The 72089-nt window shown below is 35.5% G+C and overlaps 5 protein-coding genes, 1 long non-coding RNA gene and 1 pseudogene across 7 annotated transcripts; 3 read left to right on the plus strand and 4 right to left on the minus strand.

The window, feature by feature from the left end:
* Positions 1-12670: 12670 nt before the first annotated feature.
* LOC115971723 lies at positions 12671-15225 on the minus strand. The gene is made up of 3 exons (XM_031091739.1): positions 14592-15225; positions 14055-14432; positions 12671-13315 (listed from the first exon to the last, which is right to left on the minus strand). The coding sequence occupies exons 1-3, from the start codon at positions 15001-15003 to the stop codon at positions 12954-12956; spliced, it is 1152 nt and encodes a 383-aa protein (XP_030947599.1). The 5' UTR covers positions 15004-15225; the 3' UTR covers positions 12671-12953.
* Positions 15226-17964: 2739 nt separating this feature from the next.
* Positions 17965-23817, minus strand: LOC115971719 (importin subunit alpha-2-like). The gene is made up of 11 exons (XM_031091737.1): positions 23348-23817; positions 22918-23014; positions 22736-22827; positions 22492-22623; positions 22186-22371; positions 21919-22082; positions 21730-21808; positions 20140-20268; positions 19782-19909; positions 19312-19683; positions 17965-18573 (listed from the first exon to the last, which is right to left on the minus strand). Exons 1-10 carry the CDS (start codon positions 23546-23548, stop codon positions 19314-19316), a joined length of 1578 nt encoding a protein of 525 aa, XP_030947597.1. The 5' UTR covers positions 23549-23817; the 3' UTR covers positions 17965-18573; positions 19312-19313.
* A 2877-nt stretch (positions 23818-26694) lies between these two features.
* Positions 26695-31007, plus strand: LOC115972356 (kynurenine--oxoglutarate transaminase 1-like). The gene is made up of 9 exons (XM_031092620.1): positions 26695-27009; positions 27600-27730; positions 27837-27922; positions 28062-28156; positions 28757-28853; positions 29703-29817; positions 29988-30142; positions 30294-30419; positions 30587-31007. The coding sequence occupies exons 1-9, from the start codon at positions 26828-26830 to the stop codon at positions 30818-30820; spliced, it is 1221 nt and encodes a 406-aa protein (XP_030948480.1). The 5' UTR covers positions 26695-26827; the 3' UTR covers positions 30821-31007.
* An 89-nt stretch (positions 31008-31096) lies between these two features.
* On the minus strand, positions 31097-32367 carry LOC115970495 (annotated as a pseudogene).
* A 4750-nt stretch (positions 32368-37117) lies between these two features.
* On the minus strand, positions 37118-40071 carry LOC115969957. The gene is made up of 3 exons (XR_004087093.1): positions 39805-40071; positions 38593-38654; positions 37118-37347 (listed from the first exon to the last, which is right to left on the minus strand). It is a non-coding gene; the product is annotated as an uncharacterized LOC115969957 (long non-coding RNA).
* A 3858-nt stretch (positions 40072-43929) lies between these two features.
* Positions 43930-54089, plus strand: LOC115971657 (heparan-alpha-glucosaminide N-acetyltransferase-like). Of its 2 annotated transcripts, none has more exons than XM_031091660.1 (13): positions 43930-44251; positions 44418-44555; positions 44721-44802; positions 45577-45653; positions 47607-47713; positions 48658-48778; positions 50356-50472; positions 50576-50667; positions 50951-51017; positions 51152-51230; positions 51319-51410; positions 52597-52740; positions 53126-54089. In XM_031091660.1, exons 1-13 carry the CDS (start codon positions 44048-44050, stop codon positions 53264-53266), a joined length of 1461 nt encoding a protein of 486 aa, XP_030947520.1. In that variant the 5' UTR covers positions 43930-44047; the 3' UTR covers positions 53267-54089. The 2 variants fall into 2 exon arrangements, with proteins under 2 accessions (XP_030947520.1, XP_030947521.1); XM_031091661.1 differs by having other exon boundaries at positions 44186-44273.
* Positions 54090-68391: 14302 nt separating this feature from the next.
* On the plus strand, positions 68392-70712 carry LOC115970255 (zinc finger protein GIS2-like). The gene is made up of 2 exons (XM_031089917.1): positions 68392-68521; positions 70044-70712. Exon 2 carries the CDS (start codon positions 70088-70090, stop codon positions 70616-70618), a length of 531 nt encoding a protein of 176 aa, XP_030945777.1. The 5' UTR covers positions 68392-68521; positions 70044-70087; the 3' UTR covers positions 70619-70712.
* Positions 70713-72089: the final 1377 nt, after the last annotated feature.

Raw genomic sequence — 72089 nt, forward strand, 5'->3', positions numbered from 1 at the left:
TCGTATATCTGTTTGCCCCTTAATAGAAAGATATATTGCACAGTACAAAATTAATCCAAATTTCCTTTTCTAGAACAGTACAGGAACCTAATGCTGGTTACCAACATCCAACACCTTCGCAGGAAAAGCCTCATTTAACCCTATATAGCTTAAATAAAATAGATTTGGTCTCATTAAGGACTTAGCCAACAAATGTCCGATCAACCACATAAGTACAATATTGTTTCACCCAAAGAAAATCTTAATAACTAACAAAAAGCAGTGTTTTTACACCGTTTTACTCACGTCTCAAAAGCAACTTAAATTAATTTCAATTACTTTTAAGATCGTGTTTAAAACAGTTTGTTGCAACAAATTTAACCCATAACTAAGAGAGAAACACAAGGTATTAGTAATGTCCTTTTAACTAACCGTATTACTTTCCTACTAGCCTTTCTCAAAGGCTAATTAAAGCTAAGCATCACTGATCTTGCTTCTTGCATTGGAGACAAAGTATACATTAAGAAAATGCTCAAAATTTTAATTTTGCTTATGCAACGCACTGTTTCGCACTCTCTACATGCTAGCAATATTAAATGCAAAAAGTTAGAAAGTGAGGGCAAAAGACCAAGTAGAGTTTGTAATAAGAAACTGAAACAAGAAAAACTACACCACCATTAAATTCTGTATGTGGATGATGATAATGGAAGAGAGATACCGGAAGGAGCTAGAATAATGAGAATTTGGTACTTTGTAATTAAATGTTTTTAGAATTTGGAATTCAAACAACAAAATTGGGTAAGCAGTTAACACGAAATATAATCATTTGGAAGAAAAAAACAAGTGCAAGGGCATATAAGATGCAAGAACAGACAAAGTCCGGCCATATATTCTGGTCCATATGCGCATAGAGATAACCACTTCTTTATTTGTGTTTTGTCTTAAAGACCAGACAGAATAAAGAAAAGCCAGAGTGGAACCCATTCAGTCACTTCTTTCCTGTGGTGTGGTCCAAAGACCCCAGACAGAACAAAACTATTAAAAACAACAATGAGGAATAGAGGGTACTCTTGTTGATCTGCCTCCACAAAATAATTCCCAAATTATTTATGGGTTGGTTTATCAGCAAGACTTAAATATAGTACTTAGATGCTGTTACTTAGGTTTCCCTCTTAAGAATTTGCCATGTGATTTTTTCTCATGAGATGAAAGTGTATTTTTTAATTAAGTAGTTATATGACAGAAACTTATAAGGGGAACCTAAGGAACAGCACTTAAGGTACTGTACCTAAGTTTTGTCCTTGGTTTATTTGCTTAAGTTTATAAGCAATTCCATCATTTACCTCCATTCTCCTAAGGGGGAAAAAGAGAGTTTTTTCATCATTTGTGGTTGAAACACAACATGAACATTTTTGTTTGCTTTTTCATCATATATTGTTTAGAACTATTTTTTATTCTAATAGAAAAACTCTCGGTTTACATTACACTAACAATGTAAACTTACATTGTAGACACACAAAATCTGTACAATATTTATACACATTTGCAAAATATGTACAATATATGATATTAATGCAAGTTTCAATACAGAAAAGCATGCCTTGTAACAAATAGTTTCAGTGCCAAATGAAACCGTGATCCCGAATGTGATTATAAGAACCACACAAGGTAGGGTAAATTGCCACATACATCCAAATTGTGTAGTTTATAACTAAAAATTTGGATGAGGCAAAAACTAATGCAATGCTTATATAAGTTGTTCCAAAAGCACTGATGGAGAATCTTAATGCTAAAAGCAATTTACATGATGTATGCAACGGAATAGATGAAAGACATATAATCCAGACAATGATTATTGAAGTGCTTGAACAAAAAACGCACATCTTGATATCAAGTTTAGAAAGCATGCTTTTCACCTATGGCCTACCTTTATGAAATATTTTGATAGATCAGACTTGCTCAACATGCTAGGCTAAAGAACCTCTGTCATGATGGTCTTTTATAAACTCTTTAATCTCGTTAGTTAAAGTTATTTGATATTTGATATTCCTAAAATAACTACTTACCATATGCCAAGAACATTATAACTCAAGTAGTTTGCACCTTCTGGTGTGTTTATGATGGACCGAATGGATCAAAGTAGACCGAATAGAATTGAATTAGATTGAAATATTTTTCTAAAAATGAAAAGACTAAGATAGACTGAATTAGACCGAAATGGACCAAAGTAGACCTGATTGTTCCGAGATGAACCGAATGAGACAAACTAGACCGAAATGGACCGAAGTAGACCAGATGGATTGATGTAGACCGTATAGACCGAATGGACCAAAGTAGACCGAAATAAACTGAATAGGCCGAATTGGACCAAAGATGATCAAAATGCTATAATAATGTGGCTTAACTGGAGCTTAACAACAAGAAGTATTATGCCTCAGTTTTTAGATATTAATAGAGAGATAGATATTCATATCATTCAACCTGTTCAGTAGTTGTTGACAATAGCGATGCCAACTGCCATGCATACATGCATGGCAAGTGATTTTTTGAAATAAATGAAATCAAGAGCCATGTATTTCAAATTTTCAATATAACAAGAGAGAAGCAGCGTGGTGTGAGGGCAACAATGAACGAGCCCATTGTCAAATCAACCCAGATATACTAGTGCGGACACCACACGATAACACATCTGTGGAGATTATCTTTATCATTTATGTTATCTTTATTTGGGTTTATCTTTAGTATTGGATTAGTATTTGAGATTGTTAGGATTATCGTACTAGTATTTGAGATTGTTTAGGATTTGTTTAGGAGAGTTTATCTTTATCATTATGATTCTTGGAAGCTGTATATAAAGCTCCAGACGGTTCCTTTTGTATTTTTACAGATTATTATTATTATTGAGATTATTTTCATTGATTTGTTCGGTGGTGATTCCAAACACCTTAGGTGGGAAGCCTAAGGTTTTACGGTGGGACTAATTTAGGTGGGAAGCCTAGGTTGTCCTACATCAACTTGGTATCAGAGCCCAAACCCGATCTCTCCCTTCAGCAACCAAAATCACGACTGACATCCCACACCCACACCCACACGCACTATCAACAAACAAATCAACCTCCAGACATGTCATTACTCAAATACTTACCCCACGAGATTTGCAAACCAAAGCAACCCAAGTCCCTGCCTCACGAGATCTGCAAACCAGCCCCGGCAATCCGTATATACCCTGCAGCCCCACATGAGTTTTTCATTCCCAAGCTAACAGAGAAGCCAGCAACGCCTCCCAAACCGTTGACCACCATCCGTGCCCGCCTCTGATCACAGAACCCACAACACAAAAAAAAAAAAAAAAAATTCAGATTCACAACTTCAATCCGCCAGATCAGAGACAGAGACAGAAGAGAGTTGAAAGCCAACACCAAACCACCGATCCCACCAACGGAATGACGCCATCACACAACCCGCCGCCAAAATCATCACCAACAGCCGTCGCCGACACGCCGTCACCATCGCTCCCACGATCTGACTCACCAGCTCCAATCTCCACCATCGTGCACCACCGATAGTGAACGCCGATGAGTCACGCTGCCTCTTCGCCGATGACTGTTGCGAGCGCCGATGACTTCTCTTTTTAGTTTTCCTCTGTTTCTCGTTTCTTTAGCTTCTGTGTGTAATGTTTCAGTTTGACGTGCTACTGTTTTGCACTAGTAGGTTTTAGTTTTATATTTTGACCTTTCTTTATTGTATTTTAAAAAAAAAAAAAAATGGTCAAGTCAGGTCCACAAAGCAGGCAGAATTCTCAAGAAGGCTCCACGTTCACTACATGTGAGGAACCACAAGCCCACTTTCACCATTGTTAGTGGTGTGACCCACTGTTGTTAAGTCAGCCCATCCAAGGTGTGAACTTTCCTATCTTAATGAATTGAAATGTACTTTCAAATTTAATATCAATATGTCTACTATGTGCCTCAATTTTATCTTAGTCACATGCTACTGCCTTTGTCCTTTGTTTTGCTTAAACTTCCACATGACTTTGTTATTTTAGCTGCTGGTTTATTTTCTTTCAGCATTTTATTTTAGCCAAAAACAAAAAAACAAAAAAAACAAAAAAAAAAAACAAAAAAACAAAAAACAAAAAAACAAAAAAAAAAATCCTTTAAAGTAATTACTTCTCAGTATTAGTGGTTGAACTAGCCTAATCACATTGTCATAATTAGGTCCTTTTAATTTAATTCTTGTTGAAGCTAGTACTGCTTGAATGCAACAACCTGTGGAATTCATGACCTCTCTTCTCATATAATTTAACTTGAGTATTATCCTTACTATTCACTTGCTAGAATTAGTTTGTTGATCTCTTTGCATGCATTTGCGTAGTGGTCGTCTAGTAACTAGTTCTGAAGAACAGTCTAATTCCAAATCAGAGTCTAGTTCTGAACCCCAGTCTAGTCCACAATCTCGCCTAAACATGGATCCTCCTCCCCAAGATGAATTAAGACAAGCCATTGCAGAGCTTACTGCCCGTCTAGGCCACTTAGAGGCTAGGTATGACGAGGAAAATGCACATAATGGAAGAAATAATAATAGGCATGGCCCTCACCCTAGGCAATACCATAGAGACAATGAAGACAACTCCGCTAAGCATATCAAAGTAGAGGCCCCTACCTTCGATGGTGTTAGGAACCCTCAGGTCTACAATGATTGGGTGCGAGAGATGGATCATTTTTTTGAGTGGTATGAACTGTCTGAGAATAGAAAGGTTAGGTTTGCCAAAATGAAACTTGTAGGAAGAGCAAAACTCCATTGGGATAGTGTTGTCAACCACCTCCGTAAGACCCGCCAACCACCCATAACTCTTTGGGAAGAAATGAAGGCCAAGGTCAATGAAACTTCCCAGTCTCACATCAAGGCAACTTGTTGGATCAATGGCATGATTTGAGATAAGACAATAGGTCTGCTACTGAGTATGTAGAACAATTTGAAGAGTACAGGATACGTAGCAATGCAACTGAGGATGAGCCAATTACCTTGAGTAGATTTAGGAAAGGTCTCAATTATGATCTTCAAAGAGAATTGGTGGCTCGACAAATCTCAACTCTTGATGATGCTTATACCTTAGTGCAAGATTTAGAGTTGATCCCTAGGCCCCAAGGTGGACAGAGATTTGACAATCGCATGTTGCCTCGCAACAATTTTGATGGTCCCCAAGGTAGATACCTCCAAGGTACCCAAAATAGGCCTTATCTCAACAACAGACCCTTACACATAGAAGAAAATCCTCAGGGTAGATACCAACTAGGTCCTCAAACTAGACCCAATCCCAACAATAGGCCCTTATGCCCAGAAGACAAAGGGAAGAGTGTGGTTAGAGAGACATTTAGGCCAAATTCTAAAATCCAGTGCTTTAAGTGTCAAGGCTTTGGTCATATGGCTGTCCAATGTCCTAATAAGACTTTGTTGATTGAAGAATTGGATGGAGAGGAAGAGGTAGAAGAATTAGTCTATGAGCCTAACATTGAAGACATTGTAGAAATAGGAGAGGATGATCCCAACCAATTAGCTTGCATTAGAGCCCTACCATCTTTTGATAACCTCAACAAAGGTAGTCTTGATACTCCTGTAATGAGTGTTGTTAGGTGTGCTCTAGCATAGTCCAAAGAAAGTGATGATTGGAAAAGAAATACTATCTTCCAAACCTTTGTCAAGTGTGGAACCACAAATTGCAAGGTTATCATTGACAGTGGAAGTTGCATTAATGCAGTTTCTTCTAAACTTGTCTCCCTCCTAGGTTTGAAGTTAGTTGCCCATCCTAAGCCCTATAAGGTTTCTTGGGTAGATGATTCATCTATCACCATCAAGGATAGGTGTCTTGTTCCTATTCATATCCTCTCATACAAGGCTCAGATTTCATGTGATGTGATTCCAATGGATGTAGGACACATAATTTTGGGACGACCATGGCTCTATGATTTAGATGTCACTCTTTATGGTCGCTCGAACTCTTATTCCTTCATGCACAATGGACAAAGGATTAAGCTTAACCCAGTCAAAACTAAGTTTATTAGTGCAAGTAAGGCTAGAGAAGAGCCCAAAAAGCAAAGTATGAACCTTATTAGTCCAAAAGAACTTGAAAGAGCTGTCAATCAAGACTCCATCATCTTTGCTTTGGTTGTTAAGGAAATTGCACTAGACAACTTTGAAGAACCAAGAAAAGAAGTACGGTCAGTGCTTCAAGAGTTCCAAGATGTTTTCCCTAAGGAGCTTCCAAATCAATTGCCTCCTTTGCGTGATATTCAACACGCCATAGATCTTGTCCCGGGAGCAGCACTCCCAAATTTGCCCCACTATAGAATGAGCCCTCCTCAACATGATGAGATGGTTAGACAAGTGGATGACCTCTTGCACAAAGGATTTGTGCGTGAAAGCTTAAGCCCATGTGCAGTCCCTGCACTCTTGACCCTAAAGAAAGATGGATCCTGGAGAATGTGCATGGATAGTCGTGCAATCAATAAGATAACTGTGAAGTATCGTTTTCCTATCCCTAGGTTAGATGATATGTTTGATATGATGTCAGGAGCCACAATCTTTTCGAAGATTGATTTGAAAAGTGGATACCACCAGATTAGGATTCGCCCAGGTGATGAATGGAGGACTGCTTTTAAGACAAAGGATGGTCTATATGAGTGGCTTGTGATGCCTTTTGGGTTATCAAATGCTCCTAGTACTTTTATGAGAATGATGACACAAGTACTAAGGCCTTTCATGGGCAAATTTGTGGTAATGTACTTTGATGACATCCTCATTTATAGTAACTCAAAATAGCAACATTTGGACCATCTTAAACAAGTTTGTTCCACTTTGAGGAGAGAAAACTTGTACGCCAACCTAAAGAAATGCTCTTTCTTCACTGATAGTGTCATTTTCTTAGGTTTTGTGGTTTCATCTAAAGGAGTTTCTGCTGACCCACAAAAGGTCAAAGCCATAGTGGATTGGCCAGAACCCAAGAACATTCATGAGGTTCGCAGTTTTCATGGGCTTGCAACTTTCTATCACCGCTTCATACGTGGATTTAGTACAATCATGGCACCAATCACTGATTGTATGAAGCAAGGCGAATTCCAATGGTCCAATGCTGCTGGTAAAGCATTTCAAGAAATCAAGAAGAAGATGACAGAAGCACCGGTGATGCGCCTACCAGACTTTGATAAGGTCTTTGAAGTGAAATGTGATGCGTCTGGTGTAGGCATAGGAGGAGTTCTTAGCCAAGATTGTCACCCTATAGCTTACTTTAGTGAGAAAATAAATGAGGCTAAGAAGAAGTATTCAACATATGACAAAGAACTCTATGCTGTGGTACAAGCTTTAAGATATTGGAGCCATTATTTGACACCCAATGAGTTTGTCATTTATTCGGATCATGATGCTCTCCGCCACATCAATTCCCAAAAGAAATTAAATGCTCGGCATGTCCCTTGGGTTGAGTTTTTGCAAAGATTTTCTTTTGTTTTGAGACATAAATCTGGTGTTGAGAATAAGGTAGTTGATGCTTTGAGTCGCCGAGTCACCTTACTTTCTGTGATGAGCACAAAAGTCATAGGGTTTGAGAAGTTGCAAGAAGAGTGTGAATCTTGCCCAGATTTTGGAGAAGTGTATACTACACCTAAGACTGAGCATCTTCAGGTTGTTGATGATTTTATCCTCCGAGATGGCTACTTGTTTAAAGCCAATAAGCTTTGTATCCCCCGCACATCAGTTAGAGACTTTTTGATTTAGGAAGTACACGTGGGAGGACTTTCAGGACATTTTGGACGTGATAAGACAATTGAAGAGGTAGAGAGGCAGTTCTATTGGCCAAGCCTTAAGAGGGATGTTGCCAAAATAATTGATCAATGTCGTCAATGTCAACTGGCTAAGCATTGCAAGCAAAATACTAGCCTTTACACTCCTTTACCAGTTCCATACCGTCCTTGGGAGGATATCAGCATGGACTTTATACTAGGTCTTCCCCGTACCCTTAGGAAGTTTGATTCCATCCTTGTAGTGGTAGACCGGTTCTCTAAGATGGCTCACTTTCTTCCATGCTCTAAGACTTCTGATGCATCCAAGGTAGCCAAGATTTTCTTTGATGAGATTGTTAAGTTGTATGGGTTGCCTAAATCAATTGTGTCAGATAGGGATGTTAAATTCATGAGTTATTTTTGGAAGACCCTTTGGCACATGATGGGAACAAAGTTGAAATTCTCCACAGCATACCACCCTCAAACTGATGGTCAAACTGAGGTTGTCAATAGGAGTCTAGGAAATCTTTTAAGGTGTCTCATAGGTGAGAATGGTAAGACTTGGGAATCTATATTCCCTATAGCCCAATTTGCTTACAATAACTCAATCAATAGGTCCATAAGTATGAGCCCATTTGAAGTTGTTCATGGTTATACACCTAGGAGACCTTTAGACCTTCTCCCAATGTCCTCACATGATAGGGTTTCTGTGTCTGCAGTAGAGTTTGCTAGTCACATGCATGAGCTGCATAAAGAGATCAACAAACGAATTCATGCTAGTAATCTTAAGTATAAGACTCAGGCTGATTTACATCGACGTCATTTAGACTTTGATGTAGGAGATTATGTTATGATTCGTATCAGGCCTGAACAGTATCCTTCAGGAACCGTTAAGAAACTGCAGACCCGCAGTGCTGGCCCATTCAAGGTATTAAAGAAACTTGGACCTAATGCTTATGTGATTGATATACCTTCAGATTATGGTATTAGTTCTACTTTTAATATTGCTGATTTACTTGCTTTTAAAGGTCCAGCAGTTATTCCCTATGACCCTTTTGATGATCCTCTCTCTTCTTCTTTGGCTAACCCTGTCCCTAGCCCTACACCATCTTGTTTCCAAAAGGCACATAAAGATATTATTGATGTTATTTTGGATGAGCAGTCTCTTTTCACTAGGGATGGAACAGTTCAGCGCTTCTTGGTTCGCTGGCGAGGACGGCCTGATTCTGACTGTACATGGATCACCAGAGAGGAGTTGCAGCAGCTTGATCCTGCTCTTTTGGAGGCTTACTTGGATACACTTGCTACCACCTCATCTCTACCTCCTATCACTCACACATATGAGCGTCAACGGAGGCGCCATGCTGATCCAGTGAGCTTGTGGCTTGATGGAGTTTGTTCTGATGTCACTTGATCCTTATGAGCTTTACTCGACGGGGTCGAGTTTCTCCCACCCCAGGGGAGTTGGTGCGGACACCACACGATGACACATCTGTGGAGATTATCTTTATCATTTATGTTATCTTTATTTGGGTTTATCTTTAGTATTGGATTAGTATTTGAGATTGTTAGGATTATCGTACTAGTATTTGAGATTGTTTAGGATTTGTTTAGGAGAGTTTATCTTTATCATTATGATTCTTGGAAGCTGTATATAAAGCTCCAGACGGTTCCTTTTGTATTTTTACAGATTATTATTATTATTGAGATTATTTTCATTGATTTGTTTGGTGGTGATTCCAAACACCTTAGGTGGGAAGCCTAAGGTTTTACGGTGGGACTAATTTAGGTGGGAAGCCTCGGTTGTCCTACATCATATACTTAATATCGAGAAGCAGTTTAGCCATTCAATGATATATGAGTAAAGAAACGCAAGTCATGCCTTTGGATGTTCTTGAAAGAACAAATGAACGATGTAACATATACCGATACAACAGAGTTACAGTGTTACACAATTCAAAGCACTGCCACTTTTCCCATCTTTTCATACATTTACATAGAGACTATATCACCTATACCCAAAAGAGTAGTGTCATTTACTCAGATTGAAATGCTACGGTACTCTTGGTATCAATCATTAGATAAGGAAGTTAAAAAAAAGTTAAGAGTTAGAAAAAAAATTAAAAATTTTGAAAAAGTGAAATCCAGAGAAATTGCATGGTGCAATAGTTTATGAAAGCCAGATTAATTAGTATGTCTTTGTTTCAGACCCAAGGCATCTCACACAGCCTCCATAAAGGTTTTACTGATCCAAATGAAATTTGAAAATCGACCAGCCTTAAACTTTGCAAATATATTTGGTAGTTAAATCACACAAACACAGAGAAACATCAATTATTTGTGTTGCATAGGCCTATGGGTTGGTAATTATTGTGGCTCGCTTTCGATCAGCCCTAGAATACCTTGTCTCGCCACTTCAAACAGCGTTTGTGCCTAAGAGAAAGGGTGTTGATAACATCATCATTGTTCAGGAGCTTATTCACTCAATATCCATCAAGAGGGGGTAGTGAAGGAATCATGGCTATTAAAATTGATTTGGAGAAAGCTTATGATCGTCTTGAATGGAGTTTTATTAAGGACACTCTTACTTTGTTTAAGTTCCCTAGCCACCTCATCTCCTTTATTATGAGCTGTGTATCGTCTTCATCCATCTCCATTCTCTTTAATGGCGGGGCACTGGATTCTTTTCAACCTTCAAGGGGTATTAGGCAAGGAGACCCCCTCTCCCCTTATCTTTTCATCCTGTGCATGGAAATCCTTGGGGCACTCATAACTAATAAATGTGAAGATAATTTGTGGGATCCGATTTCGGCCTCTAGGGGTGGTTTGCCTTTTTCTCATTTATTCTTCGCAGATGATCTTGTTCTATTTGCAAAAGCTGATGTTAAAAATTGCCAGGCTGTAAGAGAGGTGCTAGACACGTTTTGTGAGATTTCTAGCCAAAAGGTGAATGTTGGGAAATCTCGGGTATTTTTCTCACCTAATTTGGATCATAGTTGTAGAGAGGAGCTTTGCAACATATTGGAGTTCCGCTCCACTCCATCATTGGGTAAGTATCTTGGTTTTCCCTTAAAGCACACATCGTCTCCACAAGATTTTGGGGCGATGATTGAGCAGGTTCAAGGCAAACTTGCGGGTTGGAAAGCTCATCTTCTATCTTTTGCAGGACAACTTGTTTTGACACAAGCTACTCTTTCCACTATCCCAAATTACTCAATGCAATGTGCTGCCCTTCCAGCAAATTGTAACTTCATTTGGCATACAATGGATAACAAAAAGAAGCTCCATCTAGTCAGTTGGTCGAAAATCACCAAACCAAAAAAGGAGGATGGTCTTGGTCTTCAATCGGCCAAAGAAAAGAATTTGGCTTTACTTGCCAAACTCAACTGGCGATTTCATCAAGAGAAAGATTCACCATGGGCTAAAGTTCTTGCACATAAATATACTAGAAGAGGTAGACTTTCTGCATTCAAAAACAGATCTTGTTCAACCACATGGAAGGCTCTTAGTAAAGGCGAAACAATATTCAAGAAGGGCTGGGCAAGAATAGTTTATTATCCTTCTGGCATGACAAATGGTTGAGCGATGGACCTATTAGAAGCCTCATTGCAAGCCCTTTTTAGAGGAATGAGGATACTATTTTGCTAAGGGATATTACTCAGAACAATTTCTGGAATTTGGGGTGCTTACCATTTGTTCTTCCTCTCTCTTTAGTCCAGAAAATTAAAGCCACTCCCATCCCCATGTTAGCGACTGGGGTAGACAGAATTTCTTGGTCTTCTTCGCCAAATGGGGAGTTTGAGCTTAAGGAAGCTTATAAGCTAGCATGTACGATGCATAACAACCCCCATTGTGATCATTTCATGGGAAATTGGATCTGGAAAATTGCTATGCTACCCAAGATCAAATGTTTTCTTTGGCAATGCTTTCACCAAAGCATACAAACCAGAGAAGTTCTAAATATGAGAGGGCTGAACATACCTCCCTGCTGCCCTTTATGTAATGCTGATGTAGAATCCATTATTCATACATTGAGAGACTGTCGACATGCTCGGGATTTCTGGAATTCTTTTCCCCCTCCAATTCAGTCGAATCTGTTTTATGGCGCAAATTTATTGGTTTGGCTGCGGATTAACTATACTTCTCATCTTCATTCCTCTGTGGGTATCACTTGGAGCACTCTCTTTACTTTTGGTGTGTGGTGTCTGTGGCTCAGACGTAATAATTTTATCTTCAGGAATCAGCACAACAAAAAGACTCTTATGGCTGAAACAATTGCTAAAGCATCTAAGTTCGCCTTTCTCGGTGTGAATGAAAGATACTGCCGCTCACTGACAACTATTCAGGTCTGGTGGCTGCCTCCTCCGGAGCATTGGTTCAAGTTAAATTCAGATGGCTCTTCTCTTAGGTAACCCAGGCAAAGCGGGTGGAGGTGGTTTAATCCGTAACCATCATGGGCAATGGGTGTGTGGGATATTCTAGAGCAATTGGGCACACCACCAGTCTGGCAGCGGAACTATAGGCATTGCGGGATGGCATTAATTTGTGTGTTGAGTTAAACTTGCCCAATGTCTTAATTGAACTTGATGCCAAGCTGGTGGTTGAGTTATTTCAGAAGGATGAGGGTAGTTTTAATAGCAATGATACTATTATGGCTGACTGCAAGGCTGGTCTGCAGAAGATCCAGAGAACTAGAGTTCTACACTGCTATAGAGAGGCCAATAAGTGCGCCAACGCCCTTGCTAGAAGAGGAGCTCTACTTTCCCATGATTTTGTAATTTTCCATTCCCCCTAGAGATGTTTCCCTTTTGCTCAGCCTAGATGCTAATGGAACGGTGTATGATCGTAAATGCTCAGTTGTTGATGTTTTTTAGTTAATGATATTATACTGATTACCAAAAAAAAATCAGTTATTTGTGTAATGCGGCAGGAACAGCCGCAAATACTCTTGGTCTTATTTATTAGAAGCAACATGAATACAGTCATTGACTCGTGGGGTCAAGGGTACATCCCATAATCAGAAGATAAATTAGAATACATAAAGTGTTTCAATATTTTATTTACAGAACACTTATTCGAGTTAGCCAATATCAAAGCTGACCTAGTCCTCACACAACAAATAGCAAAAGACACATTAGTGTACTGTTACTCTAAACTAAAGACTAACAAAAGCTTCCTAGCACTATGGAGCAACATCCTTCACCGTTTCATTCTATCCCTCTGTCCAAGTTTGGAGCAAATATCAGCAAGGAAAGTGAAGAAAACAGCAAAGAAGCACATAAGGCACGACAATATGAGCGCTGCCCAGTCCCAAAGGTTTTTCTTTGGAAAGTGGCCCCTATCTGATATGAGCAAACCTCTATAAACAGCTTCAGTTAAGGCATAGGCTGTGACGGGGTCTGAATCTTCTGCAAGATATCCATACTCTGTGAGGCACACAATGTCATACACCCCAGTAGTCTCTGATACGCCTAGCCATTCACATATTTTCAGTCGACCTTCGATCCTTTCCTCCGTTGATAACAAGTCACCATGTGTCAAGATCAAGAAAGGGTCCTCATCTGCAGCCATAATTGATCCAACATGAAATATATCAGCTTGTATTCACTACAATAGGAGACATGCCAAACTTACCATGATTTACTGACTAAAGTAATAAGTATCTCTTAATAGTTACAACGGCTATACCACAAGTCCTAACAATCAAATCTAATAAATGAATAGTATGTGTGAGGTTGGTGGGACCAACTATCACATGAGGTTGTTGGGCTTAAAATTAAATTACATGATATTCACTCATTAAATTGTTACACAGATGACTTAGTATACCTGTTACAAGAACAGATCCTAAAACAGAATCAGTATGACCTTTGCAGCGTAGATTTTCTAGGTGGGATTAATTAGTTAATGTCACAATCCTGTTCCTGTAGGAGACTAGGATGTACACAATTTAGTCATGATTGAGAAAAGGTTGATTATAACAAACTGTTAAACTTTTAGTCTTTGGTGTGACCCTCGTCTGTCATGCAAGCTAATATATGATAGATTGAAAGCAAATTTAAGAGACAATAACTACGTTTTATAGACAAGAACTCTTGTGCTCATTGAATAAAGCTTTGAATATTGCTTATCATGCAACTTACATCTGCAATTCAACATAATAATTTTCATGACCTCTATAGATCATAACAATCACATGTGACCCAAGAAAGTTAACCAACAATCTTGCTTGATTATATATACTTAGACACAAAAAAAAAAGTACTCAAATAAACAGATCTTAAGTTATAGAGGGCTTACTGGATTTTCGTAAAACAGGACAGCAGAAGAGCTCTCTAATGGCCTCCAGTGGCTTAAAATCACCAGCTTTTGAAGCTTTATAGATCTCTGCTATGTTAGCCACAACCATTGCGCAATTCACTTTCCTCTTCACGTATTTTGGAGATGATTTCAAGGTAAGAATTTCGGTATCAGCTTTTGTCAATGCATCATCTCCCGGTCTTAAACATGGCTGATTATGATGAACCCCCTCAGTCATCCAATTGGACACTTCTTCAAGACTCTCACCCATTTGAGCATAATCAAAGCCCCTTGAATCATAAACGCAGAACCCACTTTGTGTGGACCTCAACACATTGTGCTCTTCCAAAAACATAGTAGTGAAATCCGAAGAACTACCTACAAATAGACAACAAAATATCAGTTCAATGCTAGAATTATTTGAAGTTTTTACCACTCTGAATTAACAGTTTAATTAGCTTTACTATATTGTTGGCACTTGGCACAAAAATGCACATTATAGACCAAAATTAGAGAGCCTACATAACCTTAGCTTACCTAGTGCTGTTTGAGCAAAGGGTATGAGTCCAGAGCGTCCAAGAACACTGTACATAAGATTTACAAGTGAGCTTTTGCCAGAACCAGTGAAACCCACCAAGAGAATTGTAATAGTTGGTGGGATATCCATCTCTTCCTTGCTGATCCCTCCTATAGGAACCCAAAAATCACCCGAGCGATACGAGAGCAGCTTGTGCCGAAGCTCATGAAGCCCATCAGGGGCAACCAAAGCCAACCTTTCCAGCTCCCTTAGCACTTTAAGCCTAGGTGTTAGACTTGAAATGTTGGGAAGGTCAAACTTGAGCTTAGCACATTCATCAAACTTGGAAGCCGAACGCCACCAGCAATGAACCATTCTAGATAACTCATACTCGTCATCATCATCACAGGAAGAAGTTAGTTGGTTTTTCATCTCTTTCTTCCCAAAAAGTCTTTAAATTTTAGCCAAGATTGTGACTAATTGTGGACTCAACTTTAAGAACCCTGTATGTAGAAGTGTGAAACAGTTTGGTTCTTGTTATTGAATACACTGTTGCATGAATAGCAAATACATAGAGGAGACAGAGACAATGGTCCTACATGCATTTGTCCAAATCCAACAATCTCTGTTTGCCGAATGTCCCAGTCCTTCAATCTTCTTCACGGGTTTGCCAGCCATAGGATTAGGAGGTGCTGGTTCCTAGCTCTTTCGTGTACTGGCACATGAATTTCAAATCGTACTAATTTTACAGAAATACCCACGTGGTAACGTTTATAGAATATTCTCGCCACATTTACCTCGTAATGGTTTTTGATGCGTATTGATACACTTTTTTCATCCAAATCACTAGGACCACAAACGGCACAAACGTCCACAGAGAAACTTAACCCTAATTACTAAACGGCATTTTGTGCTACCACCGTGCATTTGGGAGCTACAGTGCAGTGGATTCTCATACTCTCGAAACTCATGGCTATTGTTATTGGAGAGATACTACGTCTATAACATTTTTATAACAAATTATAGGTGAAAAGTTATTATTGATTCTAATTTGAATCATAGATACTACGTTCACAACATTTTTTTACCCATACATAACAACCTGCCATTTAAGATGTATTGTAAAAATGCTGTGAAAATATTATAGACATAACATTTCTCTTTTCTTTTTTTCTTTTTCTTTTTCTTTTTCTTTTTTTTTTTTTTTAATCCTATTCTTCTTCTCTTTGGAGCACTATACTCAGCCAAAAAAAACCTAATAGCAAAATGGTATGTCTTGGACAGAGATGGCTTAAACGCATAGTAACCGAAAAATGAGGATGAATGGTAATGGTGCAAACCCTGTAGCATAAGCTAAAAGAAAAGTACATTGCTGTAAAAATGTCATTGGTTTTGTGTACAGGGCCTCATCTTCAGTTTTGTTCTCACATGCAGGTATTATTCCCCCCCGCGCCCCACCCCCTTTCTAATCAATGGAGGAGATGGGGGAGTGTGCACTTGGCCATTATAGAATTACCGAGCAGGGCATTGGCTGCTTCATCTATCTTAGAAGTATTCATGCATTGTCAAGTAATGAGTGTTCGGCCATAACCAAGAAAACAGAAAAAGGGGGTGGGGGGAATTTTTTTTCCCTGCCGACTGCTATGTAAAATTAAACCAAATACAGTGCTTTTTAGGGGGGAATGTTTTTTCCCTGCTGACCGCTAGTGTAAAATTATACCAAACCAGTATATTCCGTTATGTAAACCAAATACAGTGCTTTTTACCCACCCTGCAAAACCAAAAGCCGCGGGGAAAACTTTTTCTTTTTTAATATGTTTGTGGCCTCCAATCGTTTTCATTGTAGTATGTCAAAACAAAACATCCCTTTAAATTTTGATTAAGGTTCAAAGCATATGTACACAAGATAGTAATTGGCACAAACTAATAAGTACGAGTACAGACCCCACAACCACCCCTCCCTTCACGACCCTAGCAGGCAATTTACTATCATATGCATGTCACACTAACACTTGGGAGTGTTAGGTGTACAAAACACAAGATTCCCGCGCACACCCGGAGGGGGGGGGGGGGGGGAAAGAAATAGACGAAACTACACTGATGTTCCTTGAAGTTTACTTAACGTGTGCAATTAGTCCCTTAAGTTTCAATTGAGTGCTATTAGTCCTCAAGTTTCAAAATTAAACACTGTTAATCCTTTGTTAACTTCCGTTAGTATTATTGCTTATGTGACTAATGGAATAATGATGTGGCATTGTTTTAATTGATGTGGTATTTACTATTTATTTTTATTTGAAAACTATACATGTCATAATTCATAAACTCATAAAAGCAAATAAATGACCCAGTTCAAGTGGGTTAATACCCGAATCAAACAAAAATTATCAATCTAAAACTAACATAAGAGAGTAATAGCCCAAGAACATCGTCCTTCTCCACGCGACAGCAATGCCGTCATCCTTGACAACCACTTTGATTCATGGTCATGCTCGCAGCTTCGCACAGCCATTGCTTTGCACCTCCCCTCTCATCTTTGGCCAACCCATCTAGTTTGTGTTGTCACTAGGCAGTTGGGACATGATAGGAAGCACTCTTTTGGTGATATGAGTGTTGATGAGGAAATTTCTAGAGCGCCATGATTTTAAATATTGGTTGTGCAACATATGATTTTTTTGTGCACCAACTCAATCTGTTGTTGCATTTTTCAATTGATGATTAAGGTTCTGGACATGGGTTTTGTAGATTATTCAGTTGGGTTTGTTCCGTTTTGATTGTACTTGCTATGTACATCATGTGCTTTTGATTTCTTGTGGCACCAACTATAATTGGAGGTGAATTTGTAGAGAAGACTTTCATTGTATTGGATAAGGCGGTAGTTGATGGAGGGTTTATTCATAGAGATCCCCTTGTTGAAGGTCAATTAAATTTATAGCCTTTTGACCAATTGCCCTTAGTTCTTTTGCTGTGTGAGCTCAACCATGAATCAAAATGGATGTGGAGGACGATGATGTTACTTAGGCTCGGGGGAGGAGATGCTATTGCCAATAGAGGAAGGCAGCATTGCGTGGAAGAGGACGACAGTATTAGGGTCTCATTAATTTTATTGGGATTATTGGTTTTATTTAGTCCACTTGAACTGGATTAGATATTTTCTTTTATGGGTTTATGGTATGTCTAAATTTTTTTAAATAAAAATAAATACCACATCAATTTTAAAAATACCACATTAGTATTCCGTTAGCCACATAGACAATAATATTAATGACAGTTAAAGGATTAATAGCGCTCAGTTTTAAAACTTAAGGGACTAACAACACTCAGTTGAAACTTAAGAGACCAATTGTGCACATCAAGTAAACTTCAAGGACCAATAGTATTGTTTCGCTAAAGAAATAACCAAACATAAACTTCATTAATCCTTGACTTTTTTGACATTAATACAACCAACAAAAAATCTTTCATCACCAAACACATGGTATCCAGAACAGAAACCTTTCTTACTAAAATGACAAAATCTTGAGATCCCCTATTACCATCAAAACAGGACCTTCACTTTCTTTTTCTTTTTGATAAATAAAAACAGGACCTTCACTTGAAAATAAAAATAAATAAATAAAAAACATAAAGCATCTTTTTCTTATATCGCTCTGAGCTATAAAGCGGAAAAACCAAACAGGCCTTGCCCTTCCATTTTAGTAACCAGCAAAGGAAAAGAAATAAAATGGAGGCAGGGGTTGCTACATTGTTCGGGTGGTTTTCTCTGGCGATTGCTAGTACTTCCACAATTTTCACAATCTAACCTAATTCATGGTATCACACACACCCCCTTTTATTGGACCACTGTAAGAGAGCAAACATACTTCAGTGATCTCTTCAACTACACCAGACTCGCGAACATAACAGGACCAAAGGGTAAGTAGATATCCTAGCCACCAGAAGTTGAAAAATATTCAATGTCACAAACCTAGACTCCAAACTTCATTCCACTGCCAACCGGAAGTCCTGCAGATTCAATTACCAACAAAGGTCATGACATATGGTACTAATAAACTTCCAACAAATAACAAATCTCACCCAAAACGTAAATTCAATATTAAAACCCATTTGGTAGAACCAGCCCAAACAAACAAGTCCCAGCATGAAACTCAGTCTAAATGACCAGTTGCAATAAGCAAAAGCTGCAAAACTATCCCTAAACCATCCCACAAGATGTATCTTTTTTTTTTTTTTTCAAGGGGAACCCACAAGATGTATCCAGTTGTTATGTTTTACTGGGCAGTCCAAGTTACACCTAACATTCTTTTTTCTTTTTTAATTTATTTATAATTCGCTAGTTACTACAAGAGAGAGGGAATTTGAACCCTAGATGTCTTGAAATAATTACACCTAATTCTTATAGTATCTAACCAATGAACTTTAGTTCAAATGGCACTTCCTATCCCCATAAGAATGGGTAGAGGGAAAGGGCATGAGTGTAAGACCTACTAGGTGCATTTGTAACTTACCATTTTTTTTTTGAAGGTGCATATACTATGTTTAAAATAAAATTATAAAAATAAAAAAGCATCCTTTATTCTAAGTTAAATAATAGGTTAGAATATATGTACAAACTAGAACCAAAACTACAGGTAAAAAGCTCACAGTGACCCTCAGATGAGGACCTATGCACAGCAATTACCTCAAGTCATTTTCACTGAATATGCATCTCAAAATAATAGTTGAAGTGGTAAGAGTGCATACCTTCAACTGAAGTTAAATCCACCAGAAGGAACAGGAACTTCATTTCCTCCAAAATTGAAGCTAGATTGAGGAGCATCACCTGGGGGCAATGGCTCATCATCATCCTCAACCCAATATGTCTCTAAAATCTTCACTGCCTTTTCATATATCTCATTGTTGTCATGACTCTGAAGATTTTCAATCTTATCTATCCCCTCAGCATCATCAATCAATTGGGCATTCAAGTTTACATCTGTCTTGCCCATATTTTTCTCAGCTTCCCCAACCTTTAGAATGTTCTCAAGCCCTTCCAAGCAAACTGTGACAATTCTTGGGTCTGGACAAATTAGGAGATCACACAATGGCTTGATACACCCCTGGCTTACCAAGTACCTACCAGACATTAATCAAATCAAACATTTACATGTAAGACAACGATTAGGCAGAACTATTTAAGAAAAACCAAAATCATTACTGGGGAAAAAAAATACTTGATTTGATCATGGGTGCCACCAGAAGTAGCATTTGAAATTGCCCAAGCAGCTTCTTTCTTGATCTCAAACTCTGCAATTTGAAGTAGTTGGACAAGGGGTGGAATGATACCAGCCTCAATTACAGCCTGCAAGTTTCAAAACACAGGCCTTAAATATCATCTTCACAACATATTAGCAAGAATAATATCACCACTTTAACAGGCAATTGACAGATTTCTTCCATAGCCATATTCAGTATGCATCATATTATCTAATCGATGGATGAAAATGTTTATTGAGCCAAAAAGGATATCAAAGATAATCATGACAACACACTGATTAGTGTGCATTTTCAAAGATGAATTTACTTGCCCACCTGTATCTGATTTACATTTCCAGCTGTGATGTTTGAAATGGTCCAGCAAGCTTCCTTCTTGATGCTCTTCTTATGATTATGTGACAACAGGTTCAGGAGGCAAGGAAGAGCTTGATGATTTATCATACACTGAAAGAGGGAAAAAAAGGGAAGCATTAAATACCTCCTCAAGGCAAAGTACAGCATTTCAAACCTAACAAACATGCCATATTCATTGAGTGACCAGCATCCCACAGGGATTTCACGCAAATATGCCATTTGAAATTTTATCTTCTCACCGGTTTTGATATAGCATTCTATTAATTAATTTATTAATTTACAGGTAGTTCCTGATCAGCTGGTTAGGATCAATCTGAACCAGCTCATTATGTATACAAGTCAATATGACAACTATTAAACAACTTAGTAGAAAGACAAGACAGCCAATTAGAAGTGTTTTGAAATCCTGACATAATTCTAAACAAGCAAACAGGGATGAATGAACACAAACAAGTGCCTTCAAAAGTAATAAACACAAAAAGTGAGCAAAATTAAATTAAATTCATAAAAATATTTAAAAATTTGAAAAAACCTAGAACATTGGATTTACATGTATAATTTGAAAGTTATTCAAGAATATTGAAAACTCTAAACTAATATTCTGTGCTAAAAATTCTTATTTTTGTTTCAGCCTTTGTTGTAGTTGGAATATGGTTTTGCTGAATTTATTTGGATTGTTAATAATTCTGATTAGAACATCTCATCTGCAAATGATGGGATTATAATAGTCCTTTCATTAGTTAACATCCTTAAGATCTCGGTAATAATTGGGCAACTGAAAGAGCCCTTTCCCAGTAGTAAGCCATGGCATTTAGAGTCAATTGCAGAGTATATTGTGGGGGGTGGGGGGGCCTACATAAGTACATTTCTCACTAGAAAGAAACACAGAAAGCTCTGCATAAACTTTACACTTCAATCAAACACATCAAGACTCACAGCCAAAAGGAAAAAAAAATTGATGAACACTGAAAAACAACAACATTCAATGATTTGTTCACAAAACCATTTCAAACTTTGTTGATGTCTAGCATTTGTATGCAAAAGGTGCTAAGATCAATCTAATTCCAAAAATGACCCTCATATTTGTAATCTTAGCTTAAAAATGCCAGTCACAAGCCAAGAGAGAGGACGGAGGTTGTATGCTAAACCAGCATAAAACCTTTGGGTAAACCTTCATCAATAGGATATGATCCAAACTCCAAATACTTATGCATCCTTTCAATATAAATACAAAATGGCATATGCCAATGTAGCACATCCTGAAAATATCCGACACCCCCTATTGATGTAATGTCATTTAAGTTATACAGAAAAGTAAGACATTTTAATTTTTCTACATAATAATCAATAGAATAGGGAAGCATTGCTACAAGAGCATGATATGGTATATTAGCCCATAAGTGAGGATATACAGTTTAATTTAGTTACAAAATAATCACATCATGAACTAATATTGTACCTCATCCAACTATAAAGAAAGAAAATAGTATAATCAAAATCAACTTTCTAGAACGAAGATTAATGGAAAATTATATTTTTCATATTGAATACCTGAGTTTGCATATCATCCCCTGTGACAATATTTCCAACTGTGCGAAGGGCAGGAATGAGGACCGTTGGAGATGGATGCCTAATCAAAGAAAAGTTTGAGAGCATTAAGATATCATACGAAATAAACAGGATTGTAACTCCAAAAAAACCAAAAACTAATTCAAAAGTCTAATGAAATCCTTTACTCACAGTAGAAGTTCAACAAGTCTGGGACAAACACCCGCATCAATGACAGCTTGGATTTTATCATTGGTACCATCTGAAAGATATGATAGTGCCCAGCATGCATCAGTGAGGACTTCCTCATCATTTGACTGTATAAGACGCTCAAGAGCTGGGATTGCAGGCTTTGTCTGTGCATTGAGATTTAAAAAATTTAAAAGCATGTCAGGAACAAAATATGAAAATGAGAAAAAGATGCATTAGACACCAATGGCTCAGCTTTATGTGTACCACCTGCTCAAATGGAGGTGGTGGCTTGCCCCTACAGAAGTTTGATAATGTCCATGTCGCATTTCTCAACATAGAAAGTTTTGCATGTTCATTAAACTGTGCCAGCAACGGCAATAAGGCCCCATGACTAAGGACAAGATCACGGCATTTAGGTGAATCACCAGCAACATTTCCTAATGCCCAAACAGCCTACAACTCAAAAGGGGTTTGTTAGCAACCAATTGACAAATAATTTAGCTGTAAGGAATCAAAAACAGAAAATCCCCAAAAAATTAAAGCTTATACAAAATAGCAATTAGAAATATACACCTGTTCGCGAACATCATCAGCTGGAGAGCCTAGAAGTTTGACAAATATCGGGATGGCTCCATGATCAATTACAACCCTGGTGTTTTCCGATGTCCCAGAAGCAATATTTGTTAGGGCCCAAGCTGCCTCAAACTGAACAATACACCCAAGACCATAGAAGAAAAAAATCAACAAACATGAAACGACACAAATAACATACATGAATTCAGTACCAAACCGAATAACATAAGTTAAAAAATCGAACCTGAAGTTGCGGGAACTCATCCCTCGCAAGGAACTCAACAAAGCGAGGAACAACACCGGATTGTACAACTTCATTAATCGGAGGACTGCGCTCTGGTAAAACATTCATAGCAAGACAAGTTAACCTACTAATCACCACCAGTACAAAACGAACAAAATTTCAACATGACATTGAAAATTTACCAATCGAAAGCAGCTTTCGGAACTGAGTGGTTGCCTCAAGCTGCAAGTTCATGTCATCGGAACAAACGCCACCAACCATGGCAGGTAGACTTTCTAACTGCATTTTACATCAACAAAGGCGTCATTCATTTACATCAAACCACACCTTTCATATCTATAATTTGTTCCGAGTTCGATTTTCTCGTTTCTCGAATCTAAAACGTTACAATTTAGTCCCTGAACAATTACAGAAAAGCTAGAAGGACTAAATTGATAACTTTTACCTATTGTTGATTAGGTCACAGTGAGTATTGAATTAAAACCTAGAGCACTGAGAAGCTTTTAATTTTGGGGATTGAATCGTAGTTAAAAGCAATAAAACATTGAAACGCAGCGGATGATTGATCAGAGAGAGAGAGAGAGAGAGAGAGAGAGAGAGAGAATCAGTTACCTTCTTTTCAGAAGTTGGAGTCGAAGGCATTTGAGGAGCAACAAGGCCTTCACGACGCTTCTTCTGCAAGCTCTCTTCACGACGGTTCTTACGGATCTCGACCATGTTGTCCTCCCTACGACGGCGGCCTTCCTCGGCGTCCACCGCCACCTTGTAGCGGTTACGCCGCACCTCGGTCCTGGCGTTCGGTCTCAGAGACATGGTTTTTGGTCGGCGTGGGAATCGAAGATCGAAGAGTCGGTGAGAGAGAGAGTGAGATTGAGATTTGAGGGTAAAGTGTGTGTGTGACTGTGAGTGAATGAGTGAGACTGTGAGATAGTGATTTTTTTTTCTGTTTGTTTGTTCTGTTCTGTTTAGACTAATTCGAAATGAGATGGAGAGGAGGGCTCTTTGAGTGACATGACATGATTTTATAGATAGATAGATAGGTAGAAGGGAAGGGAAGGGTTTCAAAAGTTTCCTTCTTTTAGCCAATCTAACAACCGGTGGATCTGAAACTGGGACTGGATTTCCTCTTTATTAACGGAAACGCCATTCATTTTGAATTTGAATGATTGCGGTACTACTCACCACTCATCACTCGCCTCGCCGCTCTAACGTCACTGGGCTGTGACTGTTAGTTAATGAAAACCTCCCCCCCCCCCCCCCAATGTTTTTCTAAGGCTGCGTTTGGTAAGTCTACAATGTTGATAATGCATTAGTAGAACGCATTTTTTTTAAAATTCATTAGGGTAGAATTTTTTTTTTTTTAAATTACATTTTGGTATTATAAAAAAACTTTTACTGAAAATTAATTATACTAAATGAAATTATGGTTGGTTCGAAATCCTTGCATTTTTTTTTTTTTCAGTTTTGGCAATTTTGATTTGTAAGTTTCATGGAGAAATGAAATTGATTTGGCTTAATGTTAATTTTTGGTAGCCTGACTTCGCTAACTTTGAATATTTTTTGCACAACTAAATTTGGGAGATTATGCCAATGAGAATTTAATGATAGTGAATCTAATATTAGATGTTGATCAGGTGGAACAAGTGTGTAGTATGGAGTGAAATAAGGGATGTGTCGCAACATAGCCTTTCTTGGCTTTTTGACTCACACGTGCAACACTAATGGACTCATGGAAGTGCATATGCTCCAAGCCCACATGCTCCTTCTTCCTTCAGGCTCAATCATGTATACAAATCCTCTCTTGGGCCTTACAAACTACACTTCTAAAAATTCCCTCCAAAGAGATCTCTTCGAGTGGGCTTACACCACATGTGATGAGATAAAGTAAAAAAAAAAAAACAATAGCCGAATCTTGCATGTTGGGTTGTCTTGTTAGCTGGGTTTCTAGGTAGACTTTTGCACCGATTTGGTACATAACATGAGGGCAAAATGGCCCATTATTATTAATTTTGGAAATATTTTGTCCAAAAATACTGTTTCTGAACAATATAACAATCTACCACTTTTTCTGGTACTCGAGCGCACCGTGGCCTGCTGACATGGAAAGTTTAATTAAAAAAATTTAAAAAAAAAAAAAAATGGCCATTTAGTACTCGAGCATGGTGAGCTCGAGTACTGTTCATGGTACCCGAGCCCATCAAGCTCGGGTACCATTCTATACTGCCAACGTATGGACTTAACTCCTTAAAAATTGGCCGGCCAGTACAGAATGGTACCCAAGCTTGATGGACTCGGGTACCACGCACTCTCTCAATTTTATAACAATAGCAAAACTTCTTCCGATTCTTTTAACTCTAAGAACCATTCTACGTGAAAAATGCATGAAACTACTCGAACCGCGGTCAAACCGTACGGTTCTGAGAACCGTGGCTAGTTTTAGAGGTTCGCACGGTTCCATTTTTTTTACTATATTTGGCCGGAAAATTGATCTCAGTCCATAAAGAATTTGAATATAAAAAAATACAAAAACAAATTGCAAGAGAGAAAAAGAAAACAGAGAGCGGGTCTTATGGCTCAGGCCAAGCTCTTAAAAAATAAAAAATAAATAAAAAAAACACCTAACCCATCGCAGACGACGCAGCTCCTTCTTCTTCTTTGTTTCTTCACTACTTCTTTCGTTCTTCTTGGTCTCCTGCCTTCAGTTTAAGTAGATGACTTCTTTCAACATTATTTTTGCTTTTTAGTTTAGTGAGCCTAGCAGTGTGACATGACAAAGCCTTGGAAATGACAAAAATGAGTTTTAAAGTTTCTGGCTCATTGCCCCTCCCCAACGTGAATATTAACTGGACTCTTGATACAATGCATCCATCTATTCTTTACAACCACATTATAGTCAAGTAAAGTATGTAGGCTAGGCTTGAATAGGCTTTGAAGATGATTGACAGCTTGCTTTCTGTCAACCACTCTTTTTAAAATTTCGTTGGGCTCCTTATTTTTCACAACCCAACACAAGAAGAAGTTTTGCTATTATTATAAAATTGAGAGAGTGCGTGGTACCCGAGTCCCAAGCTCGGGTACCATTCTGTATTGGCCGGCCAATTTTGAAGGAGTTAAGTCCATACGCTGGCAGTACAGAATGGTACCCGAGCTTGATGGACTTGGGTATCATGAACAGTACTTGAGCTCACCAAGTTTGAGTATTAAATGGTCAATTTTTTTAAAAAAATTTTTTAATTAAACTTTCCATGTCAGCAGGCTACCGTGGATTAAAAAAATAAACTTTCCATGTCAGCAGAAAAAGTGGTAGATTGCTACATTGTTCGGAAACAGTGTTTCTGGGCAAAATATTTCCAAAATTAACGGTAATGGGCCATTTTGCCCCATAACATGACCTATTTTGAATGATCGTCATGTCAAAAGCCCAAGTTTACCAAGTTGGAATTATAAATGGATGATTTTTACAAAATTTGTTACTTCATCAATTTGAGAGTGGGAGAGGGGGACAACCCTACTCACCTTTGAATAAGTAGGATTGTGTTTGAATACCGATTTGGTTTAATTGCATTTTATTGAAAATTAGGAGTAAATGGTTCAAAGATGTTCTACATAAATTACAACCCTACTCATCTTTGAATAAGTAGGATTGTGTTTGAATACCGATTTGGTTTACTTGCATTTTATTCAAAATTAGGAGTAAATGGTTCAAAGATGTTCTACATAAATTACACAATGTATCAATTTTCCAGTCTAGTAACATAATTTTGTTAAAAATTATTGAAGTGACATATTATGATTGGTGTATAATAAAAATAAAATCAAGACCCATGTTAAAATTATGTTGCTCTAATCAAAACTTGTTATTTTAGCCAACAAGCTTGTAAAAAAAAAATATATATATATATACGTCCCTAACATTGTTCAAGAATTTGTATTTGGCCTTTTTTGCGTCTGGTCATACAAATTTTTTGTTTTTTTGAATTAGTTAACAAATTCACTGAGACGAGACATTTTGGACACTTCACCTCAAACTCTCCACCGAAATTGTTTAGATAAGGAACGCATCAAAGAAGTAAAGAACCGGCCTCAGAGTAAATGGAAGAGAAACTATCCTCTGTGGCAAAGACCTTTACCCCATCACCCATTCAAGAACTTTCTCATCTTGCTCAACGATGCAACGCTATCAACCTCGCTGAAGGCTTCCCAGACTTCCCTGCACCTTCTCATATAAAAAACGCAGCTGTTTCTGCCATTAATTCAGACTTCAACCAGTACAGGTTGGTGTTCAACACTGCAACTTCTTCAATGAATTTGAGCTATTTATATCGATTCCTGATATGGGTTTGATTCCTTATTTATAAACTTTGTTTGATTTTGTGCTTCCCGATTCACAATTTTGAATCTTTAGGCACATTTTCTATCTGTCATTTACTAGAATTGTACTGGACCATGAGAAAGAAAACAGAGTAGAACTATACCCACAAAACTAAATTGCATCGCTGCAAAGCTGACATGATATTGAGCTGAAAAGAGCTAACGAGGTCTATTATGTTGTGGCATGCGTAGTCCCAGACTCCCAGGGAATGTGTTAGCTTTGCTTATGTTGTTCATTAATTGTTATGCAAAATACTACTTTTCCAAATAATAGGAGACTTGGGCTCTATTTATAGACACCCTCTTACCCTTTTATGAAGAGCTATACCCTCTTGAAGGGTTGCTATTTTAGGAACAAACATAACCCTTTGTAAAGTCATATTCATTCACTTAAGAAACTTAATATGATACCAATGCAAAAACTACACTTGCTCCTTTTTTAAAAAAAAAAAAATTGTTTGAAACTAATGGAGAGCAACTGTTGCAATGTAAGGCATGTGCAAGAAATATGTGACCACTTGGCAAAGATAGTGAAGAACATGCATGGTTTGGATGTCAACCCACTTACTGATATAGCTATTTGCTGTGGCCAAACCGAGGCATTTGCAGCAGCAGTGTTTGCAAGTAAGCTCTTTGCTATTCCTGTTAGTTGATGTTATTATTTGAGTCAGCTTTTTCAGTTTTCGAATACATATGTGATTCTCTTTACTGCTATGCTATGTAAGGACAGTCATAGACCGAGGTGATGAAGTTGTACTTTTTGACCCTTCATATGAAACATACGAAGGATGTATTGCCATGGCAGGGGGAGTCCCAGTAAGCTTCTTATTATCACTTAGGGCTTAATGTCTTTATCATAGATTATAAGTTAGTCCTGCTGCATGTTAATACCAAGGGCACTTGATACTTTTAAATTCATAATTACTTACTACCATTAAAAAAAAGGAAATGACAGGTATTTGTGGCACTTGATCCTCCTCATTGGACCTTGGATCCAAACAAACTCATGAAGTCTATTACTGGGAGAACAAAAGCTATTGTATTGAACAGGTGAGTAAACTCTATGAAGGGGACACAAAAAAGTAGTTTTTCAGAAATTGCACTCACTCTAAAAGCATTCTTCCAAAACTCAGTACATTTATAATTAATGGAATAGAGATTCTGGTAGAAATCTAGAATGCATCTTTTTTTTGTTTCATAAACTGAGTGAAAAAAGCTATGACAATTGATGAAGTTTGATTAGAATCTTGACCATAATATTTTCATAAGTGATTTGCTGGACATGCAGAATATCATTCCTATAAGGATTGCTGTAGGGCTACTTTCATGTTGTTCACAAGAAAGTTTCTATATTCTCTCTGTTGATGAGGCAATAGGCACTATAGAATTGGGGCATGACTTGCATGTTTTTCTAAAGGACAATGATTATGAAATATTGATGATTACAACCATTAGTCTCAAGCTATAGGGAAATTTAAAAGAGAGAGAGAGAGAGAGAGGAACATGGCAAGTTTTACCCAAATTAATTGATTTCTTGGGATCCATCTGTCATATATAATAATAATAAGTGAAATTACTTGACAAATTATTTGCAAAGAAATGCTATATTTGCATAATGATTTAGATTTGTGCTGATGTAAAGTTGTGCAGTCCTCAGAATCCTACCGGCAAAGTTTTCTCTAAAGATGAACTAGAGATTATTGCTGGAATATGCCGCACAAGGGATTGCCTAGCTATAACAGATGAAGTATGATGATATACTTTGGCTTATCAAACTTGATCATGCATGAATGGATTAGATGATCATCCCATGGCATCACATGTATCCTCATGGTCTTTTGATTTATAGTAAACATTTCAAAAATTTGTAAGCTGTTTGTCCCATCTTATAGTTCATAACCTGACTTTTTTTGGGGGGTGAGGAGGATGAGTGTATTTTACACCCAGGGTATTGTTTAAATTAGTGCCTTTGCGAAACATAGCAAAAAGATGGAATGCACACATGCTAAGAAGAGCACGTATTCTTTGTTGTTAGACTGGATGCCACCATAAATTTTGATTTTGAGCCAGCCATCACAATTGGATTGGTGTGATATGATTGTGGCTGAAACAATAATGAGAACTTCTGCATATGGTTTGGCTTATGGTTAATAACTGGATGTTAGGGTATGTGATTGTTCTAACCTTTTTTAGTTAAAAAGTGAGATGGTATTAATATCCTAAGAAAGATGGTAGAAGAGGAAGCAGAAAGTGACTTGCTAACAAATGAAAATGTAAAAAGGAATATCACTTGCATTTATAGAAAGTTTTGAAAAATGGGAGTTCCTCTCTCATATTCTCATTTCTCATGATGGCTTGTTGCTGTTGCGTCAATGCCATGTCCAAAGTTACAGTATTACTTTATAAATCTGATATATGTACTCTGGTTATATCAAATAATATTTTTTTAACAAATTGCAATCCCCATTCTTTCTTAGCTTTCAATAAGCAATGGCATGCTTTTTTGGCTGAAAGTGCTGACAAACAAGAAAGATTGAATTAACTATTTGTATAATATCTAAAGATTTTGTCTTCTACTTTGTTGATGTTTCTGCAGGTATATGAACATATAACATTTGACAATGAGAAACACATATCCCTTGCCTCATTTCCAGGAATGCAAGAGCGAACTATAATCACATCTTCCTTGTCTAAAACTTTTAGTGTTACAGGTTAAGCTGACATCCTACACAGAAGACTTCTAATTTAAGTTTGTTCATGCTGGGAAAATGTCATTCTTTATTCATATTTCTTGGAATTTTTTTATCTCAACTTTTAACTATTGTCCTTTACATCCTTTGTAGTACCCGATTTTCCATTTCAGTTTTAGTAACTGGTGCAGGTTGGAGGGTTGGATGGGCAATTGCTCCAGCTTTCATCGCCTCTGCAATCAGAAACATTCATGTTAAAATCACAGATTCTGCTCCAGCGCCTTTCCAGGAAGCTGCCTTGACTGCTTTGAGAAGCCCCCCAGAATACTTTGAATCATTGAGAAGAGTAGGGTCCAAAGAGCAACTTTTTAATTCTTATCTAGTTCTGTGAGGTTGATAGTCCAACTTCACTCATTTATATGATGTAACTGAAATGTAACATCACAGCTATGCCATTAATTATTATTCATGATTGACTACATTTCTGCTTTGCTCAGGAATATGAAGCAAAAAGAGATTACATTGTCAAGTTGCTTGCTGGGGTTGGTTTTAAGATTCAGTTTAAGCCTCAGGGTTCGTTTTTTTTATTTGCAGAGATTCCTGAAAATTGCCCCCTTTCTGATGTAAGTGCTTTTCTACTTTGTTGGTGTAATCATTTTAAAAAATTACAATAATGGGTTACCATTGTTTCTGTTCATTTCAAATTCCATTAGGTCTGTCATAAGCAGTTATAATTTATAGCAATCCTGAGTGAGACTTATTTTGCTAATGCATATATTTATTCTTTCAGTTAGAATATGTTAAAGAACTGATACAGCAGGCGGGAGTAGTGGCTGTTCCAGGCCGTGGATTTTTTCATACAAATTTATCCTTGAAGAAATCTTCTGAGGTAGATCATAGCTATCAGAAAAGATACATCAGGTTTGCTTTCTGTAAGAGTAATGCTACTTTGGCTGCAGCCGCACAAAAGCTTTTGCATTCCAAAGGTCTCGAGCTTCATTCTATTCATAAAAGGGATGCTTGATATTTGGTTTGTTTTAATTGAGGAAATATAAGTGTGACAGGGATTAAATGAAAAGTGCTTCAGCCAAGAAAAGAGATTTAAATTCAGAGTACTTTCTCTTGTATTAGTCATTAATATTCAACGCAAACATTACATTTTTTTATTAATCTTCCAAAAGGTGAGAACCAGTAATCTTTGCCCAACTTCATATAGCGAGTTGCAAAGATGAATATTTATGCCTAAGGAGATTTGGGAGGGCGAAAAATATATAATGAAGTCAAAAATTTCTAATCACAAGTCAGATGATCTACCTAAAAACCTAGTATCCAAGGTGATGAGGTGGTGGTAGAAGAGAAGCGACAAGTTAGTGGAGGAATTGCATAGAATATGGTGTTCTTGTCAATGCCAGCTTGCCTTCACTAGACAAAGCCACAAGTGCAGCAACAAGACCTGAATTTCATGCAAGGGTCTCAGCTCTGTGTAACAATAGTTGGAACTTATCTCGTGGAAACCATCACTGTTGAATGTCCCTCCCATCTCAATCCTTGTCAACTACCATACTTGCTTTGGTTGCTAGCAATTGATGCAGCTCTATGTTGCACATCTTGTGGGAAACGATCACCAAAGCCAACAGCATAACTCATATTTCAAGGGTTCTTGCCGAGGATGTAATCAACCTGGGTCCTAGCAACTTCAACTAGTACTTCTTCGGGATAAAAATCAGGTCTGCAATACCATTTACACTGAGATAGAATGTAAGATAATGACCGTATAGAGTATAGTGTAGTTAAGAAAGCAGCATTCGCTACAAATTGAAGAGGCCGAGGCCTTTTATGGTTTAACTGGATTAAACCACCTTTTGTTCTGTTGAAGCTTTAGAAAAACCGGTAGGTATGAGCACTAAGTTTTGTCTATCCCGTTGTGAAATCTTAATAGTTAATAAAGGATAACCGAAACCTAGGAACAATCTTAGGCAGCTTATTGTCCCAGCTAACTACAAGACGATCTTGACCTTGCAAAGAAGCATCAATCTGATTGGCTAGAAGAGGATTTGTAACAAGTTTAGGATAGGAAGAATTCCCAGTTGCATAGTACAACCAAGGTCCACTCCACCAAAACTCATCCAGTAACAAGTGGAACTATAGGAAGGTGGAGATGGGCGATGGGTCTACACCTCCAGTGTAGTTTTCATCTTGTCCTTTTGTAGCGAACTTAAAAGACTGTCAGCACCATGGAAGAATTTCTTTTGAGTACTGCATGCTGTCTTTGAAAACAATGAATGCAGCAGCGGTCTCTGTAGCAAGAGCTGGGCACGTAGCACATATTAATGCAGGCCGGTTGTAGTCAATAGCTCAGGAACATGTTTCAATTTTCCCATCTGGGGAACCACCATCTGCTCCATCAACAAGTGAAGCAATCTTGTCTGTGGAATTTGCTGAGGAACCAAAGGCCTTGAGAAGGTATTCTGTGCCCAACTTGATGATGAACCATGGCCAAAGATGCTGAGAATCATATGGTAGCCACCCGGCAGCTCATCTTTTAAGCAGAGTCACCTCTCCATGAAACATTATTGTTCTTTGGGAGTCTTCCAGCTATAAGAAAAACGTAGGAGAAAAAAATATCCTATCAGAATCATTGAGGTAGTTGGATATGGAATTAGTATTTCGATATTTAGTCTGTTTGGATAAAATTTATTTTACTGAAATTGAAAACTGAAAACTGAAAACACTGTAGCAAAATAATTTTTAAATTTGTGAATAGTGTCGTGAGACCCATTTTTAATAAAAAAATTGTTGAAAAATGGAATTTGTGGGTCTGTGAACAGTGCACGGATGCACTGTTCACCGTGGAAAAGTCAACAAAATCGGCTCAAAAAAAAAAAAAAAAACTGCTGAAAACGCAAACATGAAACGCAAAAGCTAAATCCAAACCCAGCCTTAATTATTAAAATCTTTCTTTCATTCCCTAAGCTGAGAGCACCAAATAAAAGTTAATAAGTGAAAGAAAGAGAGCCAACAATTGTAGAAGAAATAGATATTTGACTAATTTCATGGGGTTATACTAATCTAAGTTATGTGCGTTTGGATTAATTTTTCTACTGGATTTTTTTTTTTTTTTTTTTTAATAGAGAGTTTCAACCTATGGCGTTCACTTTTGATAATACTCTTTTATTCAACTATCAGATATTTTACCAATTAAGCTAACTGGAACTCATTGTACCGGATGGTTATTAGCTAATTTGTTGAAACTTGTGTAAAGTTATGATTTACGACTATATTTTATGTTGGCTTTATTCTATGACAAAGAGTGTTGTATTTGTTTTAATTTTGTTCTTTGTATTTTGTGGGATTTTATTGTATTGAGTTTAGTATTAAGTTGGTGAAGAATCGAGCATGAAATGAAAAATCAATGCAATTTCGCGACTAACTCGCAAGAAGCTCGCGAGTAAAGTTTCCTGCAAAAATGGCACGTGAGAAGCATATGTTGGAAGTTGAAGAGTTATATCAGGCTGTCAGTTTCGCGAGTGCCTTGCGAGAACAACCAACCCGCGAGGTACCCGCGAAACTCTTTGCCTAGAAGATTTTAAGTGTGACTTTCTTACCCTTCACCCATACTATATATACCCTCATTACCCACAAAAGTATGAGAGGCTATTCAGAGAGAAAAAACCCTAGATAGGTTTTCTACAACACAACACACCCATCTTTTAGAGAGAGAGCTACTCATCCTTAGTGAAAAATCATAGTAGCCTCTTTTCCTTCCCTCTCCCATTGCCATACTTTGAGAGGAGATTTGTACACAAACACAACCCACACTCTTTCAAAGTGTAGTGAGTGTTTTAAAGCTTGGAAAGTTTTGGGGGTTTGCCAAAAGAAGCCGGTGAGGCTTTGTGGATGCAATCGGCCGTATTGCGGGATCTGAAAAGTTAGAGAAGACATGACTCCGAGAAGTCCGTTAATAGCAAGAGTTTGGAGGGATCAAGTACATTGGGTAGACTAGGCTTGGAAGGTCTTTTATTATTCATGTACTCCAACTTTATTCTCTAGTAGATTGATTTCGACTTAGAGGGTCGTGGAGAGGTTTTTTGTCAAGTTCTTCAGTTTCCTCTTCGATAACACGTCTTAAAGTTATCTTGTGTTTTCATCTCTCTTCCTTTATTCTTGAACTTTACATTTCTTAATGATTGTTCATGTTTATGCATTAGAGTAGTTATCGGTTCATTGTGCACATTTACTTTTGTTCCGCATTTTGATTAAGTAAGAGTAAAAGCAATCTAGCAGTAATTTTAAAATTTGGGATCTAAACAAGCTTGTGTGTTTTTAGCACAAATCCAAGCCCTTTCATGTAGTATCAGAGCGGGTACACTTGTTTGGTTTCATTACCTAAGTATATCCTTGACTCCTTATGTTTATTGTCATGGATAGTGTTTTGTATGCTTCTATGGATATTTTGGATGTTATTGAGTGTAACATACCATGTATTTATGAAAATGCCTCTATGAGTATTAATCCTCATGATTGTGATGACATGTTACATGAATCTATGGGTGTTATTAATATTCCAAATATCAAACTCTTGAAGAAAAAAGCTAAGAAGTTTCATGAGAATTTGAGCAAGTTTATTTGTGAAAAGAATGATCTGATTGCTAAGCTCAATGAATCTAACAAATTGGTTGAAAAGTATAAGAAACTTATTGAACATTCTCTTGAAAAACTAAAGGAGTTTGAATGTTTAAATATGAACTTGGATGATAAACTTGTTTTGTCTAACGAATTTGTTGATGATCTTAAATGTGAAAATGCATCTCTTAAGATGCATGCCAAGTGTTTGATTGTAGAACCTACTGCTAAAAATGAAGAAAATTTTTGTTACAATCATGTTGTGTTGCCCAATTTTGTGCTTAGTGTGAGTTCTACTTTTAAAGACAAATCGGTGTACGTTCCTCCACACAAAAGAAACCAAAAAGTGGAGAGAAAGACTTTTAAACCTAAGCCTACGTTTAGGTCTCATCTTAGGGATTTGAGTGGATCTAAGTTTATTCCTACTTGCCACCATTGTTGTGTGATCGGTCACATAAGACCTCAATGTTCTATGTTGAAGAGAGAACAAAACCATATTGTTAGATCCCTTCCTAAAAAGCCTAATGGACCTAAATCCATTGTTTGTCACCATTGTGGTGCCTTTGGTCATCTTAGACCTCACTGCTCTAAGTTTCAAACTCTTAAGAGAGTCAAAAGAAAAGAGAAACTTGAACTTCATGGAAGTTGTGCTTTGCAAGCTAAACCAGATTTGATTGAAAGTGGTAAGTTATTGAAGCATGTGGTTAATGCTCTTACTTCCCTGTCTATGTGCATCTCCGATTCTCATTCTTCCAACCCTCGTCTCACTTCTCATGAGACACTCATTCCAAACAATCATTCCGTTTAGATGATGAAGAGTTCCTATGGTTGAATTTTTGCTCTCTTAGTCATCGATCTAATTCTTTCAATCTTTGTAAGACCCTTCATGCATTAGATGCTTTATTACTATGCATTTGTGTATCATGCATCTCTTTATATGCATTGTTTTTGTTGTTGATCTTATTTTTCTGTCTTTGTTTTGTGTGAGTAAAAATTCAAAAACACATAAAAAGTGAAAAATTCAAAAAGTTTGATCGAATATTTTTTAGCACATTTCACATGTGAGTTTGGCCTAGTACCTTCGTACTAATGGCGTAGTACATTTATGAGTTTAGCTTGTTATGTATGCTCATTTTTTAAGTATGAGCGACTTCTATAAATCTACGTTTGATTGTTGTAAATGGATCTTCAAGCCTGTCATGAATGATTGGTCAATAATCTTACTTGATCTTGATACATGCGTAGACTTGTGCCTATATATCTCCTCACTTTTTTTTTTCTTTTTCAAAGAACTCTACAAATGTCTATCTCTAAAAGGAGAAAAGAGCTGAAAAAGCCTTACTTCGAAAACTAGTTTGACTAGGAAAAAGTTGAGCAAATTTGTATTAAAATGTATGGTGCCAAAACCAAAGGCATATTCGTCAAAAATATCAAAAAGTTCATGGCACCGTTACTTAAAAATTTGAGTTTTATTTGATCAAAAGTATGAAAAATGGAAGCCAAATGAAAAGCTTTCACTCGAAATGTAAACACATCGGTGATGGGTCATATATGTTCATTTTTACAAGTGAGATAGGTCACTTGACTTCGTACTAGTTGTGTATGACTTGATTGAATTGATCATTGAAGTTTCATACTAGACTATAAACTAATTCATACTTGATTCACACACACAACACACAAGTCTAATGTTCAATGAATGCCTATTTTATTTGTGTGTTTGTACATGTTCAAATGTAATGTGTGTGTACTCAACCATATGTGGATCAAATCAAAAAAAAATTTGTTCTTTTTATTTTCTTTTGGAAGTAATTTGTATTATCCATGTTTTTAAAAGTTTTTCAAGTTGATTTTGTGTGAAAAACATGTTTTCTGGGTATTTTTGCAAGTCATTTCGCAAGTAATCTCAATCACGAGTTTGGATAGAGAGTTTCGCGAGTGTTTCACGAGTACTTCATGAGAAGGGCTTACTCGCGAAAATTCCCAACTTCCCGCGAAAATTACTAGATCTGCATTTTAAAGGGCATTTCGTGAGACATTTGTTTTAAACTTCTCTCATTTTCTCTAAAATCCCTATTTTAATGTTTCTATATCAAAACCTAACTAAATTCAATTGTTTTTCATTCCTTTAACCTCTCTAAGGTAATTTTTAACTCTTTTCTTTGATTTTGATCCTTAGATTATATTTTTGGGAGTTTTATGTTCATAGTTGAGATTTTCTCAAAGGGAGGTTGGAAAACTTAATTTTGGGTTTTGTTTTAAATGATGATTTGCTTTGGATGTTGGCCCCTTTTGGTGAAAAATAACATATATTTAGACAAGATTTTCATATGTTCATGCATTGTTTAACATATATGTGTAGTATGTGCACTTTAAGTGTTTGATAAAATGTCTTTATAATATTTTTTCACTCTTTTGAACTCCAATAAGTACCAATTTTTGGGGATCATCCATAATTATTTATGTTTATCATGTTTTGATCATTGGTTGTGTGGTTTACACAATTTGTGTCACGCCCCAAACCCGATACCCGGATTTGTGACCATGACCGGCATGCTAATATCAAGTCTAAATCTGATATTAACAAGAACCAACTTAACTTTTACAAAACTTTTACCGAAAGCTTTCCTTTTCTTTTCAATCCTTGTTTCTCTACTTAAATTATATAACCTTTGACTTGACATTCAGAGCATCTACATTGTACTCCAAAGAATAACATAATCCACCAATCATTTAATTTCCACACTTTTACATAATACATAGCTTGATACTTTAAGGTATACACAACTTTCATTTGATCCTAAGATACACAATAACTATAAAGCTAAACGTCAGAATGCTAATTTAGGATCTATACATATCAAACTAAAACCAGCTACTTTCAAAACTTGACTAAGGCTCCCTCTGCTCCAAAATAAAACCTGCTAACTGAAAGAGTGGAAGGGGTGAGCTACACAGCTCAGTAAAGGTAAGATATATGAGAATTTAATAAGGATGCATGTAAATCAAATCATTTCATTCTATGCATAATCAAATAGGAGAACAGCTTTCCATGCATAGTATTTTATACTATTCAGAATAATAACTTATACACTTTTCATAGGAAAATAATTGTTCTCCCTTTTCTTATCAGCTTGATATTACCAAAACCTTTCGGATTAAACTTCTATCATTTTCTACAAAGTCACCACATACATTCTCATTACAAAATAATCATTTTAACGTAAATCAATTATTCGGCAACTTTGTATTAAACTAGAAACATCTTGACCCAATAAGAAAAAACCTTTCTTTATAAACCTCTTCTAATAGAATACTATAACTTTCATGATCAGAAAACTTAACGTTTCATAAAAACAGATATCTGATACTTTTAAACATAAACTTGTACTTTTATCAGAAACTTTACTTTTATAGCATAACAGAACTTCAGAAACTTTTATCTTTAATGAACAGCTTTTCTTTTCATTAGAAACTTCTTCTTGCCATGAGAGCTTTCACTTTTCACAATGCATTTAAACAAAATAATTCTCTCATGATTAATAACATAACATAGCTGTTCATAACATATTGGTTAGTCCATGTCTGATAAGCTGTACAGAGAAGGCCTCATCACATTTGGAAAACCTCATGTGCATGATATTGTCCCCTTTGAGAGGCCTGATGGCACATCTCCTCCAGGTTTCGTTCCTCCCCGCCGTCCGTACACATTGGGGAGAAGGCCTTAGTCAGATTAGAGTTACGGGCAACCCCATTTCCTCTACTTTAAATGGCCTAGAGTTACGGGCAGCCGCATTTCCTCTACTTTAAATGGCCAAACAGATAACATATTTCCATGGAAAGCCAATAATTAACCCCTACTGGCTGAGTTCAAATTATCAGAGGACATAACCCGAAAACATTTCATACTTTACATCATACTGAAATTTCTTATTTTGCATAACATTTCATAATAATAGCATTTCCATTCTTTTCATTAAACATCATGTTCGTGGAATCAATGATAGCATCAATATGCTTAAATCATATACATAAGTTTTTCGAAAGCTCACGAACATATCATTGTCAGAATAATGATTACATGCCATATCTCTAATCAAAAACATTTTAATGCATAACATACTTTAAAATAACCTCATGACTTACCAAATGCTCATATAACTTATGCCTTACCTGAAAGCAGAGGAACCGAGAGCCTAAAGTCGAAGGAGCTCAGATTTGGATACTGATAACACCTAAACCATAATTCAAAACTTATTACTATCCATAATTCCTTATCATAAACTTCACATTCATCTCAAAGCCTATCTCTTAGAATCAAGGAAGTCCTAATCCCACCTCAACGAGGTTCCCACAAACAAAATACATTCATTAACAACAAGTACAAAATCCTAGAGAAACCAACATTCTTATATTAATCCCATATCTCTAAAAGAGCCAACTTTGTTTCAAAAGGTGCTTTAAGGTCAGGGCAATAATGTATGCATAAATATAAAATCTTTTAAGCATGATCATGTAACTATATACATTCATATGATAGCATACAACACGTCAGGCAAAACAGCTTCATACATACAACCGTCTCATGGTTTAGAACCCCTTCCTTTGAGTAATAAGCCTCAAAACAAGTTATACAAAATTAATCTATGATCGAGACATACTAAAAGACAAGCATATTAAATTATAGCTCAAAACATTCACCCTAACTTGATAATTAAATCCACAAAGTTAGGCATGTCCCTTACTATTCACTGTTCTATTCCAGCAGCATAGGCTCCATTTGTAAAATACAAACGGGATGCTCAAACACATCCAATTGTCATGAAATTTTATATAACTACTCCCCTGTATGTCCAGTATAAACCATAAAAATTTCGGAGTCAAATCATAAACCCATGATTTACTAAAAATCACGCAAGACGGCATACTCAAATCTGTCCTGTCAGAAATTCATGCAACTTATAAATTAAACCATTATTTTTATGTTCGTCCAAATGCTGTGAGACCAATTCAATAACAACCACAAGTGTCTTAGGTTTCAAAGGAATTATCCCTAGCATTCAAATTCACTATATACAATTTAATACATAATTTTCTTGTAGTAAGCATCAAATCTGTCACAGAGACAGCTCCAGTACATAATCTTACAAAATCATCAACAAATAACAATAGGTCTTAATTTAATTTGAGTATTTTTATACCTATAATATACATATTAAAATACCCTAATAAGCATTCAATAGACCAAATATCATCAATATTTCCAGTAACTAAAACAGCATCACCAATTCAGCTTCCAAAATCAGAGTAGAGAACAAAGAGGGAAAGTAAGCAAACAATTATACTATCCAAATACACAAAATCAGATGAGGTTTAATTACTTACCCACACACTTGGAAGATGAAACCTTAAGGCTAATTGTTTAATTCCTTCTTTAAAGAAACTAGAATTTTTGGTGAGAAAGGAAGAGAGATGTTGCCGTGTAAGAAGGGAAGAGGAAAGAAGAACAAAGAAAGGGGAGAAAGGAGTAGAGAAAGAGGAAAGTGAGCTGCTGGACTTCAGATGCAGCAAAATAAACATAAGTCAAATTGACTTTAGGGGTGGGGTACGTGTATGGCTAGGGAAAAACAAATATCACACCCACTCTTCCAAATTTTCTTGCATTCACACTTATATATATATATATATATATATAATCTTTGCATTCACACTTACTTTTCTACCAAAATAATTCATTGCATTCACACTTACTTTTCTACAAAGATAATATCACTTTGCATATATATATATATATATATATATATCTCACAACTTAACCACCTAATATAGTTTTGTACATGCTAAATATATATTTATAATACAAATAGTCATTTCAATTGTTTATAATCTTTAAAATTCTTATTCAATGACATTATAAAATAATATGTTTATTAAATACTTTTATATTAATTTTTGCAAGTAAGTGGCTTAAAATACTAATAATACTTAACCACTTAAACATATAGTTTAATTATAAAAATTGGGTCGGGGTGTTACAATTTGCCTCATAAATACCTTGCTCATGTATTGGTCATGCATCTCACATGCACACTGGATGCACTTTTGATGTACACACTCTATCACTTGACATGTTTTGCATTCACTCATGCTAGTTAAGTCTTTTTAGACATTTTTAGCACATATAACATGTTCTTGTGTCGATGTCATGTCTTGGTCTATATCTTGTTTCATCATCCTTAGCATGTCATTTTTACTTTATGTTTTGTAGCATTTTGTTTTTAAGACGTTTTTGTTTATCGTTTAAGTTTCATTTTCTCATTCATCTTGCACCCCTCATGCATCATTATCCTTGTTCAATATTCTTTTCTTTCCCTCTTTCCTCTTGATTCATTTGTCTATTCATAACAAAAAGGAGTATATCGGAATGTATCATCATTTCTATATGACTCATGTGTACATTCTCAGGGAGAGAAATTCTATCTCGTGCACATTCGTAAGGGGAGAAAACCATAAGAGAGATGCATATACCAAGGGGGAGAAGACATTTCCTTTTATGAGAAAACCTTGTTTTGCTTTATGCTTGTTTTCTCGTTGCTTTATGGTGTTTTGAGTTACATTTAGTATCTATGCTTTGTTGCTCTCCTTGCATCGTGTTTTTGTATTGGACATGCATACATTTTTATGCTATTGTACTTTATTGGTTGCATGTTTGGATGATCATTTGCTTTGCTTTGCTATATAATCATTGTAGTCATTTCCATATGACTGTCATGTGTTTGATTAAGTTGCTCATATGTTTTACATCATGTTTACTTGATCGCACTTTACTTGTTACATTATACTTGACCTTTTATTACTTGCTCTACCTTGAGAGTCTAATGCGTTTTGTGCAAGTGTTTCAAGTTACAGGTATATATGTTCCAAGTTCATCACATGTTTTAGATTTAGGTGTGAGTGAGTTTTGCCATTGTTCTCAAATTCACGTTTAAGTCAAAAGTCTGTTATAGGGTGTTTTCTCATGGAATAGTCAAACGGGGAGATTGTAAAGTTGTGATTTACAACTATATTTTATGTTGACTTTATTCCATGACAAAAAGTATTGTATTTGCTTTAATTTTGTTCCTTATATTTTGTGGAATTTTATTGTATTGAGTTTAGTATTAAGTTGGTGAAAAATTGAGCATGAAATGAAGAATTAGTGCAATTTTGTGACTAACTCACAAGAAGCTCATGAGTAAAGGTTCCCGTGAAAAGGGCATGTGAGAAACACATGCTGCAAGCTAAAGAGTCATGTCAGGCTGTCAGTTTCGCGAGTGTCTCACGAGAAGGGCCAACCCGTAAGGTACTTGCGAAACTCTTTGCCTGGAGGATTTTGAGTGTGACTTTCTTACCCTTCACCTATACTATATATACTCTCATTACCCACAAAAGTATGAAAGACTATTCAGAGAGAAAAAAACCCTAGATAGGGTTTTTACAACACAACACACTCATCTTTTAGAGAGAGAACTACTCATCCTTAGTGAGAAATTATTATAGCTTCTTTTCCTTCCCTCTCCCATTACCATACTTTGAGAGGAGATTTGTACCCAAAGACAACCCACACCTTTTCAGAGTGTAGTGAGTGTTTTGGAGCTTGGGAAGTTTTGTGGATTTACCAAAAAAAGTCGGTGAGGCTTAGCGGATGCAATTGGCCGTATTGCGGGATCCAGAAATCTAGAGAAGACATGACTCCGAGAAGTCCGTTGGTAGCAGGAACTTGGAGGGCTCAAATACATTGAGTAGACTAGACTTGGAGGGTCTTTTGTTATTTGTGTACTCCAACTTTATTCTCTAGTGGATTGATTTCGACTTTGAGGGTCGTGGAGAGGTTTTTCGCCGAATTTTTCGGTTTTCTCTTCGATAATAAGTCTTGGTGTTATCTTGTGTTTACATCTCTCTTCCCTTACTCTTATACTTTACATTTATGGATGATTGTTCATGTTTATGCACTAGTGTAATTATCAGTTCATTAGGCACATTTACTCTTGTTCCGCACTTTGATTAAGTAAGAGTAAAAGCAATCTAGCCGTAATTTTAAAATTTGGAATCTAAACAAGCTCGTGTGTTTTTAGCACAAATCCGAGCCCTTTCAACTTGAAACTATATATTTTGTCACACATTTAGTATAACTATAAAAGCTAACAAAAATTATATGTTTTGTCTAATACTTAGGGTCCATTTGGTTGGAGGTGTGGAAAAGTGAGAGAATAGAAAATGGTAGGAGGATGGAAAAGTGGGATGATAGAAAATATTTTAATTTCTTTCCTTTTTGTTTGGTTAGGAGTGAAAAAGTGGAGGGATGAAAAAAGTGAGTTTGTATAAATTTACTCATGTACCTTTGTTAAAAATGATGCCCAATTAAAACAAAAAAAGTGACAGAAAAAAATACAAAAGAAAGCAAAAAAGAGAGCAATGTACAATAAATCAAAAGGAAAAAAAAAAAAAAAAAAAAAGGAAAGAAGAGGCAACGTCTAAGGAAAAAAAAGAGAAAAAAAGAAAAAAGAAAAAAGAGGAGGCAACGTCCAAGAGGAGGAGGAGGGGAAAAAAAAGTAAGAAGAAGAAGAAGAAGAAGAAGAAGAAGAAGAAGAAGAAGAAGAGGAGGAGGAGACAACGTCTAATAATAAAAAAAAAGAAGGTGAAGAAGAGCAATGTACGGACAAAGCCTATGTACAAGTGCATAATGACATTTTTGTCCATTAAGCAGTCTCATTTTCTCCCTTCAATTTTCTTTCCATTTTAGAGAGAAAACTTTTTAATGAGCCCGAGTAGAAAACACCTGGATTCTACCATTTATTTTCTTTCATTTCTATCCAATCAAACATACCCCAAAAAAGTTTTCCTTCCTATTTTCTCTCTAAAATTTTCCATCGATCATATTTCACCTCCAAACAAACACATCCTTAACAAATGTTATGAATATCAAACGGACAATTGATAAGAGCCATCCGTGTTTAATCTCTCTAAAAATTTTTCCTATAGTTTTACTTTGAATAATGCACCTACATTTATGATCACCTAACTTTCAATTCCCTTCCTCTACTTTTGAATTATAAAAAAAAAAAAATGGTAAAAATATTTGTCTTTCCTTTTAATAATTATATATTCATCCTGATGTACTATAGCAGGTAAATTATTCAAAATAATTGAATTGGTTTTTATTAAGCAAGAAAAAAGGGGTTAGTAGGTCTCACATGGTCTCCGCACTACTTGAACTTTTGCAATATATCATCAAGTGACCACAAGAATACTAATGTAACTTATCACTACTCGAATTCATAATTCTCATAATGAATTTTTACCAATAACTTATTCATGATGGTTTTTGAATTGGCTATGTCAAAAAAAAAAAAAAAAAAAAAAAACCAAAACACGTACTAAAGAAACTTATCACTAATCGAATTCACTTGACTTTTTACCGGTAACTTTTATTTGGGGTGGTTTTTGAATTGGGTATGTCAAAAAAGAAAAGAAAAAAGAAAGTGTTGGACCTGTTGGTTAAGCCATAGACTTTCCATTAATAACTTCAATTAACGCAGCAATATTGTCTTATGCCGGCGTCGACTCCAGCCCGAGACAAAAAAAGAAAATGTCTTCGGTGATCGACGTGGCGGAAGAAGAAGAGCAACGCACACCTCTTCTCCACAACCACAACGCAGCAGCATCCACTGATGACATCGTCCCCTCCTCCTCCTCCTCCCCATCCAACGGCCCAGATTCTTCCCCTCCCGCCGCTCCCGCTCCCAATCAACGGCTCCACTCTCTCGATGTCTTCCGCGGCCTCACCGTCGCTGTATGCACCCCGCCTCAACTAAGTATTTCTAACTTTTAACCTTTAAGTAATTATTACTCTACTACCCCTTTGGCTTTGACCGTGAAAGTTGAAACTGAAACTGAAACTGAAACCCACTCACTCAAAATTACTCTGAAAATTAAGCTGCTTTGTTTAACATTGACAGTTGATGATTTTAGTAGACGATGCTGGAGGGGCATTTCCGTCCATTAATCACTCGCCCTGGTTCGGCGTCACACTCGCAGATTTTGTGATGCCATTTTTTCTCTTTGGTGTTGGTGTCTCTATTGCTCTAGTATTCAAGGTTAGTATGTTTATGTTTAATACTAACATGTTATCAATGTAGCTCAAAACACAAGAATTTTTTGCTCTTTAAATTTTGCATTTCTTCTATACTCTATGAATTAAGAACTTAAATAATGTTTTGAAATTGAAATAGACTTGTAATAGTATTATGTTCATTGTGCAGAGAATTTCTAACAAATCAATTGCTACAAAGAAAGTCGTGCTAAGGACAATCAAGCTGTTTATCTTAGGGTTGGTTTTGCAAGGTATGTTGTTTTTCCTACCCTTTGGGTTCGTGACAATGAGCTATGTAGCTCGCTCAATTGGCACTTCCGTCTTCTATTATAATTGGATGGAGAGTAGTGAGATCGTGTGTGTAAATTACCAAAAGGCAAAAATATTGTTTTCGTCCCCAAAGTCTGCATGAAATGAAGTTCGTTTTTCATCGCTAAACTTTAAAAACTTCTTTTTCTATTGCTAATCCATTGAAAAATGTAACATTTTCTGTCCTTGAAACTCTAGAAAGATATTTTTTGTCCCTAAATGATTCAAAAAAGTTATTTTTTCGTCCCTAAACTTTAAAATGATCTTTCATACCATGCATGTGACCAATAGTTTTGTGCCACTTGTTCACCTCAAGTGTACCTTTTAAAAAAAAGAATGTAATGGTCCTGGTTGCATATCAAATTCTCTAATGCTATAAATAGTACACCTACAAGTAGGATAAAAGTTAATGAGACTGGATGGAAAGACAGAAAGTATAATGTTTTCAATAGTTTAGGGACGAAGACGAACTTCAAGTAAACTTTAGGGGCATAAGCAATATTTTTGTCAAAAAATAAATCTGTTTGTGATGTGATTACTGTCAGAATACAACAATTTCGAAGTAGTTTGAATTGAGTCCTAGCTCTCAACTACCTAATGTAATCAGTATTTATTTACAAATTACAACTCAGTAATTGTGAGGAGCTGTTTATGTACTTTTGTTTATCGAAGTCTTGATAAAAAAAAGATTTGGTTTTGTTTGGAATGTATTCTAGGTGGGTATTTTCATGGGCGTAACGATTTAACATATGGAGTTGATGTGGACAAGATACGTTGGCTAGGTGTATTACAGGTAAGCATTATTCAGTTCAACACACTACAAATCTTAACACTGTTAGACTTGAACAACAAAATATGACAAAGGCCTTGCATACAGCCTAACAACAATAGAGTAACAAAGCCTAGCATGCTCCCTTTACAGAGCAATCAACCACAATGGTAATAACAACTGAGGTTCTGCACTATCTATCAGTGCATCAAACTCAGTTTACCAAATGATTTGGCACTGTATTGAACAGGCAAAGCTTAGCGTTTTGTTGCATAGAACAGACAGAGGAATCCCCCAATAGCAGCATTTGGCTCTGTTACCGATAAAAAATTAAAATTTCCTTTTGCTGCCACTTGAGCCTTAACCTACCAACTAATAGCTTTTGCAATATTCTTCTCATTCTTCACCTACTGTCCATGTATACTGGCATTATTTTTTTTTTTTGGCACGAGATATGATTTACGACAGCTCCCAATACCAGCTTGCAAATATTGCAATTAGCCTTTGCCTTGAAGTTCCTCAAGTCACAGTCAACAAATTTGCTCAATAGAACCCCAACAGTCAACCTCAGGCTTCTTAATCAAGCACTTCTCATAATTTCCTTCTAAATGCTCTTGGAAAAATCAAATCACACTCAAAATCGAGGTGATCCTTGCTCTCCATACAATCCCTACAGTAAACACAAAGCGAATCCCTTTTATAACCCCACTGGAGCAATCTAGCATGAGTAGACACTCTATTCCTGAATGCCAACCAGGAGATAAACACATGATTTGGTATTGCAGCAGAGTACCATACTCATTTCCACCAGGTTTCAGCACTTATTAAAAAAAATCCTGATTTAGAAGGAATCCAGATTGGATTATTTTTCTCTCTCTTATCTAAACTTGAGGTTGATTACTTTGAATTCCACTCAAATCATCAGACGTTGCCACTCCTCTTGATGCATGCTGGACCCTTTAGATTCCATGCAATGGGCTGCATCATACACTACCATATGGCCAAATCTGGTATAGAGAACTCCAAGTGGATGCCAATTGTCATGCAATAGGGATATGTTGCTGTCATCCCCCACTTCAAACCTTAGAAAGGGCCTCGCTAAGCTTTTTAACTTCAGAAATTTTCTCCATCCCTTGGTACAATGCTGAGGAGCCTTCACAAAAAGAGGGGAGGGGGGGAAGCATTTATTAATCAGAGATTCAGAAGCAAGATCGTGATAAAAAAGCAGTAGTACATGTTTTGATAGTGTTTTTTTTATAAGAACCTTACTACCACTATTGCAGATACTGCCACCACTACATCTTCTCTTACATGCTTGGTGGTGATAAATATAATTCAATTGCTATAACTACAATACAAAATCTGGTTTTCACAAAAAGTCAGAAAGGATAATTTAGTTGATTCAACTTGGTCCAGACTTCTCAGAATGTAGGGTTGATAATGCTGGGTTATGACAAAAGAGCTCCATTGCATTGGTGCAACTTTATGCTAGGAAATTCTTAGGTGCATGTCTAATCATTTGCTGTGTGATGTCTTCTCTTGATTTGGTAGTATGGCAGTGTATCAATGCCTAAGTTATAATCTATACATCTCCCGGGGTTTTGGATTAGTTTAGTCAATAATACAATCATGTCCTGAGTTAGGTATTAACTGAGAATTCTTTATATGATCATATATTTGCATAGTTTTTTCAGGAATTTTGGGCATTCAAATGTTTTTTTTCCTACTCTTGAAAGTGAAAATTCATGTTCTTGTGTATTACCTCATGTGCACTGCATCAAATATATGCCATATATGGATGATTAAGCTGAAAGGGCATACTTAACCTCAATAGATGAATTGTTCTTTTAGGATTGTTTACTTCAGAACAGATAAAAGTACTATTATCTGCTGGTCTAGTTCTATAAATAGATATTAAGATTCAAAAACTTTTTAAAGCTAACGTGCATATTGCAAATGTGTTTACATAAATTACAGAGGATATCAATTGGATATCTGCTGGCTTCAATGGCGGAGATCTGGCTTGTTAACAATGATATTGTTGATTCAGCAACAGCTTTTGTGAAGAAATACTACATTCAGTGGTTAGTTTGGTTAGAATACATAATTCCACTGGTACTCATGTTTTTCACATGCAATTGCACTTCTTAGATGTATTTGGAATGCACACATGTTTTGGTTTTATGAACTGATTCTACAAAAGCTTCAAGAGTGTGCTTCTTCACTGACTTCATGTAGAGATAAAACCATATTTTTTGGGTTTTAACTAAAGAATGGAAGATGGAAGCAGGATGGTTGATCTCAAAATAATTATGGAAATTTTAATAAGAAAAGTGCAATCTAGATGCCAAGTTTTGGTCCTTTTATATTTCTGTTCTTTCTTTAGATTTTTTTGCACCTACTTGGCAGTCTTGGGGATGTCAAACTTTAAACCGCACTCTTTTTTTTGGAAGTTTGTGTTATGCTTAGCTATGATTTTGAAATGAAGAGGCTGAGTTGAAAACATTTTGTATATACTTCATGAATAGGTGGTAATTATTAAAATTTACGATGATCAGGCTATAAATTTTAGGAACATTAACCTCAAATGTTACTTAAAAAAAAAAAAAAAATCATTAAGGCCTTTGAGTTATGAGTCAGATTATTGGCGAACTTATTAACAGGAATCCAAAGATATCACATGACAAAAAAATCTAGGGTGAGATGACCGGCATACTTTTTTCTTCTTCTTCTTGTTTTTTTATTATTATTTATTTTTGGTTGTGATAACATAGGGAACCTTTCTAAAGAACAGCTCTTTGGGCTCGCCTCTGGTCAGTAAAACCTACAGGCAATGACCTCACTTGCTAGAATGAGTTGGGTAATCTAGGGGCATTCACCCCTTGTGGGCAATGACCTGCATACTTTTGTAATTCTAATTTTGTTTAGAGTTTCTAGGTCTCTTAGATGGTAGACTTTTTCACGGATGATATGTTTCTCCTCTTGCATTTGAGGTTTTCTAAGTGCTAACTTTTGCTTAATTGTGCAGGATGTTCGCTATCTTACTGTGCTCAGTATACATGTGCTTACTATATGGCCTTTACGTTCCGAATTGGGAATATGAAGATTTAAGCATGAATTTGACTGGTTATGCATCTAGTACTCAAATTGTGAGTTGAATCATATAATTTCTTGAAAGTTTCTCATTGGCAACCTATGAAGCACGGGTGCGTTTCGGGACTCGGGTGCGGGTGCGGGTGCGGGTGTGGGACTCGGGAATTTTTGAAAAAGTAGGGTGCGAGTGCGGCGGGACTCGGCGATTAAAAATTATTAAAAATATTTTTATTTATATTTTCTATATATTTTTACTATTAAAATATTCTTAAAAAACACATTAATATACTTGATTCACAAAACAAAGAAAGAATAAGGCAAGAAACGCATCTGAGGTCAGAATTTCGGCCTCTCCGGCGATTTTCACGGCCGATTTCGGCCGTATCGGTCGTCGGCCGATATTGACCGATATGGCCGATACGGACCGAGTCGGCCCGATTTGGGCCGCGTCGGCGCCAATTTCAGCAGCGTCGGCCCGCGTCGGCCCGATTCGGGAGCTGCCACGTGGCGGGACGCGGCACGACGCGGCACGGACGTGCGGTTTGCGGCGTCCCTCCCGCGTTGCCGCGTCCCGCTGCATCGGATGCGGGTGCGCTGGGCTGGATGCCGCGTCCGTGCATCCCAGTTGGCAACATTCTGTCAATATGTCAATCTGTTGATGAAGATAGCTTGAGGCTTCCAAATTTGTTACTTTATAACTGAAGATGTTCTCTTTACTTTTCATATCTTTTATGTCTGATTTTGATTTTTGAGCAATATGCCATAAAATGATTAGTTAACAGTATTGATTACTGGATGCCTATGTTGGGCCTATTTTCCACAACTGAGACTTATATTTGATGCACATGCTTCACTTGTTTTGTTGGGTAGGGTGTGAATTGAAGCTGTTCTTATGACCCAATTTCTTATGGTATGTGTATTGGACATTGATAAATTACCACTTGTCTCAAAAGATTAATTGTTGGGCAATGATGAATTTAATGTGTGGGCCCAAACTCCCCCTTAATAAGCTAGACCAAACATGTTGGATTTTTAATTTTTTAAATGGAAGGTAGAGTGGAGATAGAGTTTGAACTCCAAATCACTTGCTCTGATAAATTATCACTTGTCCCAAAAGTTTAAGTTGTTAAGAAATGGTGAATTCAATCATTTAGCTGTAAACCATTATTCTAATATAGATAATATTTGGTTTCTTATTTTTCATTTTGTTGGATAGTTTGTCATTCAAATTCCAGTAACTAAGTGTGCTTGCAACTAGAATTGTCTAAGTAGTCACCAGCTTTGACTGCTTGTCCTGGAATCTGAAGGTGGCCCTAAAGCACTTCTTTAGGCCTAATTTTTGTCAAATAATCGATCAGAAATGATTTTATTTCATAAGAGTGAGATCTACACTGTGAGAACATGTAATTGCTGTATACATGGAACCACAGTTTAAACTAAATTATGTAAGGAAAGAAGATATGAATCTAGAGATCTATGTTATGGGTGCTTCCCCACGTGTTTGCAAACAAGCTAATAGTTGCTGACTGCTTAAAGTCTTGTACATGTTTTTTGTATCCCATTTTGTTTGTGGAACTTATTCATTTCATTTACCCTCAAGTGGAACTATTTTAAACAAAAAATTGTTCAATAGGTTCATTGTGAAGTGAGGGGCAGTCTTGAGCCTCCTTGTAATGTGGTTGGCTTGATTGATCGAGTTATTCTTGGTGAACATCATCTTTATCAACATCCCGTGTACAGAAGAACAAAGGTTATTTTTCTTGGCCTTTGTAACTGCTATCTTGAACTCCCTATCTATAGGTTCTATTGTTTGATCATCAGGGGGATCTTATCTTAATCTTTGTTTTGCTCAGGAATGCAGTATTAATTCTCCTGACTACGGACCTCTGCCACAAAATGCACCTGGGTGGTGCCTTGCACCATTTGATCCAGAGGGCATCTTAAGGTTTGATAATGGCATTCCTTTTTTCTGTTTCCTTGTATATTATTAACTTATGAACTGTGACAGTTTATAATGTATTAGAGAGAGGGCACTCAAAGCACAGTTAATTTCTAAATACACTGAACAACTTTCTTAAATTGCAATTCCAACCCCCCCCCCCCCCCCTTTTTCAAAAAAAAAAAAATGGCAATGTAAATGTTAAAGCGTTATTCATTACCATCCTCATTGATAGGTGCTGGTTGTTGGTACTTGGTTGCTAATTTCTTTTGCTTGCAAATTTTTCCAGTTCATTGATGGCTGCTATCACATGTTTTGTGGGATTGCAATTTGGGCACATACTAGTGCATTTTAAGGTACAATGTTTCTTCTTGTTGCTTCATAACATGTAGGCATAGTTTTAGCTATGTCTTATTGATTTTCAATTTGTCTTGATGTGACTCTTCGATAGCTTTATTTGATCATATAAACTTTTATCTTTTTTCTTCAGGACCAAATGCAGAGGGTCCTTTTATGGTCCATGTTATCATTCCCTCTATTAATTGCAGGATATGTTTTGGAGTTGCTAGGTATTTTGTCTTGTATCTGGTTTATATCTTTTAGCTCTTTGTGAATTTCACTTTGTTTCTTGCAAGTAATTTCTGTAAGGTATATCAGGTGTTCCTTTCTGCAAGCCACTGTATACATTGAGCTATATGTGCATCACGGCAGGAGCATCAGGCTTGTTCCTAACCATTATCTTTTACATAGTAAGTTCATCATTCTAGATAGTGCTCTGATTAATTGACCAATATCCCCATGATTTAAAAGTGACCCAAGTTTAGCTTGCTATGACTTGTACCATCAGGTGAGATCAAACCCAGTGATCCATATCAATAATTGATTTGTTAAATTGGGAAAATCATGGAGAAAATAGAAGAGTTTACAATCTCTTGATATGTCAACACTCTGACTCAAGCTTGAGTTTATCTTGACCTATTTTTCAAAAAGTTTTATTTATTTATATATGGGGGATGGGGGTTCCAATAAAGGGGTGTCTCAATTTTTTTCAATTATAATTAGGTCAAAGGAAAACATCACTTGTAAGTTTTAGTCATTAGCAATTTCTCTACCATAAAATTATACAACTTGATTTCAACATAAAGCTGTGGAATTATCATGGCATACTGAAATAAGTGTGACTTTAGATTCTTTATATTGATTGCAGAATTCTTGACATGTCCAGGAGAAGTGCAAATGTGACCTTAAATTAAGTTTTTCCTGTAATATGTAGAGATTTTCGTCCTATAAAAGTTTCAAATTCTGAAGGTCGTCTCCCTCTGTTGAGAAATCAAAGAAGCTATAGGATTAGAGAAGCTAATCTTGAAAGGCACCTAGATTTTGTCTGGCTTTCAGTGCTTTGAGATTAGAATGTAATTTTTAGAATCTTTATATCACAGATGAATGTATTGACTCCAAACTTAGATGGAAAGTGTTGTGATACGATTTTAGAGTTGGCATCATTTTCTACCTTTGAGTGACAGTGCCTGATTCTTAAAGGATGGAATGCCCAATGATGGGAGACATCCTCTGCCATATATTTCCAATCCTGACATCCTCTGCCATATATTTCCAATCCTGACATCCTCTGCCATATATTTCCAATCCTTTAAAATATTAAGGTCTTGCCATACTCTCTGGTTTTCGAGGTTGCTTTCAACCTTTTCCTCCAGAATCCACAAACACAGATGGTGACTACGATATATAACACCAGTAAATCTACTCTTTGGTTTGATGACAAGGACCTATATGATGCGTAACATTAGCTTGTCTTAACATCTCTGCAATGTGATACATAATGTTCAATTGGAATAATGAGACTGAAATTACAAAAACATTGCCTGTTTAGTTAAACCATCTTTTAAAAACAAAAAATTAAACCCTCTGTAAATGCAGGTTGATATCAAACATTTCAGAAAGCCCACAATGTTACTAGAATGGATGGGGATGAACGCTCTCATTGTTTATGCTTTGGCTGCTTGTGATCTCTTCCCAGCAGCTGTGCAGGGTTTCTATTGGCATTCACCTGAAAATAACTTGGTAATTCTCTTTCTCTGTACTAGGGTATCACTTGTGAGTCACTATGCTTCTCTTTTACAATAAGCATGTGTCTATGCAAGAAAAATTGTGGAATTTCATCTTTTTAGTGCACCCTCCAATTGTTGTGTGGAGATTGGAGAAGTTGCTAGTTAATATTAGTTATATGTAAATATTTTGTTCATTGCCTTTCTTGTGAAAGTGGATTGACTGACATGCAAGATGGGTACTTCTTGACAACAATATTACTAAAGTATGTATCATCAGGAGTGTGATATTATTTTGTACTATATTGTAATAGATTTATGCGATTGTTGAACACAATTGATGTATTGGTTGACTTGGCACATTATCTGATAGACAATTTTGGGCCAAATCTGGTGTGCAGGTTGATGGCACGGAATCGTTATTGCGGGCCATGATTCATTCAGAAAAGTGGGGTACCCTGGTGTTTGTAATGCTTGAAATTTTGCTTTGGAGTATTGTTGCTGGTTTCCTCCACATGAAAGGCATATATTTAAAACTATAAAATATATAGACATGTACATGTTCTATGTTGTATGTCCCCTGTAAATGACAAAATTTTTGCGTGTATATGATTAGCCATCGCTGTGTGTGTACAAATTGCTAGCCTAACTGAACCAAATGACTTCTACTTTTAGCTGGTTAAATGACTTGTAGCATACTTTTAAACTAACTGTAGCATTAAAAGAATTATTTGAAGCACAGCTGTACAAAGATAAAGTGAACAAATTGAGACTGTTCTTGGAGCTAGAGGATGATTTTGCGGCTGACAAGTGAAGCTTTGCCCTTATTAAAGCATAAAGTGGGAAATGAGCGGACATTTCTTTTTGCAGCACGATGATTGGCACCCTGATGGTCCCCTATGTCAGAAATATGGGGCTTTAGAGTAGCACATGATACTGCAACTGTTACTTCAGCAAAGTTGTCGAGTGCAATTTTAAATGGCCAATAAAATTGGCATCCTTCTAGGTTAGATGACCTCTAGTTATGATTTAAGGAAAGATGGCTGATGTTCTCATTGTCATTGGTGGTGAAGATCATGTGGAATGGAGGGCTGCTGCCTGTTGCTAGTAATGCAGTTTAATTGTGAGGACTTGGACGATGATAACTTGATAAGGGATATCGGGATTTAATTGGTGTGTAAGCTTGTTTGGTTTCCTAAAGTAGTGCCTAAAAATGCTTTTGCAAGCTGGTTGGTAGTGAAGAAAAACAAGCTTACTACCAAAAATTGGCAAATTGGGGGTATGCAGGGACGTATCATGCAGATAGAGACTGTAAAAACATAAGAAATTTTATTCAAAATAGCAATTTTTGTAGTTTTTGGAACACTTTTACTTGTTCTTATTGTTGATAAAGTGAGCTATTTTTATTTTTTTGATAATGATAAAGTGAGCGATTGTTTGCTGTTAGTTGCATTTTTGCTGCTTGTTTTTGTGTTGAAACTTTAGTTATTTTGTCGTATGGGGTTGTACTTCTGGTTTGGTGAATAAAGTTGCTCATTCCTAAGACAGGGAGGAAAAATAAAAGAAAAAAAGAGTGAAGGCACTGTAACATTGATATTGATATAAAAAAGACAAATTCTACCAAAAAAAAGATATAAAAAAGACAGCCTAATGACTTAAAGCGACTCGTACAAAATATAGAAATTATCTTTTATGACAAGTGTACTCGATATATCTCCCTCTCTCTCTCTCTCTCTCTCTCTTTCCCTTTTTTGAATTATCTTTTATAGATATATATTGTATATATGTCTATTGTTTTTCTCCAATGAGAGTGGTCATTGCTGTTTGGTATTGACTATTTTTTCTCGGTATATATAGTTCTTCTGTTTGTCACACACCAAGTAATTAAATGAAGGAATCCTTGGAAGATAATTCTAAGATGCTATCTAGGGGTTTCAAATTTAAGATCTTATGGATCTCATGAAGCTTTAGAAATTATTAGGCTAATCTGTCTCACACACACCAAGTAATTAAATAGAGAAATATCTTGGAGGTGACTCTAAAATATTAACTAGAGGGTTTCAAATCCAGATCTTATAGATTTCATGAGGCTTTAGAAATTATTAGACCAACCTTTTGGGATTATTATAACATCTCTCTTGCATACGTGTGGACTATGTGGGAAAGATGTACTAATATATAACTTCTATATGAGAACATTACATTGGCTTGTAGCACATTATTGAAGGCAGATCCCAAAAAGGTTAGCCTATGACATGAACTTTGGTGTACACAGGCACAGCAAATTGCTCAATGAGAGAAACAATGGCCAAAGCCCCATTTTCTTGTGACTGGGTCTAAGATTATTCAAGACTTCCACAGCCTTAGTGTGTCTAAAGGAATATCATATGTAGACATGACAAAAAATTATTGTCAGATTAAAACATTCAATCATTAACTTTGTGTCTGAAAGTTTTGTTTGACATAGACAAGACTTAAAGATTATACCAAGATTATGTCACTCTCACTCCCTTTGACAGGAAAATAAAGAAAAATAGCAAGGTAAAGTTTAATTCAGCAGCTTTCGGTATTCATTGTGGCCAACAAAAAATTACTTGTGTAATCCAAAAGCTAGAGTCCGTTCACATGGCCTTTTTATAAGTATCATATCCTAATTTCCAGCATGTTTACTGAAATAACCTTTGTCTAGAATATGAAAATTTTGGTTTATGTGTTTGATGGAGAAGGTTGAATTCTTGAGTGAGGTTGGATTGAAAACTAGGACTTAGATTAATTTGGATGTAAATTTAACAAACAAAATATTAAATAAAAATGAAATCTCCATTTAGAAGCATTGGACTACGGAAATGTTATATTTCTAGCTCAATATAAAATCGTATCCTTTCATAAGCTGTAAACTGCAAAAATCAAGATCAAAGTCCTGAAAGGGCTACTTTAAAGATTTTAGTCAATAATTAGTAACTATATTATGATAATGAATAATCGTCCTTATGTTCATTTGCTAAAAGCTACGATTTTCATGCAGAAAACAAGTAGTTATATATTTTTGGATTAACTACATAGTAAGTGATTAGTTAAGAAGCATAGATATTTTATTTGGGTCATACCCGTTTCGTATTAGTGTCACTGGTCATATCATATTATAATTTTTTAAAATTTAGTCGTATCACCATGCTGAATTTATATTTTATACCCATATTCGTGTTCGTATCCTTGCTTCCTAAATGATTAGAGATGCCCCACAGCCCCCACTGTTTTTGATAAAGATGGGAAATCCCTTTTGATAAAGGAATCGAATCCTCAAGATTGACGTCTTGTTGGATAAGAAAATACACCATAAAAGGTTAATAATTTATTCCTGTCTTTTCAAAAAGAATTAGTGGCAAATATAGGCTAGAATAATAAAGATCTCTAGCTCAAAAGAATTTGCTGCTTTGGTATATTTAGTTTCTTCCTATCAAAGACAGAACTACTTAGTTGGTGAAAGAGGGTTTTGACTCGGCCGACTGTTCAGGGTGGTCACAGTACCACCTGACTTTGAAAAAAAATACAATTATTATTTATAAATTTAAAAATTTATGATTTTTTTCATTTTAAAAAAACTTTGTGACCACCTTAAATTTTTTTTAGGCCCAATATAATTAAATTCTGGACAAAATTTGGCAACAAGCATGGTTGTAGATTAAGGTTACAACTCTATTTAATATTTTTTTTATTAAACATGAATTTTAACAAATCCACCGGTTAATTAAATTTTCTTCTTAAATCCTTCATACTTGTAACATTTCAAGAAGATAAAATATCAATAGCTATGTCGTCAATCAAATATTTAAATTTCAAGTTTTTGTAGTCTAAAATTATACATAAAAAATAATTTTATGGATCGAATGACAAATAACATCCGATTAGCATGAAATTTTAACGTGTTTTAAGAATATAGAGAACATGCAATTTATCGATTAGATTTTTAAAATATGTAACAATGTTAATTCATTTAGTGAGAGTGACTACAACAAAGTTTGTAGCCAAATTTTGTTCTTAAACTTTAGTCCTCTTAACAATATATTAGGTCCTTACAAATAAAAATAAAAGTCCAAGAAAATTTTTATTTAACTAAACTTTTGAAGAGAAATAACTTGCAACATTGATAATGAGACTATCATGTAACGATTTCAAAATAAAAAGATTTGTAGAAGGAAATTGTAAGATTTTATGTATTTACGTTTGTTTTTTTTTTTATATTTTTGGTCTATGTACGAGATTCTCTTTTTATTAGATTTTGTATAATTTAAGTTTTTTAAAAACCACTCTCTCAAAAAAATGCCTAGAGCCGGCATTAGTTTTGAGCAATCTCTTTCGGCCATAAACAACTTTAAATGAAGCTCTCCTTCTTTTGATTCCACCACCATTTCCTGGGGTAAACTCACTAAAGATCTATTCAAACTAGTTTTTCTTTTCACATCAATATAAAGCCAGCCACTAGCCATGCCTGCCATGCATTTTCTTGCATTGCCTTCTCCCTTTTTCCTAAACACTCCCTCCAATCATTAGGAAGAAATAAAGAGAAAAAAAAATGGCTACTGAGAAGGCCAATGCTGAAGTTTCACAAACCCCAAGTAGCAGCACCCAAGATAATTCAACTAATCAATCAGAAAACAGCAAACAATCAGCAACACCTTACTTTGGAAAAGCACTTGCACATAGGGCACTTTATGGTTCAGGCAGCAGAAGCAGTGGAAGCAGAAAGGTTAGAACCAATGACGTTAAGTCATTACCAAGTAGGCTAAGCAAGGTCTCATTGGCCGAAGGCGGTACAAAAAACTAGAAATGTGCTCTTTTGAGCTTTTCTATTTTTATGTACTTGAATGAATGTTCTCCTAGTTCATAATTAGATGTAACATAAACATTCCCATTATGTCTAATGCAATATTATGAAATAGTATTATGTTTCTATATAGCACATTATCCTCAATTCTTATGATCATCTGTACTACAAAAATGCTTGTATTTAAGTCAGAACATGGAAACTTGTTAGCATACGCTTCTATGAGGTTGTAACATCATTCATCATTTGTCACTGTCATTAATTAACTTCAGTGTCTCCCTTTTACATAATTTTGCATCGATCACCAATAATGAAACTCATCAAGAAGACTAGTAACAGGCTTTCAACTATGGCAAAGCTGAGTTTTTAACATTTGGCATAGGCACACAGAATGACATTCCCTTCTGCTACCATAAAGAGAACCATAATGCATTACAACTAAAATGCAATTGCTGTGGTCATATTATCACCATATCTAATTGGAGATAGCAAACAACATTATACTTGCATGCACGCTTATGTGGACATTTTCTTGGAAACCATAGCAATTTAAAATCCAAAAAGCATGAGAAAGAGAATAATTATAATTTAATCTTGCATCTAATTCATGACTTGGGCATACATTAAAGAATCTAAGAGATTTTTTCAGTCCTAAACAGAGCCATACTAGAAAAGTATGAACCCAGTATTTGTGTGCAATAATTGCATCAGTATTAGGCTCAGGTTTAATCCAACACAGTAACAAAAAACATATAAACTGTGACCATTTTTTTCCAGATGCTCAAACAGTCAAACAACTGAAGAATAATTGAATGAAATCAAATACCAAACTGAATTTGATCAATTCATCTAAGAAATACTAGTGTGGATTAAGTCAACTCAATCTCTTTGTTTGTAACAATGCCCAAGTTGAAGGTTTTCTTCTTGAAAAAGGAAACAAATTCTCCAATCTGTTTACTGTGCTTCATAGTTAAGACTCATTAAATTAATCTTTGGAAACATAAGCCCAGCTCAGTTTACATAAACAAGATTTGTTTATGATAAGCCTTAAAAAGAGAAAATTGAAAAGAACTCAAATATACACAAAAATTCCCAAAATATTTGCAATCTAAATTTATGTGATATACACAATAAAAATAAATGTGGGGTACAGGAATTTAAATAAGGTAATTACGCCACGTGTCATACCCATGGTTGAGGGGGCCATTATCATGCCGAGGAAGTCACACCCTCGGACAGTAAGATTACGTTAGTGACACGTTACCATAGGAGGTCATACTGTAGAGAAAGAGTTTCGAAAAAGGGGTTATCCCTAACATGACTAAAGGGATGGTGGCTGCCACCACATTTAATGCATCTCACCAAACCTCCTGGCTGTATTTATGTGAAGAAGACTTTTGAACAGTTCTACTTTGGATGCCGCAACTCACAAGAGGTTTGGGAAGGTGTCTGATGGGACAAGCACTCAAGTAGTGGCCTAAACGATTAACAAATGAAGGGCCAAGATCATCTAAAGGGAACTATATAATGTAAGAGACCCTCCAGGGAGAGGGGATTAGAAAATCTATAGAGAAAACACTGTAGCAACAAAAACTGAAATTATATCCAAGTCTAAAAGAATTATATTCAAGAACTACTCTCCTCATACTTTGTCGAGACCTTCACGTCCGGTTCGGAGGGCGGGGATATCCCATGCGTTTCTGTTTTTATGACCAGAAATTTTTTATTGATTTCCCTGTCTTTTTTAGCTTTCTTTTAGACGGGGTTAATCTGCAAAGATGGGCTTCGGTCGGGATTGTTGAGTTTATGCTTGTAGAGAAAAGCTGGGGATCTAGGCCCAGTGATATTTTATTGGACCAGAAAGCTAGGAGTGTAAAAAAAAACGGCCCACTATCATAAGGCCTTCTTATTATGATGTGGACAACATTGAGAGAATAAACTGTGGCCCAAGGGCTGGAATATGTGTAGAAATTGATGGGCTGAAATGCAAGTGGGACTAGAATAATGGTGAGTTCAACACCCAATTTCTTCACAAAATATTCAAATTTTTTAGATAGGTAAATAATTGGAGAGAGGAAGGTGGGTTTTGAATCATCAACATGGGGCACCACAAAATTGCTTTCATCGTTTGGCTATCACTTTAAAGATATTTTAAGTGATATTTAAATAGCATATACAAAAGTATATAAAGTGTCTTTGTTGGATATGACTTGTGTCTAGTGCATCTATGCACTAGACACGATACAATTTTGGACACGTGTCCAATGCACAGATGCATTGAACACAAACTTCACTTGTCTTTGTTGCTTAGTAAATCGAATATGTTCAATTGCTGGTGAAACTGCAACTGAGTTTTGAAGAGGGTAAAAGCAACATTTTCTGTTTATGCTGCACTGTTAGCCGTGCACTCTATCATGAACATGCTTTTGGTACAAGTACTAAAATTATTGTTTAAAAGCAAAGGAACAAGGGCCCAAAATTAAGCGATATCAATGTACTAATAAACACAAGTCACATGAAATGTGGGGGGATTGGACCTCCAATCTATGTCAAGAATTGTTCTCACTTAAAATTTACAAGTGAAAAATGGCAAATGCCAACGAAATGTGAGCCCGCAATGGTACGTAAAATGTACAAATAATTCTAGTGCTTGATATATTTTTGTTTTTGCAATTTTTAGCTATGGAAGTTCAATTTCTATGTTCCTTAATAACAAAGTTGACATTCATAGCGTCATGTGACGTACCCGTTTGGAATAAAAATCCCTAAGTATCTATCATTTCATGGCAAAAAAAGTGTTTACCAAAGTGATGAGAATTGCACCAATTTTGAAACAAAGCCAATGGTGGGAATGGTTGACCTTACCCTAATAGAAATGCTTAGCCATTTATTATAAATAGAAGGTGTTTGATGCTGCATCATTTAAGTGTGTAGCTTAGGCATAAGTCGCTTCTGATAAGGAAAAGTTGGGCCAGGTGGGTCATCTTCAAGGATTCGGCAATCTTAAGATGTCTACCATCGCCATTGGTAATTTCAATTTTTTAACTTTTAATGTCTACCAACAATTTTAGTGTCTAATCAAAAGGGTTAAGGGTAACTATTATCTTTTCGTACTAATGTTTCAAAAACTAATTAAGTATCATTTGGCTGGATTGTGATTTAAGTTCTTGTCAATCATATATCGCAATCCGTGATTTATCCAATATTAAATAAAGCTAGTTGGATGAGGAGTTTTCTGTTATCAGCATCAGTTTCTCAATTTATTTAATAAGATTGAAATTCATGAAAATTCAATGAGACAAATTTTAGACCATATGTCTTATTCAATAGCAAACTTAACGACCATTGGATGAGTAAGATTAATGAATGATTAAACAGATAAGGTCATAACATATATATATATATATATATAATTTAATAACCCATAACATAATGATGCCTAATTCCATAGTACTTAATGATGCCTAATTTCATCACTAATGCTATATATGATAGAATTTTAACTTATGACGTCATCTGATATACAACAATTAGTTTTTTATGTAACCGGAGTTCAAATCCCAAATCTCTAATGCTAATGCTATATAGAATGTTTCATTCAAATTCATGTTTTAGTGAGCAAGAGTTTCTTCCTGAATGACACTATTCAGTAGAGTCGATCCTAATACAGATGGACAAGGAGGTCATAATTAATTTTTAAGCTGCAATATTTTATTATGGTGCACATCCTTAGCATGTATTTCCTTCATAAAATAAGTCGTATTGTGGGAATAGGGAAAACAAATTCCCAAACCTCAAAATTGTACATCCTTAGAACTGAACACAGTATTGGTGATTGCTCGATTTAGAGCTCTGCGCGAAGGGTTGTCATGCAATGTAACTTTTACGTAAGGACAATTTAAAACGCTTCTCAAAATGAGGGAAAATAACAAATTGGAGAGACTGCAATAAAAACTTTAATATAACAAATAAAAACACTATTTAACCCAAAATTTTTAAGACTATAAATTTGGATTTGATTAAGTTATATCAGATCATCAACTTATTTGTGGTAGGAACAGAGCCAGAACTTGAAGTTAGGGGGGCAATTTTGCTGTTAGTTGCGTTCAATGGCTCTAACTTCCGGTTTAGTTGCTTAACAGCTAATGAGTTTTTGTGTGTGTGTGTGTGTGTGTGTGTTTTATGTGTGCATTTAGGTATGAACAAAATTATTTTGTTTAAAATTTTTTGAAGGGTCAGGTTGTTCGTTTTAGGTAAAATTAGTTGATTGAGTTTAATTATTTTTAGCTTTACTATTGGTAATTTTTGGGCTTGTTTATTTTGCTTTAGATTTTAAATCTGGTCTTTAAAAGAAGGAAAATGCTAGAATTACAAACTTTTTTTTTACAAATTATTAATGTGATAAGTAGTTATTAGTAAGTAAAAATACGATGTAAGCGATGGACTCAGATACAAACCAATAAAAGTTTACTCCCACACCAATTTATAAAAATGTTATAGAAAATTTTGTAACTAGAGTAGTACTCCTAAAAGAATCAATGATAATATTAAGGGGGGCAAAGTGTGATTTTATAGAACAAAATTGTGAAATTGGTGACTATATATATATTAATAATAATAAAAATAGGGGGGGGCTATTGCCCCCAAGTCTAAGTTTCCCTCCGTCCCTGGTTTATGAGTTTCAGTTAGCTCAATTAATAAAGTTTCTGATGATTGAATAAGAGATTTGAGGTTTAATCTCAGTATCTTTATCTTCTTCAACTTGTTTGCCTTTTCTCCAAGTAGGAACGCAAAAGGAACAGTAGTTACACGTTCAAGCTCCAATTGAGAAGGCAAAAGTCACTGCATAAAGTTCCCCACAAAGGGTTTCCTTCAAAGAAAGGGAGATTTTTGTGAAAGTTATGCAAAAGTGAAAGGAATGGATACTCATGAATCATAATAAGAAGAGACTACACCGAAAAAATAACTCGTGCTGGGGGCAATTTGTGTACTTTTATTGTTCCCATATCCTAGAGAATAGTCACAAAAATGACACATAAGTCTATTCGACCATCATCATAGAAATAGCTTTAGTAGGGCCAAATAGCCACTCAATGATTTTCGTCCGACTGCCAGATTCCAAACAATGGAGGGGAACGACGATTTGACACCATTACATTAGAGAGTGGTGGGGATTGAGTTTGCCTCTGGGTGTCTCAAAATTTTCCCAAAGATATGAACACATTATTTTACAGAAGGCATTGTTGAAGATTGAAGAAGTAAAGATAGCACATGGGCACAGCCATAATGTCCCATCGAGCACCAATATCCAATTTGCATAGCTTTATTTATTTGAGCATTCACATGTATTTTATGCTACCGTTCCGATGTTGCTCATCACTTTCATATGTATATATAGTCATTAGAGCATGCTTACCAAAAAAAAAAATATATATATATATATATATATATAGTTATTAGAGTATTTACATATATCTTTACTATCATTCTGATGTAAAATTGTTGTTCATCACTTTTGTATGAATTTATTTTTTTTGCGAATAGTTCTAGTACCACAACTTCTTTTTGCTATAATTCTAATGTAAAATGGTTGTTCATCAATTTTATATGGATCTATTTTATATATATATATATATATATTTCCAATTACTCAACAAAGATTTAGCTCAACCTTTTAAGCTAAATATGTTCTAAAATGGCTAAATTATAAATTGCATATTCTAACTTTGATCTATTTTCAATTTAGTTCTTCAACTTTATCTTTATTATTATTATTATTATTATTATTATTATTATTATAATTTCTTATCAACTTTTTTTTTGAGAAAGAAAAATTTGATAAGAAATAATAATAATAATAATAATAATAATAATAAAGATAAAGTTGAAGAAATAAATATGCAAAACAACTTAGTTTTGGTATTTTATAATTTTTTCTTAAATTAAAAGGAAATCTAGAAAAGTCATAAAAAATCAGAAAAGATATATAAAATCGATATTTTTTAATCAAGGAAGAACAATAGGGGGGGGGGGGGAGAGAGAGAGAGAGAGAGAGAGAGGGAGAGAGAGAATAAGACTCTTAATCAAATAGAATAAAATGACAGGAAATTAAAATTGGAATGAAAAATAAAATAAAATTAGATGACTGAATTGAAAATATGTCAAAAATTAGAGATCACGGTTTATAATTTTCTTTAAAAAAATGTTCCACAAATTAAGCTACCATCCATAATCCATTGCACACCGTAGGACATAGCAGTGATACAAAAAACACAGGTTATATCGGCGTTTCTTTCCTGGGGGTTTTAAAATTGCCACTAGAGGTCAATATTTTTGTAGTCATGACAGTGTCAATAAAAGTTTGTACCGGTTAAACCACATTGCTGTTGTTCCATTTAAAGGACATGATGAAATAGTTTTATTTTTGTCCTTTAATCAACGTGATTAACATTTTGCCTAGTTGAACAAGACTGACTTTCAAGGTTGTGTTCGTGTTGCCAAGAAAAAAAAAAAGAAAGTAAAACACAGCCAAACACATTAGTCCTTGTTGTTTTAAAAATTAAGGAAAACACATTAGTCCTTGCATTAGTTACTCTCTCCTCCGTAGAACACCACCACTTGAAGAAGACCCCTCAAAATAATTAAGTTCAATGTTCGGTGGTCCACTTAACGAGCAAGTGAGTAGAAGAAATAAGTGGATATTGCAGTACTCTTGGATTAGTGATGGGTGTTCTGGTCGACATTAAGCTTTTAGAATTTGTTAAAGGTAAAAGTATTTCTTTTTGGAGAGGGCCACAAGTATGAAATAATTGGCTCTTTTTTTCTTTTTTTTAATTTTTTTATTTTGTTTTATTTTTTATGGGTTCCTTTTTTGAAGCACAAACTTTAAAAATATTTAGTTTGATTTTTAAAATTTTAAATCAAAGCTATATATATATATATATATATATATAATTGCACTAAGATAATACCATTGTCATCTATATTTTTTCGGTCTTGTTAATGGGTGCCATTAGAGTAACTATTAATAAATTATTTTAAGAAAATTTTGACACCACTTTAATAGGAAATATAAAAAGCCTTCAAAAAAAGTAATTTCTTTTATTTTTTTTAATTTTTTTTTATGTAAATAGTTTCTAAAAACCTTTCCTAAACCAATTCCCTTAGGGTATCTATTAACATTTCTCCTATTTTTTTTTCAACCTTTCTCCTTTATTGAACACTTGATTAATCTTGATGATCTATCAATATTCCCTTTCACACACACGCTATTGTAAAAACACTTAGAGCATGTTTAGTATACAGAGTGAAGATTAGGATATAGATATTTATAATTATTACTAAGAACAAATGATATTATGATGTAATAACTTTATATTATTACATTTGATTGTAAAATTACTTACATAATTAAAGTTTGTAAAGATGATGTATCTAAAATGTTCGAGCTTTTGTAAATATATTAATTTGACAATTTGTTACACAAATTAAGTAATAATTATTACAACTTTCAAAGATGAATGGTTAGTTTTCAATTTAATGAACTATATGTATAAGTTACAAATCCCTTTAATAAAGATACATTTTTTGATGAACCCCTTTAATAAAGATACAATCAAATAACCTAATAGCTATTTCATAAATAATCATTCTATTACAGGATGTGTATTATGGCATACCAAATATGTACAAATTAAAGTTAGTCCCTTTAAGGAGCCAATTATTAATAACCACATCACCCTTATTGTTTGCTTGTACATATTAGCTTATCAAAAGCGTTACTTCTACAACATTTTTACAATACTTTTACATTCGTTTATTAAAAGTGTTGTCTACAACATTTTTACAATATTTTCATAATAAATTATAGTTATTGATTCTAATTTAAATTTACTATCGAAATTACTTATTTGCCTCCTATAACAACCAATAACAATTTGTCACTAATTAAATTTGTTGTAAAAATACTGTAGACATTACATTTTTTTTCTTAAGGAACGTTGAATGGTGACTCTTGTTTTGTTTCCTTGGTAGGTATGGATTAAGGAACATTTAATGGTGACTCTTGCTTTGTTTCCTTGGTAGGTATCAAATTAAAGCTAAATTCACTTTTCTGCTCACATCAGATAGCTAGTAATGATCAATTGCCTATATTCTTACAGCTAAATTCTCCGCAGTAATGAGTAACGACAATAATGATCAATAGCAAATTAGCTTATCCATAATGATTAAGTTAATGACTTTCTACTGATCTAAAAATGTGCAGCTATCCTTATACATATAATAATTAATTACCTCAATGTCAAGTCCACGGGATCAGAAAAAACTCAGCAAAATAGATTCATCAAGATCACTTAAGATATATCCCATGATGCACTTTCAATGGTTTCTTATGAACTTGCAAGATTTTTGAGAAAAGTAATGTCAATCAAGCTAGGGTTATGGGAGACAATGTGATCATCGAAACCCTGAACCAGAGCCAAAGGACGTGAATACATGTCCATGCGCATATCGGTGGCCGACAGCCTATCCCTTCAATAAGCTTAACAGGAATCGACACGTAGTGTTTTTGTGCAAAGACAAACATAGTATGCAAAGTACAAGAAATTATTCATTTCCTCAATGGAGGATGGGAACACAATGACTCATTTCAAGTCCTTTCTGCTCTGTTAGGTTCCCTTTCATTATTTTCCTCTCAGGCTTCAATCCGATACGCTTTGCAAAAACAATGGTACGATGGATTTCATCAGACATGAAAATATTTTCAAACAAAAAGTCATTAACCTAAGGAAGACAGGAAGTGAAATTATATGTCACTCTATTTAATCATATCAAAGTACTCTATCTCTATCTGAATTCAGATTCTTGTCAACTCTCTCCTTAAATTAAATGTGCTAGTTGTTGGTGTAATCAATCAATTGACACGTTACCACCAGGCCTTTTCTTATAATAAAAAAATTTCATAATATTTCATATAATAAGGATGTTGTTATAACTTACAAGAATATTTATTTATAAATAAACCGATATCTCTCGGTGTTTTTACTTTTAAACGAAAATGTTTAAGATTTAAATCTTCCAAGTTTCAACTATCAAATTGTTAAAATAAATAAATAAAATTAATAGCATATGTGATTTTTTTTTTTTCCTCTGTTGGCTTGAGCATCAGGTAATATTAGGATTTATTAAATCCTTGCTGTTTAGAGGGAGATCAATTTCACCAGGGGTGTTTTGTAGTGATATTCAAAAAAAATTATCTAAAAAATAGAAAAAATATATATTTTAATAGAAAATTTGCTAACATATATAAATTAGAATTTAATAAGGCTCTGCTTAGGAGTTTATAAAGGAATGTAATGGAATGATCATTAAAGAAATGGAAAGAATTTAAGCAAGGGGAAAGGAATAGAAAAGAATGAAATAGAATGGAATTAAGTAACCTTGATTGGATGTTTTAAAATAAAAGAATGAAAATGAATGGAATGTAAGTAATCTTGTTTGGGAGCTGTGAGGACACAATTCGTAACAACTCCAAGATAATATTGAACTCGTACGTAAAGAGGGCCCAAACCCCAGCCCACCTCCAGGAGAAAGACTCCTCGAGCGAACACGATTTAATTCTATATGAATACCACGACAAACCACCGTCTGGTGACCAAGGCTTAGCCTTTCAAACCCACGCTCTACAAATGATATTGTTTGGGCCCTCTTTACGTACGAGCCCAATATTATCTTGGGGTCGTTACGAATTGTGTCCTCACAGGAGCAATATGGAGGGAATGAAATAGAATCATTTTATAACAATATTACTATTAGACCCCTATCTTAAAATAAATAGTTGAATATATAGGGGTATTTTGGGAATTTTAATAAAATTTTCATTAAATCTAAATCCATTCCCTCCTATTCCTCCCAATTTCGGGGGAACAAAAATTTGAGATTTTGAGGGCTTAGGAGGGAATGGGTATTCCCTCTTAACCATTTTATTTCCTCCCACCTAAACTCGCAAATAAGGGAATAAACTTTTCATTCATTCCGTTAAAACTCCCAAACAAGAGGGAGGGAAGAATATTCTAAAAATATTTTTTTCATTCCATCCTCCCAAGCAGAGCCTAAGAGAGATAAACCAAACATATTTTAATCAAATTTTTATTTAATTTAGTTTTAGGTGGTTTAAATAAGGGTCTGGTTAATGCATGTCTTTATGGCATACATTAATCATCAATTTTAAGAAAATTTTTATGAAAAATTGAAAAAACTGTCAAAATGGTAAGTTCCTTTATTATTTTTCCATAAAAAAATTTCTAAAATTATTTATTAATGTATATTCTAAAGGTAAACATTAATAAAATCCTTTAAATAAAGATAACAAAAAATTATCTTCATTTTATATTTTATATATATATATATATATATATATATGGAGTCGGATTTCCATGAAAATAGTAAATTGTGGGCATAGACAATAATACAAATCACTTTCACCAGTATTTTCATCATATGAATCATATGATAGTGCATGTGTCTTTCATGCAAGTCTACAAGAGCAGTGTTTGGCATGCTAAAGTGGGAAAACAAAACATGTACAGGTTCCGGCATTTAAAGTACTGCTTCAAGTCTCAATAAGACATTAATTATGAAAATGATTCCTAAGCTGTGAATATGATGTCTACCTAATGAGGTTGATAGGAATATGATACATATCTAATGTGATATATAGATTATAAGAGTATTTTTTTTTTCTTTTTCTTTTGAGAAAAAAAAAAAAATATATATATATATATATAGAGAGAGAGAGAGAGAGAGGTGTTTTGATATAGATTACTTCATGGGCAAAAAATGGTGTTTTTTTGGTGGAGCTTTTACTTTATGGTGTAGTGCAAACTCATGGAGCTTACAACATATGTGATTGGGATGTTGTATCTTGAGCCTTGAGGGTGACACCAGTGAACCGAACTACTCAAGAAGCAAGGTTAGAAAGTTAACTCAAGTAGATGGTTCAGTGAAGTCAATTGAAAAGAAAATCGAGTTTTTGCGAAATTGATTAAAATGATAGCTTCATAAAATGATTCTTTATTCGTGTATATTACTTTATTATTTGCGGGTTAAATAATTGTTATATATGCTAGGCATCTAGTGTAGCGTTTCACAAATTTACTAGTATTGTGAGTGATAAATGAAATTTTTGTGTGATTTGTAAAAAAAAATCTATGTTAAACCAAAGGTGTACTTAATACTAGACCGAACAGTATCCAAAGTAGACCTTTGCTGATCAATTATTTACCTAATAGTAGTGTACCATGTACATGATTCTCTATACTATATATAGGTAAATAATTGATCAGTAAAGGTCTACTTCCCATCCTAGCAATAATGGGAGGGTGAAATCCTACCTATGGAGCGACTGAGCATAGAGTTAGGTAATATTAACACAAAAAAAAAACAAACAAACAAAAAAAAAAAATTGGAAACTCAAACTAATTTTATGTAATTGGAATTATTTAAAGGAAAAGGTTCCCTTCAAATACCTCTTATATCTTCTTAGTGGATGTGAATTTTGAAAATATAACAATTGGATTACATGATCTTATTATATCATATGCTTGCAAAATTTCAAGAAGACCAAAGATCAATAAGATCAAATAATAAATAAGATTCAATTTGAACGAAATTTAACATGCGTGTTAAGAATATAAAGAACATACAATCCAAATATTAGATTTTCAAAATTTATAGGAAATGTTTTAAAAAAAATTCTCCAAACAAATTAAAAAGTAAAAGAAAAAAAAGAAGATGGTAACAAGAGTGAGTGGTGATGGATTTGGAATTGATTTTGTCATCATGGTAGCCAATTAAGCTATTGTTTAGGAAATGATATTTTGAGCACCTATAGCTATAAGTTATCATACTGAGAATGGGTATATATATATAGGACAAATGCACAAAGGCAGTGTCAAAAGAGACGGGACAAACACGTATATTAGAAGTGGTGACAACCCATATATAGATATATATATAGCTACAATAAGCAATCTTTTAAGATTACCACATCGTGCTATGGACAAAGACTAAAATTCCCCCCCGGTTTTCTCGGGCACCTTTTTAGTAAAAATTCACCATCATCCCCTACCTCCATTGAACCTTCAAAAAAGCACACCAACACACCAATAGCCATTAGCCAGTGTAGTAGTAGAATGAGAATCTCACAGATCGGACCAAAACAAAAAAAAGGCTACAATGGCAAATTTTCATGACATCAACATTTGGAGAAACAGTGTTTAGAATCAAAGAACATATTTTGCTATTACCTTTCACTGTTCATTATTAATGACAAGGCCAAAAAAAGTTTTTTTTTTTTTTTTTTTTTCTTACTTAATCAAAAAAATAAATAGATGAATCATTTAAAAAAAAAAAAAAAAACCATTTCTCTATAAATATGGGGTATTTACTTTAACATGCATGTCACATAAACTTTGCTGTATATCATTTGGCAGCTGAGAGCTTGACTCCAAGTCCAACCAAATTGTCATCCACCATTATGTCTGATAACGATAAGAACCCAACTTCGAGACTGAAACTATTCGGTTTTCCATTAACAGATCACCACCAAGAACTTCCAGACAAGACAGAAAACTTTGAAGATCACAGAAAATTCACTTGTCAATTTTGTGAGAGAGCTTTTGCCAACTCCCAAGCGCTAGGGGGCCACCAAAATGCACACAAGCGAGAGCGTCAAAGAGCTAGGCGTGCTCAGTTTCAGAGTGGCAGACGGTGCTCAATTCTCAGCTCTCAATCTGTGAGATCAGCACCCTCCATTTATCCAAGAGGGTACATCGCCAATGGTACTAATGCTGTACCTATCTTCGACTTACAAGGACATCCCAATTGTAATGGATCGCGGCCGCTTTTAATTTCATCATCATTTGCTCGATTTCCTTCTCGATTTTTCGTGACGAATTCCTTGCAACTTGCTGATAATGCTCAGTCTTTTGCTGAATTCTCAGGTAAGTTGCCTGCAGAGGGGGAGGAAGGTGTTGATCTCCATCTAAAATTGTCTCCTTCTGGTTGAGGATATAGTTAGATTAGATGGACCGTATTGCTTGGAATCTTATACCTTTTGGGAACATTTTATTTTAATTAGCATATTTGAAGTTTGATTTTGAAGGTGTAAGATTGACAAACAATCAGTTATAAACTGCAATAATAATAATCATAATAATTAAAAAGACATTCGGATTGCAAATCATCATGTTGTTTTTTTTTTTTTTTTTTTTTCCTTTCATTATGTTCATCTATATGCCTAGAATCTTAAAATGGAGGCTGTTAACCAATATGATATAGCTCCATAAATGAGCAGAAGCAGAATTAATTTGTTGTTCAACGGAATTAATCATCAACAAAACAATGAGAATAGTATGTGGGATATATGTAGAAACAATGTCATGGAAAATGTTGAGTATAGTCCTAGGTAGGTAGGTAGACACTTTTTGAAAACACGATTTTCTAAAGTTTACATGGAATGCTAGTTTGTGCAGCTTTGTTGGATAACCAACATTTCTAGGAAACCTAATATTAGAGCATCCATATCAGTGGATGCAAAGTGTTGCAAAATACAAAAAACTACATATTTTGACCAAAAAAACATCAACATTAGTGGGTGTAAAATTGTGCATAAATACACAAGTGCTACAGTAACCGTGCATAATTGTCTTTGATTGCTCTCACTCTCACCTCACTCTCCCTTTTTCTCATTTGATCAAATCATTAGAATGGCAAAACCATTAAACCTCTCACTGCCCTTGATCTCTCGCCGATCGCCATGAAGCTTCTCCGATCGCTGATCGCTTTCCTTTGTTTCTCGTTGTTTGATAAGTGGGTTTCGGGTTGAATGGGGTTGATTTGGCTTTCTTTTGTTTCTCATTGTTTGATCAATGAGTTTCGAGTTGGGTGGGTGATGATTTGGCTTTCCTTTGTTTTTCGTTGTTTGATCAGTGGGTAATCTAGCAGAGGAGTTGATCTGGCCAAATTGAATGGGTTGGCTTTCCTTGATGATGGTGGTTGGGTGGGTGATGATGGTGGTTGGGTGTGGAGTGATCGTTGGTAGTGTTGGGTCTGTGAGAGAGAGGGATAGTGAGTGAGGAAATAATAAAAAATTATAAAAGAATGAATATTTTATTGAATAAAAATGTATAGAATAGATAAACTAATGTGGGTGTTTTGTAAAAAAATGTGTATAAAATAAAAAAAAAATTAGTTTTTTTTTTTTTTTTTTTTTGTGTGTGTGTGTGTGCGCGCGCGCTCAAAATAGATGGAAAGTTTGCATCCTTTGATGTGGTTGCTCTTACTGGTGATAAGATAGGAAGTGATCATATAATTTCGAACCGGTTGAACCGATGGCTATAGAGCATCCACATTGGTGGAGCCATAAATTTAGCAATATGGCTCCACAACCAAAAGAGATTTTTTTATTAAAAAGCAATATGAACACAACAATTTCATAATTTCTTTTTTTTACATATGAGCTACAGCGCACAGCTCCA

This window comes from Quercus lobata, chromosome 12, assembly GCF_001633185.2.
Source record: "Quercus lobata isolate SW786 chromosome 12, ValleyOak3.0 Primary Assembly, whole genome shotgun sequence".
NCBI classification, from domain to species: domain Eukaryota; kingdom Viridiplantae; phylum Streptophyta; class Magnoliopsida; order Fagales; family Fagaceae; genus Quercus; species Quercus lobata.

Coding starts and splice junctions, on each gene's coding strand:
- LOC115971723 (XM_031091739.1), bottom strand. CDS start 15,003: ATGAAAAACCAACTAACTTCTTCCTGTGATGATGATGACGAGTATGAG. Junction 14,433..14,591: donor CTTTGCTCAAACAGCACTAG/GTAAGCTAAGGT, acceptor GTCTATTTGTAG/GTAGTTCTTCGGATTTCACT. Junction 13,316..14,054: donor TCCTGTTTTACGAAAATCCA/GTAAGCCCTCTA, acceptor TTATGGCTGCAG/ATGAGGACCCTTTCTTGATC.
- LOC115971657 (XM_031091660.1), top strand. CDS start 44,048: ATGTCTTCGGTGATCGACGTGGCGGAAGAAGAAGAGCAACGCACACCT. Junction 45,654..47,606: donor GTTGGCTAGGTGTATTACAG/GTAAGCATTATT, acceptor CATAAATTACAG/AGGATATCAATTGGATATCT. Junction 51,018..51,151: donor ACATACTAGTGCATTTTAAG/GTACAATGTTTC, acceptor TTTTTTCTTCAG/GACCAAATGCAGAGGGTCCT.
- LOC115970255 (XM_031089917.1), top strand. CDS start 70,088: ATGTCTGATAACGATAAGAACCCAACTTCGAGACTGAAACTATTCGGT.
- LOC115972356 (XM_031092620.1), top strand. CDS start 26,828: ATGGAAGAGAAACTATCCTCTGTGGCAAAGACCTTTACCCCATCACCC. Junction 28,854..29,702: donor GCCTAGCTATAACAGATGAA/GTATGATGATAT, acceptor ATGTTTCTGCAG/GTATATGAACATATAACATT. Junction 30,143..30,293: donor ACTTTGAATCATTGAGAAGA/GTAGGGTCCAAA, acceptor TGCTTTGCTCAG/GAATATGAAGCAAAAAGAGA.
- LOC115971719 (XM_031091737.1), bottom strand. CDS start 23,548: ATGTCTCTGAGACCGAACGCCAGGACCGAGGTGCGGCGTAACCGCTAC. Junction 22,828..22,917: donor CCGAAAGCTGCTTTCGATTG/GTAAATTTTCAA, acceptor ATGTTTTACCAG/AGCGCAGTCCTCCGATTAAT. Junction 21,809..21,918: donor AGACTTGTTGAACTTCTACT/GTGAGTAAAGGA, acceptor TTCTTTGATTAG/GCATCCATCTCCAACGGTCC.